At 38.2% G+C, this 71927-nt stretch overlaps 5 protein-coding genes across 7 annotated transcripts; 1 reads left to right on the forward strand and 4 right to left on the reverse strand.

Moving 5' to 3' along the window:
- Window positions 1–5580: 5580 nt before the first annotated feature.
- LOC130748129 (uncharacterized) lies at window positions 5581–7853 on the forward strand. Its single transcript, XM_057601285.1, has 4 exons — window positions 5581–5739; window positions 5880–6005; window positions 6097–6267; window positions 7533–7853. The coding sequence occupies exons 1-4, from the start codon at window positions 5593–5595 to the stop codon at window positions 7605–7607; spliced, it is 519 nt and encodes a 172-aa protein (XP_057457268.1). The 5' UTR covers window positions 5581–5592; the 3' UTR covers window positions 7608–7853.
- Window positions 7854–12908: 5055 nt separating this feature from the next.
- LOC130743916 (uncharacterized) lies at window positions 12909–15482 on the reverse strand. Its single transcript, XM_057596130.1, has one exon. The coding sequence runs from the start codon at window positions 15480–15482 to the stop codon at window positions 12909–12911; it is 2574 nt and encodes an 857-aa protein (XP_057452113.1).
- Window positions 15483–16398: 916 nt separating this feature from the next.
- On the reverse strand, window positions 16399–20975 carry LOC130749768 (protein SOSEKI 3-like). Of its 3 annotated transcripts, XM_057603140.1 has the most exons (7): window positions 20841–20975; window positions 19813–20376; window positions 19636–19705; window positions 19196–19311; window positions 18216–19089; window positions 16887–17160; window positions 16399–16801 (listed from the first exon to the last, which is right to left on the reverse strand). In XM_057603140.1, the coding sequence occupies exons 3-7, from the start codon at window positions 19665–19667 to the stop codon at window positions 16706–16708; spliced, it is 1392 nt and encodes a 463-aa protein (XP_057459123.1). In that variant the 5' UTR covers window positions 19668–19705; window positions 19813–20376; window positions 20841–20975; the 3' UTR covers window positions 16399–16705. The 3 variants fall into 3 exon arrangements, with proteins under 3 accessions (XP_057459123.1, XP_057459124.1, XP_057459125.1); XM_057603141.1 differs by lacking the exon at window positions 20841–20975 and having other exon boundaries at window positions 19813–20380; XM_057603142.1 differs by lacking the exon at window positions 16399–16801 and having other exon boundaries at window positions 16848–17160; window positions 20841–20974.
- Window positions 20976–47656: 26681 nt separating this feature from the next.
- On the reverse strand, window positions 47657–54423 carry LOC130743917 (protein FAR1-RELATED SEQUENCE 11-like). The gene is made up of 5 exons (XM_057596131.1): window positions 54381–54423; window positions 51951–52333; window positions 51117–51560; window positions 48607–50983; window positions 47657–47961 (listed from the first exon to the last, which is right to left on the reverse strand). The coding sequence occupies exons 1-4, from the start codon at window positions 54421–54423 to the stop codon at window positions 50339–50341; spliced, it is 1515 nt and encodes a 504-aa protein (XP_057452114.1). The 3' UTR covers window positions 47657–47961; window positions 48607–50338.
- Window positions 54424–66351: 11928 nt separating this feature from the next.
- LOC130749552 (non-specific lipid-transfer protein-like) lies at window positions 66352–67262 on the reverse strand. Its single transcript, XM_057602927.1, has 2 exons — window positions 66839–67262; window positions 66352–66646 (listed from the first exon to the last, which is right to left on the reverse strand). Exons 1-2 carry the CDS (start codon window positions 67174–67176, stop codon window positions 66637–66639), a joined length of 348 nt encoding a protein of 115 aa, XP_057458910.1. The 5' UTR covers window positions 67177–67262; the 3' UTR covers window positions 66352–66636.
- Window positions 67263–71927: the final 4665 nt, after the last annotated feature.

The following is a 71927-nucleotide window of genomic DNA, read 5'->3' on the forward strand; positions in this document are numbered from 1 at the left end:
AGATGATACTTCCATTCGCATTCCTATGCAGCCATAAAGACCAGATTCCTGCTGCCCAAATCGTCAACCAGCTCAAATCAGCGCCACTAGCCAGACAAGCTAATTAGGCCAAATTGTAAAAAGTGAGCAGCAGGTGATACTTCCATGACTGTTCTAGTTGCCAGACATTAGAAATGCACACCCTAGGCTTCTAGAACATAAAAGAAAAAAAAATCACTAACAACAATGTAAGCTAAGCAATTATCGTTGTCAATTGTCATGCATTAAGCAATGAATCAAAAAGTAATAAAGTAATTTGGATGAGAGATAAAAAATAATTTTTTATGCTAAGGACTCAAAAAGTAAAACTCTTTATATAAGAACTGAGTTCTTATTTTTAAGAACTAAAAACTCCATGTCAGCCCCTCCAATGGTTAAGAACTCAGTTCTTAGTTCTTAACTCAAAAATAAGAACTAAGAACATTGCATTGGAGATGCTCTAAGTAAGAGTATCAATTGAAGATGTAATGAAAACATATGTTAAATCTGAAAAGAAAAATTAAAACAACCACCATTACCTTAAGCAAGGACAAACGAGCGAATGAGCGAACACAACAATGAGGGAGTGAGACGATTGAAGGTGAAAAATGAAAATCAAAGACAATAGTGAGGTAGACGATCAAGCGAACACAATAGTGAGGCAATGACAATCAATGCGGTGCTAACCATGTGAATGAAGCATACACCGAACATGCGCTGAAGGCCCAACATGGTGGCAGACGTCGTTCTTCTAATCTCCTTCAATGTGTGCACACGATGAGTTTCTAAACTGAACACTCAAAGCACCAGAGACATTCTAAATTCTAATCTAGCGCAACTAACATAAAAAGTTTGACCTTTGGGTTGGATGAGTTAGATCAGTCTTTCCTCGAATCTATACAAACTAAATTTTAACTAACCCAAACCCAACCATTTACTGGGTTTGCTCTTAGGTTGGAACCCAAAATTGAGGCTCTAACTAAGCGCATGTACTTAACTTGAGCTCTTGAAGGGATATCATATTGCGAACGATTGTAAAAGAATAATTAGCTAGCCTCCAACTTTCATGGGGAAATGCACTTTTTTTTATAAGCTAAACTTTACTAGATAGAAGTACATAACGAAAAAAATAACAACAAATAATCATCCTTCTTGTTTGCATGACTAAGGTCAAGAACTTCATAATTTATTTTAGCCATTACATTACAATAATCATCCTTCTTGTTCACATCAGACAAAGAAAGAGAAGACTTTTCGAGAATGGAATCGAAATGCAGCTAATCGGATCGGTTTTAGTGGGTGGCCAATCATTTCATTCACTACTGTTACACTGATTAAGCCTTGTCATTCTCCAACCAATATTTACATCGTGGTTTTCAAGAGTGATAATAATAGGCATTGCTCCGGTACCAACAGAAAAATAACAGGTTAGCATATCCTTTGGTTCATTTTTTACTGTATCAAAAATTAAATTGTAAATTTAAAAAAGTTTACTATAGAGAAAATATGAAGAAAGGTACGACACCCTTCACTTTTAAAGGATACCAAAAAATTACTAATAATAATTAGTGTGTGAACACAATATTAATTAAAAAATGCAAACGGAAAATGTTTGGTGTCCATACAATTATGAATTCTGACACTCGCACTAGTGTCGGTTTTTACATCCTGTTGTGTTTAGTCGGAGTTAAAAACTGTCACTAATGTGTTTGTCGGAAATATGTGGATCCAAATCTGAATGTACTTGTATAAGCTCAAAAGTAAAGGCTTTTAAAAAATAGTTATGTTAAATTTATTTTTAATATATCAATCATCAGTGATTAGTTTAAGTGGTACATATTTAATTATTCTTAAATAAAGTTTTGAGTTTAGATCATTGCATATGAGAGATCTAATCTCACGAGAATATGAATTTCCAGCGCTAAAAACATGACCCGTGCTAAATGAAAAACAAAATCAATATTATCTGAAAGTGTTGTTGGTATATATGTCGATCTGACTAATAAATAATATATTGATGGAAGAATTTTCTGTGTGTAACTCAAGGCCGGAGAGACTCCTATTTTGTTGGGGGTATTATACCATTGATGTTATGAGCTGTCCCGCGGTGTGACACAAACTAATTTAAAAAAAGCCATGATGTCTTTGTGAAAATGATCATGTTGTTGTTGTTGTGTGTTGTGATGAAGTTTGGTTGTTTCTATGTGTAGAAATATTGCTGGCTATGTCCAACATGTTAGAAGTCCCACATTGGCTAGAGATAGAGCCAAGATAAGCTTTATAAGGGTAGTGCAAACCTCAACTCTTGAGCTAGCTTTTGTGGTTGAGTATAGGCCTCCCAATTTCTAATATGGTATCAGAGCCTATCCTAGATCCATTTGTTGTGGAGACCACCCATATTTGGGCCACCCGTTGTTCATCCCACGTTCCAGTCTGTTCAATCCTGGACGTGAGGGGGTGTGTTAGAAGTCCCACATTGGCTAGAGATAGAGCCAAGATAAGCTTTATAAGGGTAGTGCAAACCTCAACTCTTGAGCTAGCTTTTGTGGTTGAGTATAGGCCTCCCAATTTCTAATACAACATGTGAGGAAAAGAGACAAATTAACCCACTTTGTACGATATGCCTCATGGATTTTTTCCCATTGCAGACACTTTGTTCTGTTTCGTAACTAGAATTAATAGCATAGCCCGTGAACCTGAATGTCACTCGTAACTCTCATGTCAAGAAACAGATTTATAAGGTGAGGGGTGGCATGTCCTTTATCGAATCTGGCCACTTCGATCAACATATATATATTATCAGACATTGGCATGCATATATGCAGTAATATATATAAATTAAATAGACCCCACATTAAGGTCCCAACATGCACGTCATGCCCAATATAATAGAATATTTCTTCCCTAATATAATCATAATCATGCATGGCCATAGAAATAAGATGAGAGAGATAGAAATAAAAAAAGGTGGAAATTGAGTGTTTAAAAAATGAGGTGTGTATATATCATTACTCAGTGGGGAATGAATGTTTGTGTTAGCATTGTGGGGTTAGCGCGGTATGGGAATCTGCACGTGACGAAGGATTAGAATTGGATTTGTAGTAGAGCGCGCGAATGAAGCCACAAATGGATTCCATTCTATGATAGGCATCGATAACTGTGAAGGAAGCGTCAAACGTTGTTTAGCTGTCAATCCCTCCAAACTCTTCTCACGGGGTTGCCAAGCCAATTCCCATTTCATTCTCTCTCTCACTCTAGTCTCTCTCTCTCTCTATATAGTATATAGAACCCTAATGCGTAAATTTTTTATTTTATTTTTTCATAAATGCCCATAGACATTCTTCCACTTGATATAAGAAGCCATAAGCAACATGTCAAGGACAGAGTTTCACTAATGCCTCATGTCTTTTTCATAATGATTGAGAAGTTACCAAATTCACGCGGTTAATGAATTTGGATTGCATGGATCAAGATCAAGCTTAAAGTGTAAGATATCTCTTTCATATGATATTGGTAAAAGATATTAGCATATTGTTCTTTGATCCTATGACCCAAATTTTATGAATGTGTGAATGCACGAGATATTTGGTGATGTGTGGAACCCAAATCCTTAAAATCCCTGCTAAGTGCTTCTCTTTTTTAACTCTTCGTGTTTAGCAGTAATCGAAAATCATTGTTAAACGCGTATGTTAGACTTATATTGCGTAAACTCGGGGTATGTATATAAGTACTACTTAATTAATTGCCAGCAAATCCAAAATTTGGCTATGGATGACTAATTAAATATGATGTTTGGTTCTCTTGGTGGTCTATTTTATTGGCTAATTGGTGCTCGACATTAGATAGTTAAGAGCGAAGGTAGTGCGAGGCAAAAAATAAGAGATAGAATCATCAATACTTCAGCGAAATAGTTTCACTCTTGTGAAGTGGGTTACATTGGTTTGGGGAGACACTGATAGCATGTTCTTCCTCTTTAATTAGGCTCTGATCGTCTCCCTAATAGCATAGTGGTGACTCATATCATTGGGTGAGATAGTTAGGTTTTTAAACGTAAGTTTGAAATTTCACATTGGCTTTTACTTTTTTATGTCTCTCTTTTGCATTCTTATCTCAATAAAAATATATTCACCTCATACACTTACACAACCCATTGAGTTATATATAGGAAAGAAGAGACAGAAATTGGATAAATAATATGTGCTATGATAAATATAAATTAAATAGGAAAAAAAGTATGTCAAATTGATATGAACAAGAAAGTGAATATAAATGAGTGCAAACCTAACCCCTTTTCATTATTTATGAGTGTATCTACTCCATTCCGAGTGTACACCAATACTTATCCTTTTTGTATAAATCCTTTGAGTCTAGGACCTGGGATAGTAGCTAAAGAAAATGAAAGTAGACATACAGGATATGTGTTGTAAAATTAATTAATAGGTCGACCAGAAACTAGGGGTGAACATGGGTCGGGTAAATCCAATGAACCCGTCCAACCCAATCAGATCCAATAGAAAAAATGCGGGTTGGATCGGGCAATCGGGTTAGCCGGATGGATTTTACTACAACCCAACCAAGTTCGGATCGGATTTCGGATTCAGTTCAAATCCATCCAACCCAACCCAGAATCCATACATATAATAATAATTTTTATAATTTTACTCATACTTGAAGTGCTAGTGTCGGAGTGATGACTTTTTGAAACTTTGAGACTTAAGTATTTGTAGTTATTTGTCATATTTGAACTTAGAGTATTTGTTCGTAGTTATTTGTTACATGTTTATATATAGTTATTTAGCATGTTGGAGACATCTAAGTTCTAAGTGTCATGGCATGACATTTAGTTTGTTTTTCACTTTTTAGATACTATTTATATTAGATTGTTTCATGTCATTTGGTAATGAAGTTTTATGTTTTCTTGATATTTGGCTATATGTCATTTATGTGGTATTATTTCTATAACTTTTTGTGTCTTTTTCATGCTATTTAGTATTATAACATATTTAATACTTTTTATAACTTTTTCTGAATTTATAATAATTTTTGCAAGATTTTTTAATATTTCAGATATATTATTATTTTAATATAGTGACCCAATAAATCCATCCAACCCAATCCAAACTTCGTCGGGTTGGTTCGGATCGGGTCCGAAGACGAAATTCGTGAAATCCAACCCAACCCAACCCAGCCAATTTTGATCGGTTCGGATTTTATTTTGATCAAAATCCATCCAACCCAACCAACCCATGTGCACCCCTACCAGAAACAGCATAGTGGCCTTAATTTCTCGTGGGATGAAATGAAAATCCAATATGCAAATATGGTGCTCTCGTGTCTGGCAACATGGTATAGGTGGTCACTCTCACTCCAAACACCAATTGCATATAATTTTATTTTTACCTAATTATTTACCTGTTATGAAATAACATGTTGCAAGGCCAATTTGGTAATTAACACTTGAAAGCTAATTTCTTGTGGGGGATGTGTAGCTAGTCGTGAGGGAAACAAACAAGAGATCACAATATTTTTTCTCCACCCAATCGTCCTATATATAAAAATTCCCCTAAGCCACATATGGACGTGAGAAGAAACATAGAAACCAAAATCATTTGGAGGAAACTAAGTTTGAAGAAGCTAGGATTAATGGATTCAAATGAGCGTAAAAAAGCAGCTATGCAGCGAAAGTTGCAACAACTTCGATCCGTCACAAATTCCAGTGCTGTACGTAATTGTCTCCACACAAAATCTGCACTCAATAAGATTTATTTATTTTTGGTGAAATCAATTAGATTTAATTTCATTGATCGTTAACGTTAATATATATTTTCTGTTTTTTTCTTTTTGATAAATTTTGTTGGCAGATGAACAAGGCCTCAATTATTGTGGATGCTACCAGATACATAGAGGAGTTGAAGCAAAAAGAGGAGGGATTGAACTCAGAGATTGAAGCAGCTGAATCATCAATCTCCCAAGATGAACTACCTAAGGTTAGTTATTGTTTTTCATTCATTTTGTCTCTTGGACTATTAATATATAGCACTTAGTTAATTCCTTTTATGATTTTTCAAATTTTCTCAGGTCACTGTAGAAACCCTAGAAAAGGGTTTCCTCATTAATGTGTTTTCAGAGAGGAATTGCCCTGGGATGCTTGTGGCAATACTGGACGCCTTTGAAGAACTGGGTCTTGATGTGCTCGATGCTAGGGTTTCCTGTGAAGACACTTTCCAACTGGAAGCTGTTGGAGGAGAAGTAAGACAATAGACTAGGATATATATTTGACATATTTTCCCCGGCCCTTTTTTTTCTTAATAAATTCTGATGCTTTATCTATTATGAACCAAGAAAAATATGGTTCACGAATTCAAAGAGTTTGCAAATCAATTTTAACAACGAGGAACATGTTGTTACATCTGGAACATGTTGTTACATCTGTTTCTTATTAACTGTGGAAAACGAAAAGACACACATTAAGAAATTCAATTAATTTAGTTAACTTTCTGAAAAGTATTATTTGTTTTCTTCTTTTACCCCTTTAAAATGTATTTTTTCTCTCCTTATTTTTTTTCTTGCAAGTGCATTATTTAGAAAACATCAATTCATTTTCTCTTGAAATTCTAAATAAACAGTTAAATAGAAATACATTTTTTCTCTCTAAGTGAACAGTTAATAAAAGACGGGGGGATATAGAACCTTTTAATAATTAACATGTCGATTATAGTAATTGCCCTATTTTTATTCATCTTTTACTTTTCCATCTTAAATAATTATTTCCAAAATCATTTCACTAATTTTGAGCTTAATGAGTTACAATATTAATTATATATAATTTTTTTTCTTTTTATTTTCTTTGTCCAATTATATGATAGATCTTTTTAAAACCTTAGCATATATTTCCAATATGCTCATTTGTGTGCTAAAATTAATTATTTTTTGTTAAAAATTGGTCCAAAACATGTTTTTACAACTTATATTTACTACATGATATTTGCAATATAATCTTTAAGTGTTAAAACTAAATTACGGAGAAACCGTTTTTTAACCTGTGAACTATGTTTTTCTTGGTGCGCGGTACAAGCTTTCTTATAATACATATATACAATTATTCTAGTTTTAGTTTTTCTTTCGGAATGATTTTAAGTCTAAAATCATTTCACATCTCTTGGACTAGTGGGATTACAATTAGTTCTGAATCATATGAAAGAGTCCGTGTCGTTCGACATGAAAATAGCATCATTCAGAAAAGAGCATCATGGCAGGCTTGTACAATTTTGGCTTGAGCGACATATCTAAATTCTAGTTTCAGAGTCCGAAGTACTGCCATGATAATGAGTGTGGCTCCCATGAAAGGATTCTGATGAAGCAATACAGACACCTAAAACATTATCCACTTTTTGTCTTCGAGTTAATTAATTATTGGTTGTTATAGTTAATTGAACGGTGAGAAGTTGAAAATTTTCTCATATGCTCATGATGATTCTGATGTGTCTTTCAAAAACCCTGGTTAAATTTTGCAGAGCGAAGAAAATGACAGCATCGACGCGCAAGTGGTGAAGCAAGCAGTGCTTCAGGCAATCAACAGCATGGATTAAATAATCCAAAAACAGATGTGGGAAAAAACAATAAAAAATTATATCCTTTTTTTAATCGTCATTGTGATAAATGTAGAAGTTACAATTCGTGTGAAAGAATTTTTAAGTGTGATGATAGTGTATATAATATTATTCAGTGAAAATGTAAAGTACCTCTTCAATGGTCCTTACACGAGATGTGGCTTATCAACAGCTTATTCCTAGTTTATGGAAAAGAATGAATGGACAGGGATATCTTAATCTTCACTGAGCTAGTGAGAAAAAAAAGAAACAATTATAAGATTGTCTTTCAGTTTACCATCTTGCTAATGCATTCATTATCAATAGGAAAAATATTTTCAAACATCGATCTCACATGTGCATATAAACACCAAATTAATCTAGGATTTAATGAGTGGAGCATATAGAGAGAGTATCATCACTACAAGAAAATGGGCCGCTAGTGACTGTCATTTTGCGACAGTTCTAAAAAACCGTTGTAATATGTAACTTAGAGGTGGTTGGTACAACACTTCCACCGATAGTCATAGATTACTTACAAATAGCGGCGGTTTTGTATCATTTAATAGCGGCTTACCGTTCTTTTAGAAGTGGTTATATGTATATTGATCTGGGAGAGACCAAGCTACCCGTTGACAAGGGGTGGGAGAGGAGGGATCTGGACGTGTTGAAGGGGCTCCAAGTAGGCAAGGTCCCGGGAGGGGCTCCTGCAAGACACTCCGATGCTAAAGTCAGTGAGGGAAGTTGTAAGAATGGTGAAATGGGAGAGAATACGTTACCTTTGGATAGAAGAAGTGTTCCCTTTATATAGGAGAGGCAGGATTAGGGTTGGAGCCATGCAACGTCATGCATGGCTCGTACCTGGGGGTACGGATCACCGTTGGATCCCCTGCAGAGGAACAGTAATCCAACGGTTTGGGGGCCCTACGGATCTGCACCAGCCAACCTACCCCTAGGGTAGTTGGCCTAGGTCAACCCCTATGTAGTGGGCCCCAGGTTCCTTGTCCTCACCCTTGGTGGTGGGGCTCAGGAGTAGGGGGCTCTTGGCTTCCCCCAAACTGCCCCTTGTTCGGGACTTTCCGTGGGGTCAACCCTGTCCTAGGTCTCCTGTCCGTCCTCGGTCAGGGTTCCCGGAACAGTAGCCCCCTAGCCCTGGTCGGCTGTTCCAGCGGAGCGAGGGCTATTCATGCCCTGTGTTTGTGGTGTTATAGACGTTTTCGTGGTCGTTACAAAAGGGGTCAGAAATTTAAAACTTTATTCATTAATGGTAGGGGCCGTTTGGCCGTTACATTCAGTACCCCTAGAAAGGGGGTGTTACTCGCTTGGCATTGTATCGGAGGCGAATGGCTCGTAGGTCTCTGTCGAGACTCTCCCTCACGGTCAGGAGGGGGGTCAACTCGGCTTTGATTTCGTCCATTGCTCCCTTCCCTTCGCCCTGGTGTTCCGTGGCAGAGACCTCAAGGCCCCAAATCAGCATGTTAACCTCCGAGCGGCGTCGGTGTAATTCCCACATCTCCTCCGTCAGCTCCAAGAAGGCTAGCAGCCCCGCCTTCAGTTGGGGGTCAGGATACTCTGCCAGAATTCTGCCGACTAGGGATCTGATCCTACTAGGGGTGGAGGCTTGTGTTTGGTAGAAGTAGTATAGGTTGCCGTCTAGAGCCTCGGTCCTGAGTGCCTTCAGGTAAGCCTCCATGGAGGTCATTCTGGTCTGAGGAAAATGTGGATCCTGCAAGGGGGGTGGTTACCATTTATAATCGAAACGTTCTTGGGTGGTAACGCCCATTAGCCTTTTCCTAGGAGTTTCTCTTGGGAAATAAAACGGGGCATTAAATGTAGAGGTCGGTGGTCAACGCGCGCCCTCCCGAGGCTGTGTATACGGAGTCGACCGACCGGAGCCGAGTGGTTTAGGACGCTCGGGTCTCATACCGAGTGGGTTATCGCGGGGTTTGAATTTGAGAAGTCAAAAAGACGCGGGAGAAGGAAACGGTGTGAGGCTTTGGGCCCACTGCATTTAATGTACCTGACTCTTGAGGTGGCACGTGTCGTTTCCGGGTGGGTCGCGTCGCTTCGCGACTCCTCTCCCACGTGCCTCTGGAGGCGTGTGTCGCTTCGCCGTCACTGCCTTTTTTCTGACGTGGCAGGGCCTGATTGGACGAAGCCCTTTGGTTTCCCCAAACGTCATGATTAGGGAAACTAGGGCTGTCGAAACGTCACGTCTCCCTCCTCATTTTCTATAAAAGAGGGAGGAGGGGATTCATTTGCACTTTCGCATTTCTGAATTTCCTCCAAGCTTTTCCGTCAGGTGCCGGTGTTTCACGGTGGTGTCTTCTTTCGCACGGTGGTCGTTTGGAAGCTTTTCCAGTTCCTTCTTGTAAGTCCTCGCTTCACTTGACTTTCCTTCTTAAGGTTTTAATTTTTTCTTTCTTCTAGCAGAAAGGGTGGCTTGCTCTTGGGGGAGTTGGGAGTTTCCCCTCCCCTGGCGGCCCCCTCTTGCGACGGTGGAGATTCTCTCTGAGGGTCTGCGCCGCCGCACGGTCGCGTTTTCCTGCCTAGGGCAAAGATGGACTCCGGGTGGGTCCTTCTTTGAGCCGATTCCAACGACCTAGGTGTTGATACGGCGTTTTCCCTTGTGCAGGTGTCATTATGGGGAAGCCTACTCATTAGAAGAAAGGCAAGACCGTAGACGAGGCTTCGGGCGGGACCTTAACTTCTAGGCCCCGGTCAGGGGCCCCCAAGAATAAGAAGATCGATCGGGAGAAGTACCCGCATCTGAAGGGGGACGAGGCCGTGTATAACAAGTGGTGCCGCACCATTCTCGATCTCCCGTCGGAGTACGCAAACGAGAAGGAAGATTATTTCTGGAGTCAGCGTTTTATGTCGCAGACTCAGATCGGCCCCGGTCACATGGTGTATTCGCCGGGCAAGAAGGAGCGGCTACCCCACACCCTGCCGTTCGGGGTGTACATGCATATTTACACCATGAAGAAGGTGAGGGTGAGGATGCCACTCACAGACTTTCAATGTGACGTCCTCCGCCATATGGGGGTCGCGCCGTCGCAACTCCATCCCGGCGCTTGGGGTTTCGTACGAGCGTACGAGGTTGCTTGCGTCTTGTTTGGCCAGAAGCCGTCGATTCCGCTCTTTTTCCATTTATTCGAGGTGGCCCACACTCAAGGATATGGCGGGCACGGGATCGTGACCCTGAGGTCGGGTAAAGATCTCCAGATCTTTCGCCCGTTCGCAGAGTCTTACCGGGACTTTAAAGATCAATTCTTCCGGGTGGCGCCTACTACTCCGCCCCATCACTGGTGGTTCGAGAGGGCCCCGAACGGCGGCAGTCGCGCCCGGTTCCCGCTGACTTGGAACGCCAAGCACTACGACGTAAAGATCAGTGCTTTTGGTTACGAGGCCGGGGCCTTGTCGGAAGTGGACTTGGCCTTCAAAAACCTCTTGGTGGCTGCCATACGGAAGGAAGTAAGGGGTAATCCCCCCAAAGAATTCTGCATTCGGCCGTTGCGTTGGTACGATCTTTGTACTTATAGCGTTCGTAAGAACGCTTGCTTGTTGCGCGAGAGAGGTAGGGTGTTTTTGTTACTATGTCCAAAGTGTCGTGTGCCCTTTCGTCTTACTAATTTTCTTCTTGTAATCCATTTGCAGGTGCTAAGATGGAGATCAATGCTGCCTTGGTCGCTGCTCTACAGGTTCCAGTTGACGAGGTCGAGACGGACAGTGAGGGGGAGCAGGAGGTTTCTCGAGATGAGGGAGATGGACTTGGAAACCAGGGGCAGCCTTTAGCTGGGGCCAACCCCGTTGGGGTCGGTCAGAGTGGCCCGGTCGGGGATGGAGAAAACACTGATCCCGGGTCGGGCCCAGTGGATCCCGAACCTCAGCAGGAGGGTTCAGCCGAGAGGGGTAAGGCCAGCTCGGAGCGCCCGGTTAAGAGGAAACGCCCCTCCTCGGGTGAGGAGGTCCGCTCTCCTGAACGAGTGACTCCGATTACCCAAGTGCGCCTCCCGGAGCTAGTTTCTGTGTGGGGTCGTGAAGCGGTGGACACGGATGAGCACAACAGCCAAATCGATGCTCTGGTGTACAACGCGCTCGACCAGCCGTTCCTGAGTTCGAAGGAACCCTACAATCTCCTGAACTTTGCTCTGAAGGCAGTGCTTCAGACGGCCTCCGTCATTCGTCACGTGCAGCAGGGGCCGGTGCTTGACGTGGAAGAAGCCAAGGAGCAGGCGAGCGAAGCTGAGCGTAAACTTGCTGAGGCGAAGAAAGAGTTGGTCGATGCCAAGAAGGCGGTTGAAGAGCTGACCGCTGCGAAAGTGAAGCTTCAAGGGGAGGTTCATGAGGTGACAGCCGCGGCGAAGAAGTTCGCGGAGAAGTTGGAGCTGAGCGAGAAAGACAACGACTGGCTGCGCGGCCGGGCAGAGAAAGCTGAGCAGGCACTGAAAGACGAGAAAGCTGCTCGAGAGGGGGAACTCAAGGAGTTGGAGGCTCTGAAGACAAGGAATACTGAGCTCCAGAAGAAAGTTGCCGACCTGGGGGCAGAGAGGAGGAAGATGAGGTCGAATCTGAAGGAGATTCACAAGGCTTCTTTTGACAATGCTTTGTCCCAGCTTGAGGTGGTTCACCCGGGACTGGATGTAGGCCCTCTTCACTATCGGAAGGTTGTGTTGGGGGGAAAGATCGGGACTTTGGACGATCAGAAGCATTTCACTCCGACCTTCCCAGCCGAGCCAGCTCCTTTAAGTTTTTGTCTTTAATTGTAATTTGTCATGTTTACCGATCGTCCTGTGTTTGTATAAACTTGTGGGTTTCTTTTTCGTTATATGTTTGTAAAGACTTGCTTGTTTGCTATTTTGAATTCCGAGTAGCGTTATTACTTCTTTATTCGGTTCCCCGAACAGGATGCTTTAATCGTGCTTTTAATCGTTACGCTCCCGTTGGGTCTGAGTGCCCTATGGGTCTTTTATTATTTCGTGCCCGGCGGGTCTTGGTGCCCTATGGGTCTTTAATTATTTCGTGCCCGGCGGGTCTTGGTGTCTTGTGGGTCTTTTCTTATTTCGTGCCCGGTGGGTCTTAGTGCCCTGTGGGTCTTTTAATAGTTTGTCAATGTGGTCGAATATATTGCCAGTTCGAATAATTCAAATTCAACATAAAAAACTGCTTCATTTCTGCGCTCGGAGCTCGTGGCTCTAGTCGTCTACAAACTTGGACGAGATGGGTGTGTACCCTTGATTACAAAAGACTAAATTAAAAGACCACGCTTAGGCAGATAGCGGGTGCCTGGTCGGTCGCGGCTTAACTGTAGTATCTTCTCAGGTTGGCTGCGTTCCATGTACGAGGGATTTCCTTTCCTACTAGGGTTTCCAGTTTGTATGCTCCCGTGCCGGTTGCTTCGACAACCCTGTAAGGGCCTTCCCAGTTGGCTGCTAGCTTTCCCCGTTCGGTTGACCGTGCTCCGACGCTGGCCTTCCGGAGGACCAAGTCCCCTGCGGTAAAGGAGCGGAGAACTGCTTTCCTGTTGTAGCGAATGGCTGCTTGCTGCTTTGCGATTAGTTCTCTGCAGTTGGCCACCGCTCTTCTTTCAGCCAGGAGGTCGAGGTCTTCCCCTATGAGTTGATCGTTCTGGTTGGGGTCGAAACCTGCTGTTCGAGCGCTCGGTTCTCCTATTTCAGCCGGAATCACAGCTTCTGTGCCAAAGGTGAGGCGGTAAGGGCTCTCCCCTGTAGTCGAGTGCGGAGTGGTGCGGTATGCCCATAGGACGTGATCGAGCTGTTCGGCCCAGTCGCCCTTGGCACTCCCCAATCTCTTCCGGAGGCCTCGGAGAATGACCCTGTTGGCCGACTCTGCCTGACCGTTTGTCTGGGGGTGTTCGACGGAAGTGAATCGCTGCTTGATGTGCAGCCCGTCCAAGAGGTCCCTAAACCCTTTAGAGGTAAACTGGGTTCCATTGTCTGTGACCAGGACCCCGGGGACTCCGAACCTACTGATGACGTTCTTGTAGAAGAAGCGTTGCACTCGAGCTGTGGTGATCGTTGCTAGCGGCTCGGCCTCTATCCACTTGGTGTAGTAATCCACTGCCACCACCAAGTACTTGAGTTGGCCGGGTGCAGTGTCGAACGGGCCCAATAAATCCATGCCCCACTGGTGGAAAGGCCAAGGACTGACTAGAGAGGAAAGATAGGCAGGGGGAGCGCTGTGCAGATCGGCGTGCCTCTGGCAGGGGTCACACTGCTTAACATGCTCCACGGCGTCTTTCTCTAGGGTTGGCCAGTAATAGCCGGCTCGGAGTACCTTTCGGGCAAGGGAACGCCCACCCGGATGGTGGCCGCAGCTGCCTTCATGGATTTCCGCTAAGACATAGGCTGCTCTGTCCTTAGTCAAGCACTTCAGAAGGGGGGTGGAGAATCCCCGCTTGAAGAGATCATCATTGGCGACAGTGTACCAGGAGGCGCACCTCACCAACTTTTTGGCTTCAGCCTTCTCGTCGGGCAGCCATCCTGATTTGAGATACTTGATGATCGGGGTCCTCCAGTCTTTTTCAGTACCGATTGGCATCATAGCTTGTCCTGCTGGACGATCGCGGTCAGCTACATAGGGGATGGCTAAGGTCCCTTGAATGACCGTTCCATTCAGGCCAGGCTTTCCAGTGCTGGCCAGTTTGGCCAGGGTATCCGCGCGATCATTCTGGGCTCTGGGGACGTGGCGAAACTCCACTTTGGTGAAGGTCGAAGCCAGTCGTTTCAAATGGGCCAAGTACTGCTCCATGATGGGATCTTTTGCTTGAGCTTCCCCGTTTGCCTGAGAGACGACCAGAAGTGAATCGCAGCAGACAAGTATCTCCTTAGCCCCCAGGTCTCGGGCTGTGACCAGCTCTGCAATGCAGGCTTCATACTCGGCCTGGTTGTTTGTAGTTGGGAAGTTAAAGCGAAGGGATTGTTCGACCACCATCCCGGTACTACTTTGCAATACGATCCCAGCCCCGCCACCTTCCTTGTTGCTCGAGCCATCTACGTTGACCACCCAGGTGGTCTCGGCAGGAGGCTCTTCCTCATCTGTGAGTTCGACCAAGAAGTCCGCTAGGACTTGTGCTTTAATGGCTCTCCTGGGCTCATAGCGGATGTCATGCTCGGAGAGCTCGATGGACCAGCTTACCATCCGACCGGCTAGATCAGGCTTATGAAGGACCTGTCGGACTGGCTGATCGGTTCGCACCACAATGCGATGAGCTTGAAAGTACCTCCTTAGTTGTCGCGCCGTGGTTAGTAGGGTCAGCGCCACCTTTTCCAGCATCTTATACCTGAGCTCCGCACCCTTCAATGAACGGCTGACAAAGTAGACTGGTAGCTGCCTTCCTTCCTCTTCTCTGATTAGGACAGAGCTAACTGCTTTCTCCCGCACGGCCAGGTATAGGTATAATGTCTCCCCTGGTTTTGGGCTAGTCAGAATAGAGGGGGAGGAGAAGGTCTCCTTCAGCTGAGTGAAAGCAGCGTCGGCCTCCGCCGACCACTCAAAAGTTGCTCCCTTCTTCAGGAGGGTGTAAAGAGGCAGGGCCCGGAGAGCAGCCTTTGGCAAAAAGCGGCCGATCGCGGCCATGCGCCCAGCCAGCTGTTGGACTTCCTTGACTGTGCGCGGGCTTTTCATATTCATGATCGCCTGACATTTGTCAGGGTTCAACTCAATGCCGCGGTTGGTGAGCATGTACCCCAGAAACTTCCCGCTTCGAACGCCAAAGGTACACTTGTCAGGGTTGAGGCGCATGTTGTGCTTCTTTAACTGCTCGAAAACGACTGCGAGGTCTGCTGTGTGGTCTCCTCCCTTTGGGGTTTTGACTATAATATCATCAATGTAGACTTCGACCGATTTCCCCATTAGGTCCCCGAAGATTCGGGTCATCATCCGTTGGTAGGTCGCCACTGCGTTCTTGAGGCCGAAGGGCAGCATAGTGTAACAGTAGGTGCCCCGGTCGGTGATGAATGGTGAAATGGGAGAGAATACGTTACCTTTGGATAGAAGAAGTGTTCCCTTTATATAGGAGAAGCAGGATTAGGGTTGGAGCCATGCAACGTCATGCATGGCTCGTACCTGGGGGCACGGATCACCGTTGGATCCCCTGCAGAGGAACTGTAATCCAACGGTTTGGGGGCCCCTACGGATCTGCACCAGCCAACCTACCCCTAGGGTAGTTGGCCTAGGTCAACCCCTATGTAGTGGGCCCTAGGTTCCTTGTCCTCACCCTTGGTGGTGGGGCTCAGGAGTAGGGGGCTCTTGGCTTCCCCCAAACTGCCCCTTGTTCGGGACTTTCCGTGGGGTCAACCCTGTCCTAGGTCTCCTGTCCGTCCTCGGTCAGGGTTCCCGGAACATATATATATGTAATCGCCACTACTACAGAAAAAGCTTTTCGCCACGGTTCCGCACGCCCTTTAGCCACGGTTTAACCGTGGCGATAGCGAGCGTGGCAATTGCTCTATTGCCACGGTTGAAGGTTGAACCGTGTCAATTGGTTAGCCTATTGCCACAGGTCATCAAGTGTAACCGTGGCAATAGGGTACACATATGGCCACGGCTACGCGCTTAACCGTGGCAATAGAGACCTTATTGCCACGGTCCAGTGCCTAACCGTGGCAATATGTAGACTCTATTGCCACAGTTATAACCGTGGCAATATGTGGTTCACCTGGTCTGGGAAATTGCAACATCCAGATTTTTTTTTTTATTTGACCTGTTCTATGCATAAATTGCAGTACATTTTTTAAGAAATAAATTACATAAAATCTCATGTTCAGAATAACATTAACATATTCTAGAAGATAATTACTCAAATGTGCCAACAACAAAACAATACTAAAACCCATGTCACTTAACAAATTTGTCTAAAAATACTAATTGTTGTTGAGAACACACTCTCTCAAGAACTTAAACCAAATAAGCTACATCAGTTAAAAGCATGAATTAATAATGACAAAACATGCAGCTGGAACAACAACAAACAGCAATGAGGTTGACTCATCATCAGCCTCTTTTATTGATGAAAAAACAGCAGCTTGACAAACCCCCGGCCACTACTTGAAATCACCAAAGCTTGGCAGTCCACACTAGGCAAAATTCTTTAACACATAAGTAGCCCACTCTTCTTTAATTTCATTTAGTTGATACTCATCGTAGAAGCCAAATTGACAATCAGAGAAGTACTGCAAAATGATGGTAAAAGTAAAATTAAGAATCTTAGAAGGGAAAAGATAGAGTCAATACTTAACTTTCTTCTATTTTGATCACCTCTTCTTCCCTAAACGAATCTATCCTCTTTGACTGCTTCTTCCCTGATGAAGGTTCGGAGATTCTTTTGCTGCTACCGTTAGATGTTACTGAGGATATGCCTAATCCATCAAATCTGTCCGATGAGTTTCTTGGCCCATCAGAAATGGGGGATTTCATGGATTCGCTTCGTGGATGCTTGGTCAATGAAGCCTTGATTGATCGTGGAATGCATTTTGAATGTCCTGAGGATGTTTCCTCTTTGTCTTCTTGTGGTTTCTGGTCTTTATATGTCCTGCACTTTTGTGCATTGGTTATGTTATAGATGACACATTGGCCAGGATGTAATGTAATAATAACTATCATGTTCCATTCAGAATCCAATCATAACCAAAGACAAAACTGTAAATCATGAATCCAAAAAGCCAACCACATTAATCATTGACCCCAGTGGCATGTTATATAGATTAGCCTCCATGTAAAGAGCTCATATTAAAAGAAAGAAATAAAACAGCAATGATGCTCATAATAACATATGATATATGTGCCTCTATTTATTATTTTTCAGATTATCACTCCACCCCTTTTTGTCCTTTCCTTTTCCTTTTGTTGAGAAAAGGGAGGTGGTCTGATATTAGATATTTCAAGTATTCTTTTTTTTAATCAGCATGTTATGTTCACAAAACAGCAATTCTTTGTAACCTTTAAGAAATAAACATATAAACAAGCATGTGAAAGTACTTATATTTCATGAATTTCTGTTAGCTTTAACAGCCCATTGACAAAAGAAATACAAAAACATAGGCTTTTTAACCATGATCAGAGGGACAGAAGATGTTCAAGTGATTTATTTTAATAAAAACCTAAAAATGCTAAGTGATATGGGGGAAATAGTGAAAGCATTTGCAAAATGTCAATGTGTGGACTTTGATTTGTAACAATTTACAGTTTAGTGGATGTTATGTTACTTTTGAAATCATTCATTTAATGTTGGAGAATATAACTCAAGCTGGAAAAATATTTTCAGATCTGAGAGAAACTCAATTAGCCTTCTATGAACAGATTCAAGCAGTTAGCATTATCACCTATAGACCACTTGCACAAATCACTGGTTTTCTTCCTAATCTGGCATTATTCACAATTCAAAACTTAAAGAATTACTACATTCTAGATATCAATCCTGTTGCTACATCAGACCTTAAGCAATCCATATACTATTTCCTCAACATTGAATAACTATTTGATTATGACTAGTCCATTTCTTACAAAATTAAGAAAACACCAGCATGCATAACTCTTCCACGTGCGAATTTGTAATGCTGCAAGAGAATATTTGAAAGCAAGACTTACCTTTCATCATTGTAGGAAGAAGAACGTTTTAGAACTTTATGTGCCTCTCCTTCCTTCAATTTAGTCTCAATTAAGCTCCCACTAAAGTATTCTTTGTCTTCCAACCTAAGATTCATCAGCTTTGGATTCTCTGCTAAGCAATCAAATTCCCCTAACATAAAAGAAGTGGAGAACAGCGGAGAAGGGAATTTTGAATCAGAAAACCTATGCTTATAGGAAGGAATAAGGCCAAAACTGTGGTTTTTCACTGATATCGAGCCACATGAGATCAGTTGCATCAGCAAATTTGAGGCCTTCAGCCTCGTGTTGGTTGGCGGCACCCGAGCGCCCTCCTCTTCCTGGGTCCTAAAGCTGCTCAGTTTGCTAGCATCAGCTCTAATCAAAGATTCCAAAGTTTCAGCCTTACTCCCAAAAGATAAGGGGCTTGAAGTTGAAGGAGAAGGATAAATGGTATCCTTGCACATTTTCGGATTATCTTTCACTTCTGGAACTTCAGCTTGACATATTTCATGGCATTCAGGTTCTAATGATCTATCCTCTGTTGATACACCCCTTGTACAAGTTTTCTGAGCTCTGGTTCTGCTAACTTGTTCTTCTGTCTGAGTGGAAGCATCTGCCAATCCATCAGTCTTGTAAATTTTGTACTCTGTCAATGCCAAGCTCAGAGAGTCGCTCTTTTCATCCCTAGACTCCGGGGAAACATCCGAGGAGCCCGTATGCGGTTCTTGAGAAAGCTCGTCCTCTTGGGAGGTTCTTGTCTCTTTCCCATTCATGCTAGATGAGGAAGAGGCTTCATCATGACTTCTAGAAGAAGCTGGCCCCGGCAGCAGCTTCACGTTCTGCATTTTGACGTTGCTAATGGGACTGAAATTATCTGCAAAGCAAAAGCCACAAAGGCTAAGGGTACATGCATTCTATATCATTCAGAACCTACCAAATGACTATAATTTGAAGACGAATAAACAAAATATCTTCTTTACCTGAATTGGATTCATCAAAGAGCTCAGAGCCTTTGAGGACATACTCAATTCCATGGGCTGGTAAAATTAAATCATCTTCAGAAAGATCATGCCACACAAATCCACTATTGTAGCTTCTGAATTACAAGAAAAACTAATATCAATGATTAAAATTGTATGCAGTAATTACTAAACTATTATTCAAAAGGAAAACAAGGGGCAAAGAAGAAGCCTATCAAGAGCATGTTTGGATTCTCGTAAAACCTTCCAGAATTAATTGCACTCCCACAAAAGCAACTAGGATTAGCTTCTTATAGAATCAATTCTTCATTCCTAGGTGAAAATCTACTGTGTATCCAAACATGCACCAAGTTTTCTGATTTCCCCCTTTCTTTCTTTTTTCTCAACACAAATTAAACAACAGGACATAATGACATAGAAAGTGTTAAAAACTTGCTCACCTCTTACAAGACCATGAATACAAGGAAGCCATGCCTCTACCTCTCAATGCATTTAGTCTATCAATCACATCTGCACAAAAAACAAACAAACCCCTCAAAAACCACAATCCACAAAGGAAAATTTTAAAACCCTACAACCACATACCCAAAACAAAGAGTACGGAGTGAGAACGGTACCTGTGGATGGTACTTGCAGTGAGAACGGTGAAAGAGTACGGAGACGGCGGAGGAGAAGACGGAAATCGAACAACTACTGTGAACGACAGCGAACAGCTACTGTGAAATCGAACAGCTACGGTATCTGACAGCGAGCAGCTACTGTGAACGACGAAGCAAGAGGGAGATCATTGAGAACGAGAGGGAGAGGAAGAGAGGGAAATCGTGTTCTCATACGTGTTCTTGAACTGAGTCGAGGCGGAGGAGAAGAGGGAAATCGTGTTCAGGTGAGTCTTTGCTGGGGTTTCTAACTGAGGAGAAGAGGGAACTGAGGGTTAGGGTTCTGTTGGGGTGGAGAGTGCGTGTGGGGAGGGAAAAAATTTGGAGTACTGGAGCCAGATTGTTAATTTGCTGGGGTTTCTAAAAAACATAGCCTATTGCCACGGTTCCTAAAAATAATAATAAAATATTTCCCCATTTTGCCACGGTTCCGTGTATAACTGTGGCAACTGACCTTTAGCCACGGTTCCGCCTATAACCGTGGCAATTGGGGCGTGGCGAAAAGCCATTTCTGTAGTAGTGCGCCTACATATGATAAATAAGATTTAGAATGTTAAAGTGATTATCATAGGTTTCGTTGTCCCTATTGCAAAAATCCTAAAAGCTCTTTTTTTTCATTTCTCACTGAAACACCCAAAAACTTTCATTCTCTCCCCCAATCCTCCAAACTTAGGTATGGCTCCCTCTCTTCTCTTCCCGCTATATATATGTTTTGCTTTCTTCTCCACTACGACTTTAGTATGGTGATTCATGTCTATCGTGTATGTCTCTTTCTCTCAATATCTTTTGCGCCTATATGAACCTATTCAGATGCATATGTTGTTTATATATAGAAATTAAATTATTATAAATTCAAGGCTTTAAAAATCTAAGTTTAGGAATCCTATAGCAAAATACAATACAAAGTATATACTATCAAAAAAGACATTCAACAAAACAACTAGTTTCAAATATTAGATTCTAGTAACAAGAGGACAAGCATATCGTACCTCGTCGACAAAAATGGACAGTGAGAAGAATGCAACTGGAACGAATAATAATTGTGTGATGAGCTATGGCTTTATCTAAGAGAGAATGAGAGTCGAAGAGAGCAAGTAGTTGGTAGTTGAGGTTGGTTTCATTGAGTGATGAGCTTTGGCTTTGTCTAAGAGAGAATGAGAGTCGAAGAGAGCAAGTATATAGTTGGGAGTTGAGGTTAATTTTGGAAAGTGAGAGTTGACAAAAGGAAGATGAAGTTGTGTTTTCTTTTTTGTTTTTCGGTCAAGATAAAGCTGTGTTTGGTAGGGCTAGTTTAGTTATTTAGCAAAGGAATTTTAAAACTAGGTGGTGTGAGTTGTAGTTTCTTTGGTATCAAAAGTAAATCTTCATCATAATTCATAAACAACTTTGATTCATTCACACTTACATTTTCTTTCGACGCATTTCTAGCAGTATCTCTTTCTATGTCTCATCTTTTCCTATACTCACTCATCATATTTCTCACTTTCTTGGACATCTCATATATATATGATAATATCAAGTGAAACATAGTGTTTATCACTCTTTTCATAAATATTCAAATTATCTCATCAATTTAATTTATATAAAGAGATAGATAGACATGAAATGTTAATCAACATGGTAGGATCCTGATCTTTTTATTTTATCTTATTTCTATCTCTCTTAAAATGGAGCTTAAATTCGAGTGTGTTGACTATTTTCCCATCTTAAAATGAGCCCAAATTATCCCCCATTCGGCCCATTGTTTGTTTATGAACTTGGGGCTAAATCCGTGTTTGAAATAGACAAAAGGCCCAACATTGTTCTCTGATTTTATTTTTTGGCAACTAATGTTCTCTGATTTCTGAAGCAGTCATCTTCCGCATTGCTTAACCTGTTATCATCAGATTGCAGCCCTTACCCTATGTTACATGGATTTATATTCTCTCTGGTCACATATTTACAAAATTTCTACATTAGAGAATATGAGAGTTTTCAAATATAAGAACACTAGCGTTTTTACCCCGTGCGTTGCACGGCGAATATTAATCTTATTATTTAGGCACGTAATAATGAATCGACGATCTCGAAAAAATGAGTATTCAAGCAAGCAAAATCACAATGAGTATCACACAATTTGCAAAATTTGTCAAAAACTTCGTATATATATTTAATCCTAAATATTTTGTGAAAAACATTTTTTAAATTGTGAGGCATCATTTTGGAGGCATCGATTTTGGCCAGATCGTCGATTGTTGATGCCATCAAACGAAATGATAATTTCAAATATATCAAGTGTTGGAAGATTGATGAAAATGTTGGAGGAGTAATGTAACTTAAGGGGGTTTATATAGTTGAAATTAGGGTTAATGATGACTAAAGTTGTCAAGAATATTCCATTCCCAAATAAAATATGTATTTTCAATTCAAAAACAGTTTTATTTGGCGCCCAAAAATCAAAGTGTACCGTACATACATCCGTATTTCTATTTAATGATTATACAAACATATAATCAGCTTTATAAAGTAACAACACATGCATATTATGTTTAAATATTTTGACTTTTTCGAAACTTAATAACTTTGTAATTAGGGGAATAAAACTTACTTGGATTAATTTTTTTACAATCATTAATTACCTTAATTATTGCTTTCAAATTTGAAACCATTAATTATAAATAAAGTTAATAACGTAATTTTACCTCAAAATTAATTGCATGACTATTTAAAATTTGGCCTAATATTGATGTGTAGTAAAATACTTTCAATTCAATTTTAATTTATGTTAAATAAGGAAATCAGCGTTTTCTCTTTTGTAAATATTAAATATTAATTAGTATTAAATATTGTATTATGCTTTTTTAAAAATGTTTTCAAATTAAATGTTGAAATTTGTCAATGATACAAAATTAAATTAAGTGATGGTAATCAACGGTTATAATTAAACTGTTTAGAATTAATCAATGAGATTCGAAAAATAATTTCCTTACACAAATTGTCATTGCAATAGAATGTAGTAAATGATTTCAAATGGGTTTAAAATAGGCCGGCCTCTATCTACACAATGACCTTGCTAAGCCTATTTTTAATGTTTTTCCTGGTTTTTTAAATATTAAAACGAATATACCATTAAGTGGGTTTTTACCTTAAATAGATAGCTAATGAATTTAATAAGTAATGTATTATTTAAAACGTTTTTTTCTTCATTTTAAAAAAGGAAATTATTTCAAGACATATTTGCACTGATTTACGACATTAATTAGTACCAATATCAATATCAATATATATTAGAAAAGAACAACTTCTAGCATGACGTGTCGCTCTCACAGGCCAAGTTAGTGACGTGTCGCTCCCAGATTAATTCTCACCTAATATTTTACATGTAAGCTTTTTCTCCTTGGCCTCACTTGCCACATGTGCCCTGATTTTTCCTTACCTTATTTCTCCTTAGTAAAAAAATACATTTTTAAATTTTAGATTTGATTAGGATTTAGGTTTTTTATTTCTTGATTTTATCTTAATTTAATTTTGATTTATTTTTAGAGTATTAATTAATTTTTATGGTATTTTTATTGAATTTTCGGATTTTTAATTAATTTCGGATTTTATGAGTTTTTATTGTGATTTGCTAGATTTTGATAGTTTTTATCTATTTTTATTTAGTACATTTTTAAATTTAAGATTTGATTAGGATTTATGTTGTTTATTTCTGTATTTTATCTTAATTTATATTGTTATTTATTTTTAGAGTATTAATTATTTTTTATGGTATTTTTATTGAATTTTCGGATTTTTAATTAATTCCGGATTTTATGAGTTTTTATTGTGATTTGCTAGATTTTGATAGTTTTTATCTATATTTATTTAGTACATTTTTAAATTTTATATCAATATCAATCAATATCAATATATATTAGAAAAGAAGAACTTCTATCAGGCAGATTTAGTGACATGTCATTCTCACGTTAATTCTTAGTGACGTGTCATTTTCACGTTAATTCTCAGAAAAAAATTACACGTGTCATTTTCAGGTTAATTTGCATAAAAAATACATTTATAAATTTTAGATTTGATTAGAATTTAGGTTGTTTATTTCTTGATTTTAATTTAATTTATTTTTGATTTATTTTTAGAGTATTAATTAATTTTTATGGTATTTTTATTGAATTTCCGGATTTTTAATTAATTCAAGATTTTATGAGTTTTTATTGTGATTTGCTAAATTTTGATAGTTTTTATCTATATTTATTTAGTACCTTTTTAAATTTTAGATTTGATTAGGATTTAGGTTGTTTATTTCAGGATTTTATCTTAATTTATCTTATTATTTATTTTTAGAGTATTAGTTAATTTTTATGGTATTTTTATTGAATTTTCGGATTTTTAATTAATTCAAGATTTTATGAGTTTTTATTGTGATTTCTAGATTTTTGTAGTTTTTATCCATCTTTATTTAGTAGCTTTTTAAATTTTAGATTTGATTTAAAAGATTTGTCCTAATTATCTAAGATTTACCTAGATTACTCCTTACTAAATTTATTTCATCAAGATTTAAATAGATTATTAATATCTGAAATTTTTTTTCATAAAATTTTAAAAGATTAAAAAACTAAAAATTCAATAAAAATACCTTAAAAATTAATTAATAAAAACTATCAAATCACAATAAAAACTCATAAAATCCTTAATTAAATAAAAATCCGAATATTCAATAAAAATAAAATAAAATGTAATTAATACTCTAAAAATAAACTTTTTTTACCTACCTAAAATTTATTTCCATAACAAATCTTGAAACCAATTTTTTAAATTTAATTTTAAATTTGAGAAACTTTTTCATAAAATATTAAAATATTAAAAGATTTGCCTTAATTATCTAAGATTTACCTAAATTGCTCCTTACTAATACTGCATCAGTCATCTCCTCCCCTACATGTCTCCACTGTGAACCGGTTGACATGGAGGAAAAATGAGGAAGATTACTCGAGTATGCAACTTGCTTAATGTGGTGTTGATAATTGTGTAAGTTGATAATTGTGTAAGTGTTTGACATAAATGTTTATGCTTCGCTTCCTAAATGTTTTTTTGTTGTTGAATTTGATTGACCTAATTAGTGAGCACTATATTTGGTAGTGTTGATTCAATTCCTAAAAGCCATGTCCTTTAATTCTCTTAATTTGTTCATTGTTCCCTATTTTGTGATTGTTTTGTTTAATTTCATATATGCTTTAGTATTTGTTGGTGGTCTCCGTGATGCTTCCATATCTCTTAAATAAACTAATGTTGTGATGCTTTCTCTTATGCAACCCTTATTCTGAATGTTCTTAATCGACATGCTTTTATCCTTCCCATTGCAAGTTTATTTAATTGCATCATTGTCTTCCAGTTTTGGTTGTCAAAACTTCATCTACAATGTCAGCATCATGAAGGCAGAGAAACTCTTTCAGAAGAAGGGATGTCCAACAAATTTGACCCAAGATCCTAGTTAAAGAAATGAGATTTAGGTAAGATACTTATTCATATGATTGCTTTCAATTCCAGATTTTGCTATTTTTCTTATTAATTAATAGCTTTTTTTTGTTGTCAATTATAAATCGCTTTTAGACATAGCTATAGTCTCTTTTATTTTGCTTTACTATCTCAATAGTGGAAGCTTTTTTCAATTAGTACATGGGTTAAAATTCTAAATTTGCTTAACTAAAGGTTTGATTCTATTTGATTTTCAGGCAGTTTCCTATTTGGCTCAAGAATGTTTGGGGTTATGGTCCGAGAACTGCATCTTTATACCTGTCACATCCATGGGTATTAGTTGTACTCATAGCTGCATCTTTATAACTCATAAGTTACATTTAGTTTGGCTTCATAACTGATACTTGAACTTTTGCTAAGTGGGAAGCAAGCCTTAACACAGTTAATGAGCTGAATGGAAAGGGAATGTGGATAAGGAGAATGAATCATATAGAATTTCCTTATTTTCATTCACCAATTTATGGCCTACACAGTTCTTGGTTCATATAATGGGGATAGAGACTTTGCTGAGCTCTATGGACATCACTTCTCATCCCAATTTTAGGTAAGGGAAGAAATTTATTATAGCCTTCACACATTCTGATTGCTTAGTATAAAAAGATTATTAACTCTTATCCGGGTTTTATGGACTTGCATGTCTGCTGCTCACATTTTTTTTTGGTAATTCAATTGTTTTCCACTACCTAAACATTATTTCATTGTTCCTCTCAATCTGTTTTGTCCATCTCACATGTGCAATGTAAGCTCTTGCTTGGTTTGCAATTTGGTTTTGTATTTTTTTCTATAACAGATGCATCATCTTGCACAATTTAAGATCATTCCCAATGTTGTAGAATAAAAGAAAGACATTGATGCTCCGAACTACCAAAGAAGCATGACGATGATTGATGATATGTGATGGATTTGCAAGAAATGGAGCATGAATTCTACACCAAGAATAGTATAAAATGTGTTATTCTAAATACAGTTGGTGGCTACTATACAGCTCTAAAGGACCACACTTCTTGATAAATGGTGGCAAAAAAGAGCATGCAAAGATCAATGTTTGTTGTAATAATGTTTCAAGGTGTTGTCACCTATGTATAAGTAAATCCTTCTCCTATTTTGACATGTGTTACACTGAAAATTTTAAAATCTTCTTTTTAACTTTAGAGATTTTTTTATGCATATGTAACGTGACATATTGTTTTATATAAAAAGTATCATTATATTTTTTTAAACAATCATTATACTCTAAACTAATTGATTGATATTGTGTTAAATTACAAATAAAATCAAATGAGATACCAACCGAATGCATTCCATTATAAATGGAGAGGAGAAATTTCTGCACCAAAAATTTATTACCAAAACAAATCTATGTTGGCTAATTTAAAAATTTTAAATATGAGAAACTTTTTCATAAAATATTAAAATCTTCTTTTCAACTTTAGAGATTTCTTTATGTATATGTAACGTGAGATTTTATTTTATATAAAAAGTATCATTATATTTTTTTAAACAATCATTATATTCTAAACTAATTGATTGATATTATGTTAAATTTCAAATAAAATCAAATGGGATACCAACTGAATGCATTCAGTTATAAATGGAGAGGAGAAATTTCTGTACCTAAAATTTATTGCCAAAACAAATCTATGTTGGCTAATTTGAAATCTATGCAAAATTATTTTTGTCGGTTTAAGGTTCGTAAATTTTGTACAAAATCTGATATATTACTATTTTATGACTTCAAATAAACAAAATGATGTCATATTTTTATGATTTATCTTTCACAACCCTAATTTGTGCTACTATCACATTCTTTTTTTCCCATGATTAATATATGTTTATCATCTGCTTTATTATAATTGTTCTTACATTCTTCGTATGTTAAATTTTTTATAATTTAAAATATGATCGATGTATCAAATACAATAGGCACATTCTTTTTTTTCCATGATTAATATGTGTTTATCATCTGCTTCATTAAGATTTTTCTTACATTTTTAGTATCTTAAATTTTTTTATAATTTAAAATATGATCGATATATCAAATACAATAAACATATTCCCCGTGCAACGCACGGGTAAAAAGAACACTAGTATATAAGAAAATTGAAGGAATTAATGAATTATTTTCGAATAATATTTCCTAAAATAAATAATCAATACATTAAAAACTTATTAATTATTTTACATGGGTTTTAAAAAAAACGTATATTATAAAAAACTGTAATTTATTAATAAACCCTGAATATAAAAAACCTTGAATACTATTAAAATAAACCTTGAACCGTAATATAATAACCCTGTATATTATACTGAAGTTGTCTATATTAACTTAAAATATTACGTTATTAACAATTCAAACATTACATATTTAACTCTATTTATAATTTCTTCATTTAATGGGGGACAAACAAACAAAAAATGGTATATCTTGTCATCCATAAGTATCATGTCCATTGAAAAGGGTAGCTTTGAGCCATATAAGCTCAGACTTAGCCATAGATGATTGACTTTCGCAACAATTGTCCAGGTTTCTTTGGAGGCATCCACTTTGACCAGATCGTCGATTCTTGAAGCCATCAGAATGGAGGTTAATTTGAAATATACAAGGAATGATGGAAAATGCAGGGAATGATGGAGGAGAAATGTCACATAAGGGGGTATATATAGTCTGAAATTAGGGTTCACTATCTGATTTTTTTCCTATGATTGATCAGTAATAAACGTAGCGGTCAACGTTTTCCTCATTTAATACCCCCGTGCTTGAAATCAGCGTTTTCAAATTAACAGGAAATCAGTTTTTTGGATTGGAAAGAATGAGACTTTTTTGAAAATTAATTCCATTATTTATTTTGCAAAGCCATTAAAAGTCAAAAAATTAATTTCCATTGACTAATATGTCCGTCTGCGAAATCGGTGGTACGTTCTAAATCCATTGACTAATAACTCTTAATAATTTTTCTGTTTCTTTTGCAACTGTGGCCCATTATAATTGTTTCATTTTTATGGATTCATATTTCCTTTATAATGGGCTGTGCATGAATGCTATTTTGGAGGGACCATTTAATAGGGGACAAAGAATCAAAATTATAGGGAAATTGATTTATATTATTAATGTGTGAAAGTCTTTCTGGCTATGACACTTGTCAGCCAGAGAGAGGGGTGTTAGGAAAATGATTATGGGAATGCCATTTGTTAATTTTTTGTGGATAAGAATTTTCTTTTATAAAGTATATAGATTTCCAATGGTAGTATCTAATGTTAAATACATACTCATATGAGTATCTATTACCATTGTGGTACATATTTAATTCCAACATAGCAAAGATGAGTATGTGAGAATAGATATTCTACACTGGACTTGAAAAATGAGTTCGTATTTATTACAAGCACTTACAATTAATATATGCTTAATCCTCAAATTAGTCATTGTCTTTGTTTCGCCGTCTGAACCAGGTTCCTCACCGAAAAAATTTGTGGAATAAGTCCCTATTTTTGAAAAACGTATGGAGTCAGTCCTCGCCGGAGCTCGGAGCTCCGGCAAGTGATGAAATGGCATGCTGACTGTGTAAATGAAGCTGATGTGGCATTAAAAAAAATTAAAAAATTAACGCATCAGAAATTTAAATTAAATGAAGAAAATTAAATATAATTAATAAAATTAAGCACTAAATTTAATTCTTCATTATCTTGATCTTAATCACCCGCCTTCATCTTTATTATCCTTGTTCTTTATATCCAAGATCAACCCTCCACCAAGCCAAGAAAATTTACCCATAAATTATCCATTCCCAGGACAACAACAACCAATCCACAAGAAATTAAGCAAACTCCACGACGTGCAGACAATCTAGAAAAAATATGAAAATTAAGCAAATTCCAAACATTTGCAACAATGTGACAAATTAGAAAACGTTAGCAGCTCTACGACGTTGATAATTTGCAACAATTTCATTGCTCTCAAGCTCTGGTATTCCACAAAAATTAAACTCCCAAATCCAGAAAAATCAGAATAAGAACAAAGTAGGTTGATGAGAAGCTTATGGTCATCTTCGTTCCCTCCATCTTTACGAGAAGCTACTAGTTTCAAGATCTGTTTTGAAAAGAATTTCATATCAGATCTGCAATTGGAGATGAAGATGGTGAAGGGCAAGAAAGTATCAGGATCCGCTACAGCGGAGAAAAACGTGTTTCATCATCACCGAACCCACAAAATATCCTAGCTCTCCCTTTCATGATGAAACCCGGTGCTGCCCCTCCACCTTCATCTACCCCAAACCTAAATTCAGCCTCGCTGCATTCTGATGACTATCTCCTTTCTCTCGGGATCCCGACGCCGCCGCCACCTCTGCCTTCTCATCCCAAGATCCAGTATGTCTTTGGGCGTTTTGCATGTTCTGTATCGCCGGCAGTATCTGGTTCACAAGGCCGGTGTCATTGGAGGTTATCACCTCGTTTCCCACCGGCGTTCATTCTGATCTGTGCACCTTCGTTAATTCCTGTGGAGTACCTTGCAGATCTGGGGTTGCAGAGGTGCTTGGGAGTTGCGATGGCTGGGAGAAAGAGGAGGAGGAGAGGGTTAGGGTTGGGAGATGGAGAAGGGAAGAGCAAGGTGAAGATGATTGGTGAAGAGCAAGTTTCTGGAGTGGAGACCTGCAATATCTGAATTCATGTTGATGAAGAAGTTTTTTTTATTCGTGAGATGAGAAGAAGATATGATGCTGAGGAATTGAGTTTGATTTAGGGTTAGGAATTGAGATTTAGTGTTTCTGAATTAGGGATTTAGAATTGGGGTTTTAATTTCATTTAAATTTCTGATGTGTTAATTTTTTTAATATTTTTTAATGCCACGTCAGCTTCATTTACGCAGTCAACATGTCATTTCATCACTTTTCGGAGCTCCGAGCTCCGGCGAGGACCGACTCCATACGTTTTTCAAAAATAGGGACTTATTCCACAAATTCTTTCGGTGAGGGACCTAGTTCAGATGGCGACACAAAGACAGGGACTAATTTGAGGATTAAGCCATTAATATAATTAGATTATAAAATGGAGATAAATAATAAAATATACAAATGTGATGTTGATGGTGGGATCTACTATAGAAACTTTTAAGAGTCGTTGGGTTGAAGTAAAATTTTAGTAAAATGACGTAGATGATGTGACATTATGTGAAATTGTAAAAAATGAAGTCTAGATATTTTAGTGAGTATGATGGATGTAGATGCTCTAATGATACAAATCCTTTGAAGCCTAAATTAATGGAGCAACCAAAATGCCAAGGGATCAGTTTTGCCCATGAATCTTCCCAACCAAAATTTTAAATTAGCAGCTCATTATTTTTTATGTCGCACAGTTCCAATGCTCTGTTGTTTCTTTTGATTTCCGAAGAATTTGAAACATCATGCTATTGGAATTGAAAGGGAATTGTTATTCAGACCCCCCACAGCTATTTAGACTCAAAACATTTTCAGAAATCCAAAAATACCCTTGTCGAACGCACTTTGAAAGTGCGACCCCTCTCTCACTTTGAAAGTGAGACAGGTGTCTCACTTTGAAAGTGAGACAGGTGAAAGTGTTGTCTCACTTTCAAAGTGAGACAGAAAGTGCGTTAGGGTCGCACTTTCAAAGTCCGTTAGGTTGCAGAAAAAAAAACAGTAATTCTAAAAACGAAACTTTAACAGTAGAAAAGAAGAGAGAGAGAGAGAGGAGAAGATGGAGGTTGTTGATGTGGAGGTGGTGGTGACGGTGGTGGTGACGGTGGTGGTGGTGGTGGAGGAAAGAGGAAAGAAGAGATAGAGAGGAGAATATGGAGGTTGTTGTTGTGGTGATGGTGGTGGTGGTGGTAATGGAGGTGGTGGCTTTCATTTCCGTTATGTTACATTTTTTTTTTCTTTTCTGATCTCATTGTGGACGTGGCGGCGGAGGTGGTGGCGGCGGAGGTGGTGGGTGGTGGTGGTAGAAGAAAGAGGTAAGGAGAGAGAATGTGAGTGAGAATTTTTTATAGTTTTTTTCATTAAGGGCATTTTAGTTTTTTTACACATTTAAGGGGGGTCTGAATAGTTGTGGGGGGGGGAGGGGTCTGAATAACAATTCCCTGGATCTGGTTGGGTGCTTCGTTTTTATCTTTGGAGGGTTCAACAAGGCAAGGGATGATTCAATGTCTGCTATTTTTTGCTGCAAGTGTCTCGTTGGGGGAATTGGGTTTTATCATCACTGGCAGAGTTTTTTTTATAAACAAAAAAATTGTATTAAAAAGGGGACACAAGGGGTGCCCCAACCATTAATACAGGAGGAGAATGGAGATAAGAAGAAAAGAGGAGAAGGGAGAAGGTATTTACAAAAGAAGAAACGCAGAGTTGATATGGAATTGGAGAATTATGTGTCCCTGGACTGCTGGCCTAGGTTGTTGGGATCGCTTGGAGGTTTGCTTTGGCTTTGAAAAATTTGTACTCTTTTTTCTTTTTTAGATTTTATCCCTTGTGGATTTTTCTTAGTAAGGTTTTAAAGAAACATATTTTCTAAAGTCTAGCTTCCAGAAGTAGTGCTTAGACTAAGTTTAGAGTTGCAGTTTTACTTTGTTATAATTTTATCTGAATTTCTTCTCTGTATATTGGGTTGAAGTACTAATTGTACTTCTTTTTAATATAAATTCATGGTTTATAAAAAAAACCGCCAATTAGGTCATTAATTATACCAAATCTTCCTTATCCCACTCATCCTTTTGAAATGGATATTCTCATATAACCATTCCATAACAAGTTTTGACTTTTGACAGGAAAGAATCTTAATTTATGCCCGTATACTAAGGTGTGGGGGCGGAAGGGTAGCTCACTTGGTGAGCTAAGGGAATGAAGGGATTTGAAGGGTGAAGGGCCAGAGTTCGAATCCTGGTGAAGGAACTAATTTACTAACAATTAACAACTAACATTGGCCTATCAAAAAAAAAATACTAAGGTGTGCATCCCATACACCTTACTGCAAGTATTGTACAAAATTAGACCTTTCATGTCAAAATCATTACTATTAGGTGTAACAAAAAAAACCATTACTAAGAAGCAATGCCCTTGTTCCCACGGCACCTAGATGTTTGTCCTTTATATTAATGTTCGTAATTGTGTATCATTAAATGACTCCACTCAAGCTGCGTGTCATAATTATTTGATAGAAAATGAGCGCATGCGGGCGCATCCTTTGTTAGAGGTTGAGAGAGGGATTCATAATTAAGGTTATTCATCAGTTTGGATTGACTTAATTAGTGTTGAGATGTAATTCAAAAGTTGATTGTGTTGTTCGTTTTAGCTTAGCCTTCATAAGCTAGTTTCTGTTTTGTTGACTAATCCTTTTTACATGAAAGGATAGCTACTGTATATTTCAATTTTACAATCAATAGGAGAATAATTCATTCTCGTAATCTCTCTCTCTCTAAATTTCTCCAACAAATTGGTATACAGAGCAAAATTGATCTTGGACCTTAGGGTTCTCTTTCCCTAATTGACATGTAGTTGTGATGCTGAAATGGTTATGCAACCTCAGGCATCAGGATTTTAGCACAACAATCTTGAATTGGTTTTTTTTATATATAGAATGATCTTGAATCTAAGGATTCTTGCGACATCATAATACGAGGTTGCGAGTTTCGTTGATTCGAGATTGAACCTGAGGGTTCTTGGAGTGATTGTCTGATTGCCCTATTGCTGCGTGCCGAGGGTGATCTGGCTGCATTCTTGGACAATCTCCAATATGTGTTGTGTGTCTGATCAGGTCATCATCTCCGTAGAAAGTTTGGTCTCTGGTAATTAATCATAGAATACGTGATGGGTGGATCAAATGAGAATTTTCCCTCTATGATCCAACTAGTTCTCATAGAGAAAAACTGGGATAGGTGGAGCACTCAAATGAAAGTGTTGTTTGGCTTTCAAGAAGTCATTGATGTGATTGAGAATGGCTTCTAGCCATTGGTTCAAGGAGCTTCTGATGCCCAGAAAGCAACTCACAAGGAGATGAAAAAGTAGGACAGCAAGTGTAACACCCCGATTTCCAGGTGTCACTTTAGTAACCAAAAATAATCTTTACGCGGAAAACAGGTAATTTTTTTTCGTTTTCTTTCCTTTAAATCAAAACGATAAGGAAGTAAAGACAAAACCCAACTACTAAACTAACCGATATACAACATATATACATGTACAGCCTCAGCTGCACTCCATGTCACGCGCACTCGCAGTGACTCCAAAGCAGTGTGCCCGTAGGCAAATATATACAGACCCAGAAGTGTAAGTGAGAAAATTATAATTACAAACCACTAGGAGAAAGTCGGCCTCAATATGGCCTAAGCAAAGACCCCTATGGTCCAACTGACTCACTGTGATCCCTCAGTAAGAGAACCACACGAAAAGTCATGCGTCGGAAACCTACCCGATCCCAAAAGCAAAACGAATCAGAGCTCTACACAAATCATGACGCCTGCCCAAACCTAACCTCCCAGTGCCAAACCCACAACGATCTGAAGTCGGCAAGTTGAAGCTCAACTCAATGCGCCATAGAACTCCTTTCGTCAGTCGTCCACGCTCGTCAGTCCGGTCCTCCATGATCCTTCCCCGATACGTCGCCCGGTGACCAGCTACATCGATCACCCAAGCGGTGGGGGCATCCCGATCCAGCAGCTCATATCTGATCCCCCCCGAGGGAGAGACCGACGAGAACCAGTCGACCATCGACATCTGGCAGCAGGCCGACCGCCCAAACACAAACATACAAACAAAGCCAAGGCGCTAGGGTCAACTCACAGCAATAAGTACATATACACTCAACATGTGACGGGGTATATATATAAGTTGTTATATAAGCATATAAGTAATCCTAGCATGTTATGGCTCTAACATTGCTTCAATAAACAAACAGCACACAGTCTCAGTCAGCATGAATGTATGCGTGAAATGCACAATATGAATCCGGATTTGTGACGCGTTCCCGTTCGCCACAAGTGAAGCATTCCCGTTCTTCACTATGGATGGACCATTCCCGTTATCCATCCTGGATGAAATCCATCCTGGATGAACCATTCCCGTTATTCATCCTTGGTGAACCATTCCCGTTATTCACCGTATGATGAACCATTCCCGTTATTCATCATTTATGCAAGGTGAACCATTCCCGTTATTCACCATGATATGCACAGGTGAACCATTCCTGTTATTCACCCGATTGAATGCAACGTGGTTAGCCAAACAACGAATCGCCCTTACCACGAAAGTGTTTAGCTCACAACCCAATCTCAACAAACCCATGAGTTAGTGTCGGTCAATACAACACAACTCGGAGTGAGTGTCGGTCAATACAACACAACTCCATCCACATAATACACAAGGGTCTAGTGTCGGTCAATACAACACCGCCCAAACAACAAGAGCACTAGGTGTCGGTCAATACAACACGGCTCCACAACACTCCCCAAGAGTACTAAAGTACTCGGTGACTTCAATCATCACCATAGCTCACCTTAGTGGCTTTCCCCAATTCCGATAACTCTCCAAACCCACAACAAATGTCGACTTTTCCCCGTCTTTCGTAAATGTTTTCCCCTTTAGTTCTCCTATGACTATTCATTTAGTAAAAACGTTTCGAATTGAATTAGTCAGGTTATGAGTTTATTTCTCAAAGTCTAAGTCTCCCAAAGTCTCTAGTTTACAAAATTCTATTCATTCTAGGTTTTCCGAAAACCAACCACCCAAAAGAAGTTTCCCGGGGAAAGTCTAAGTAAACCAACGAATCCCAACAAATGGCTAAGTCCCAAACCCCTCGTTTGAACTTGCCTAGGGTTGCTCATCCAACCCGAAACATCAAAGATCACCAGATCAATGAATCTCCACTCCGAAGTCGCGTCAAAACGCACAATCCAACAAAGCACAACATCACAACATCAGTTCATCAACACAATCAACATCAAAGTAAAGCATAAGTCGAATTGATCGACGCCTATCATGCATTCATAGCTAATATATAGTAAGTTGCCCTAACCTCGAGCTGATCCAGCTTCGCAAATCAAAGTTCTCCTCAAACAATTGCTCTGAGTATTCCAAAGTTCCTTCAACTGAACCTCGGAGGAAAACAAAGCAGAATCCAAACAAAATCGATTAGTTCGATCGCAAAACAATACATAAACGATAGACAAAGCATTAAAGCTTCAGAATACGACAAACGGGTACGAAAGGACAAGTTTTCGAAAACGAAAGAACTCCCCCCTAAAGGAAATAGCCCACGGCCCTAAAGGAAAAAGGGCTTCGGCTCCTTTTCTTCGATCAAATCAATTCACAAGGTAGTTTTAGGGTAAAACTAAGGTAAAGAAACTGTCGGAACAATTTTCGGACAATCGGGTCGAAATATGACTATCCAGGGGCATTTTGGTCCAAAATAAAGACTCAAAACTTCAAAGTTATCAGTTCTGAAAACAAATTTGACAGCAACGATCCTCATGACATCCGTGACAACAAATCCTAAAGGCACGAAGTCAGATTAAGTCTTTTCGACAATAAAGTTTCGAAATGTGAGCAAAAATGGTTTTGAAACAGTTTTTCAGATCCTGGACAACTGGATCACAATCAGCGTTTACTGACAGAGGTTTTAGGCTCATGGGAACCTAGAGAACATAACCCAAGCAAGAAATCGAAGAAAACGGACAATTTTAGAAAAAGCTCAAAACTGTGAGCACAGAAACGACTTCAAAAACGCAACAGAAACAACAATCAGAGGTAGGAATCGTGTTAGTTACCTCGATACCTAGAAGTAGGGACGAACTGCACGAAGATCAGTCAAGTTTTCGCGAAAATCTCCTCCCCCCTTGCTCTCCACGAAATTCGGCCACAATAGGAAGAAAATGAAGGAATTTTTGCTTTTCGAGCTATTTATAAGCAGGCGAAATCGCGGGAAAATGAAAATTTCGCGATTCCGATTTTTGCAGCACGTTCACCAAGGAATTCTAAGAGAGATTCTGGCGTCGGAATTCCAGAACTCAAAACAATTATCTAAGATTTGGGAAAAACGATATCCAAAACGCCAAAAGCGGTGTAAGTTAGTCTGTCCCGAAAAACTACTTTTTGCTGTGATGCTCAGACGACAAAACTTCTAGCAGAAGAAAGATTGGAAATGTCGAAACAAGTCTGGAAACGCGGACGGAATCTTCGTTAGAAGTCCCGAATAGAAAAAAGTCTTCATTCATCGCTCAAAACTAGGGTTTCGAAGCAAAGAAATTAGAGTCGTCGAGATTCCGGAAAGTGAAACCTATCGTGCGTACAGTCCAGAGTTCCGAAATGAAATGCTGGTCGATGGAAAAATAAAGAGAATCTTTAAATTTTCCGAGAGTTCGAAAGCTCACTCAAAACGTTGCTTTAAGAGCGAAATAGCCTATTCTGGACACGCTCGCCATAAGGCAGGTGTGCAGACGACTCGCACTAACTCCGAAAACAACTACGCAACATTCCTCAAGCAATTCCTGAACTTTCTTCTTCATTAATCTTTCTCAAATGTCAAACTCCTGTCACGCTTACACTGATTCTACGTGTGAGTCGGAAACTTAACTTGTTCTGAAAATCCAGGTCTTACAGCAAGGCCATTTTATTCTGCATCAATGTGTAGATGATATACACTTTGAAAAGATTGGCAATGAAACCACTTCGAAAGAAGCATGGGACATTATTGTGAAGAGCCATTAAGGCAGTGAAAAGATTAAAAAAAAAAGGCTTCAAACTCTTCGTAGACAGTTTTATTGATGCAAATGGGTGACAAAAGTGAGACTATGATACTCATAGGGTATTACCCCACTGGAGCTTATAAACTCTTTGATCCTCTGAGTAAGAAGGTTTTCTATTGTAGAGATGTTTATGTGGCTGAAGGAGAACAGTGGGCCTGGAAATCAGAAGAGGGCAGAACCAGAAAAGTTCCTTTTGATGTCGAGGTATTTATAGAACTAAGAACTGATCATGAGGGACCAGATCAGATTGGCTTGAATGATCAACATCAGAGGGAACAAAGACAACGAAACTTGTCGAGTAGATTTTGTAAGTATGAGATGACCCATGATTCCAATGTCACTGATGAAGGTGAGTTGTTGATTGACTTCGCACTACTGGCTGATGCGACGCCTCTAAGTGTGGAAGAAGCTCTATTGAAGAGTGTGTGGAAAATTGCAATGATTGATGAGATAAATACAATTGAAAGAAACAAGACATGAATCTAGTGAAGCTGCCCACTGGAAAGCACATAATCGGTGTGAAATGGGTCTTTTAAGATGAAGCTAAATCCTGATGGCATTGTTGCAAAATGCAAATCTAGGTTTTTTATGAAAGCATGGGCTTTATTACACAGAGGTCTTTGCTCCATCGCTTTGGCAAATGCTAGGATATGGTCATTGCATCAGCTGGATGTAAAATCAGCGCTCGTGAACGAACCATTGGCAGAAGAGGTGTATGTAGCCCAACCACATGGGATTGTGGTTTGAGGCAAAGAGCAATTGGAGTTAGGCCTGTTCAAAATATCCGGTTATGTTGATCCAATTCATAACCGTCTGAATCCAAAACTAAAAAATCCAAATTTCCTAAAACCGGTTAATCAATTGATCCACTTTTATATTTTAAAACCAATTTGGTTATCCAAAGTTGAAAACCGGATATAAAATCTGGATATCCATACCCATATTTAAAACTCATTTGGTTACCAATTGATCCACTCTTATGTCTGTTACGTTTCTTTCTCATTCTGTTCCCCCCCCTCTCTCTCTCTCTTGCGTTCCTCTCTCTCTCTCTCTCTCTCTCTCTCCCCTTCCGTATCCCATGTGTTTCTCTCTCCCTCTCTCCGCGCTTCTCTCCCCCCACCAACGTCTCTCCCTCAACGTCGCTCACTCTCTGCGTCTCTCTATCCTATGTGTTCCGGTATGGAACCGCAGACTAAGGCTAACCAATATCGAGAGCAAGCGAGAGTAAACAAAGTGAGTAAAATGCGTGAAAATGATAGGATCCCTGCCGCTTGGGCGGTCCTTCTTTATTTATAGTTGGGTTTTGATCCGGCTGGATCATGGGTTACCCGGCCCATTTAATACATGATTCGGTCAGCCTAAGTAATATACATATTGATCAGCCCATACCAGACCACAAGCCCTCAAGACACTAAGGCTTAGTATAAGGCGAAAGTGTCTTTGATAAGCCCTCAGCAATTTACATCACATAAAATGTCAATAAAGGCGTGTAAATTCAAATATTTATAAATCTTAACTAACACATAATGAATATCATCTTTGCACGCTGAACCAATCTTGTCACATCCACTCAGCTGTCACTTCACATGCCCTTACCGTGGCAGATTTCGAAATCATTATTACTTTACCTGCTTTAAGTTCATCAAGTAGATCTTCTGCATATTTTTGGGAACTTGATACTACAATACTATCATATATATTGAAATTCCACTAACACAATCATCAAAGCTGCAATAAATGTAATAAAGTGTTATAAATTTAAACGAAAAATTATACCTCCTCCTGAAACACACCTAGTCTCGAAACGTCACGTCCTTAGACTATAATACCCCTCACCACTTCTCCCTTAACAAATCACATCCCTTCAAATTCAAAAAATTTCAGGCCAACGTATCCCTTTGGTGCAAACGTCAGAACTTTTGCCTCGAACACAGCCCACACGCGAGGACACGCGTCCCTTTACTCACCATTCAATTCACCTTTTCATCTCCCCTCCCCCTTTCTATATAAGATCCGAAATTCTTACCCTTCTCTCACACTCTCATTTTCACTTTTCTTACCCTTATCATCCTCTCCGATCATCCAAAACGGTAAGAATTTTTCTATTTTCTCCACCAAGTTTGCTTAACGTTCGACGACCCCACTGCATTCATTACCAAAATCCCAGAAATCGCTCAAACTTCTCTCCTTCGCAGGTAAACCTCATCCTCTTCTCCTTTCTAATTTCTACATTTCTTTTTTGTTTTTAAAACTTTAGCCTCACATGAACAACTTACTCTACTAAACCCAAAAACTCAACACAATGTTCTACCTTTCTACCCAGAAAATCAAAGTTTGACATTTCCACCCAGAAATTCAAACTACTTTTTCTCTTCTTCTCACACTTTGAAACTCTTCCTTTCAGGAATCCTTTGAAAATGACTACCAAACGTACTCGTAAGGAAGCTTCTGCCTCCACCATTCCATCTCCTGCTGATTCTCTATGGGTTTCTAGTAAAATTAAAAAACAATTTTCTAAGATTTGCACCCCAAAAGCTGTCATCGACTTAGTCACTAAATATAATTTTAGGAAAGATGGCCTAGATGCCCACCTAGACATAATTCCCTGCGCCCCTGATGAACCATGTTGTTTCGGGAAAACAGATGGTCAAGGGCGAAACTTTACCTACTTATTCGAAAGCCTGTTCTCCGATCTAAAGTATGATTTGCCATTCTCTGACTTTACTTGCTCGGTTCTAACCCTTTTGAACGTTGCCCCCACTCAACTCCATGGTAATGCCTGGGCTTACTTAAAAGCTTTTGAAGTCCTGTGTCAAACCTTACACATCATACCTACCAGCAACAAATTTTTTTACTTCTTTGAAACATGTGGACGAAATGTGAAGGGCGAATATGTCTCACTCGCCACCGCTAGGGGTCTAGGATTGTTCACCCTGTATAAAAGCCATTACAAACACTTCAAAGGTAAATTTTTCAAACTTCGCGAATCTGATGCTTGCAAAGACATATTTTACTTTGCCGATGGAAACCCAAAATTTCCTTTCTATTGGACGAACCAATACGAGAGCATCATCAAAATTCCCGATGATGCTCTTACCCCCGAGGAATTAGTAGATTGCAAATTTCTATCTGGCCTAGGCTTAAACCTTACAGATTTTATGGTTGCTCTCTCTAAAAATGCAGTTGAAAAATATGTTGGTAAGGCATTCTAATCTGTTTCGCCCCTTCCTTAAATTACATAAGAAAACTTTACCAAGTTCTAACTCTTGCTCACTCTTTTGCAGGAACAATGGCTCGCCTAACTGAAGAAGACATCCTTCGATTTCGCCGCGAACAACAGGCTGCTCGCGAAAAAAGGAACCCCGCGAAGTCGGTGGACGAACATGCCACCAGCCACTCTGGTACTGAATCAGGCCGCCCCGCAAAAAAGAAAAAGAAGAATGAAGATCCTACCTCTATCAAAAGCAAAGCCTCAAACCAAACCTCACTGGAGAAGTTCATGGGCAAAGGCGAATCTGCGTTGGCGAACAAAGGCTGTTCATCAAGCACCCCACCCGTTTGCTGGAAAAACTTGCTGAAAGAGTTTGAGGAATTATCCTCGGATGACGTAACTTCAATTTGGGACTCCAAAATTGATTTCAACTCCCTGGTGGAAACAAATCTGGTGTTCGAGGCGGACCGTGATAAGATGAGGAAACTATGTTTGAAGGAAGCTTGTCAAGCCATGATGACAAAGGGCTTGGAGATTGCTGCTATCTCCAAGATGATCGACCTTGAATCAGCCGAATTCGATGGTCTTGCTTCAGCCAAACTTGTTGAAGAGAAGGAAAAAGAAATTGGAAAAATGAAAGCTACACTCAAGTTGCTGGACAAGTCGAACAAGGCGAATGAAAAGAAAGCCGCGGATTTGGCTTTAGAGTTGGAAAAAATGAAGAAAACCTCTGATGAAAACAATGCTACCCTCCAAACCTTGAATGAGGAAAATGAAAAAATCAAGGCTGACTGCGCTCAATTGACTACTGTGCATAATCAAATGCTTGAAGAAAATTCCCAGATGAAAACCGAAATCGCTGACTTGAAAATTTCCGTTCTGGATCAGTTTGAAGCTGGATTTTCTAAAGCACTTACTCAAGTCACTTTCCTTAATCCTGACCTGGCAATCAACTTGACGGGAACAGACCCTTACGCCCGCATTGTTAATGGCAAATTGATCGGCCCGGATAACGCGGATGAGGACAGAGTTGATGAAGAAGAAGAAAAAGAGGAAGAAGAAAACCAAGAAGATGATGAAGGAAATGTCAACAACAAAGAAGGAGGTGGAGAAACTATCTGAATGATCTAGGCTCTGAGTTTGTTAGCCCCTTCTCTTTCAACCGACAATGTAAAAGGCTACAGGCCTCTTTTGCTTTAAATTACTCAACGTTCCTTACCTTATGTAACAATTTCCTTTATCATAATGAAATTTTCTTCAGTATTCACATGAGTGCCCTCTATCTAATTGTTTCGCCCAATCAACTATAATAACTTCTGAAATTGTCATAACTTCTATAATAACACTATCCCTTACTCACCCAAACAACTATCACAATAACTAATTCTATAACTAAGCATATCCTTATTTAGTCACCTGGATTATCATATGACTCAAAAAATATAAGCATAACTTTACCTAGTTATTCAAGTTATCATATAACTTCAAAATATAACTTAACATAAATAACGTTTACTAACCTTTCACCCGAATCGGTCCGCCTTCGTCATTTAATTGAACTCGTTACTCTCACATTTTACTGTACATAGTAAAATACTCTTGAATAGATCTCTTTAAATGTTATAAAATTTAAACTTAATCAACTACTTTGGAATCATAAGGCCTTTGTGTATATAACTTAGTCAAATTTTCATTTTTGACATAGTTATTATTCATGGAAATCAAAGTCAACATATTTGATTTCATTAGTATGCTCGCGTGGAGACTTGTGCTTAGTTTGGACAAGCTTAAATCCAATTTAAGACTGTGCTTATGAATTCGTGGCCGGATGCTCTTGTTTTAAGAGACTTACTTTTTTCTCAATTGTCTGACGTCGCCCAATTGATAGACCTTAGTTGATAAGTTTCCGCTATGGGTAAAAGAAATAAGTAAAATGATAAGCCCTTGATCATTTTAAAAAAGGTTATGCCTCGTTAAAAACTCTCCCGCCTGGGGTAGAGAAAAGAGTGCACACCTGTTATTCATTAATAATTGATGCCTCGTTAAAAACTCTCCCGCCTGGGGTAGAGAAAAGAGTGCATCAAATCTAGTCTTACACAACAAACATAGTCTTAAACGATACAACCGACAAACGTAGACTTCAACACACACAAACTGAAACAACGAAACTCAGTCTTGGACAAACATACACTGAAACAAACTGTACAACACAAAACAAACCGAACGAACCACCCTGCACTTCAACTGTAATAATAACGGAGATGCTGTGCATTCCAAGCCCTTGGGACCCTTCGCCCCGATAACTCCTCCAAATGATACGCCCCTTGACCAAGCTCTCGCAGAATCCTGTAAGGTCCTTCCCAATTAGGTGATAACTTCGAATCATCAGGCCCCTTTGCCTTCCTACGCAGAACCAAATCACCAACTTTCATTTGCCTCGGAACCACTCTAGAATTGTATCGCCTTTCCGACCTCTGTTTTACCATTGCCTGCCTCAAACGAACCTCTGCTTGCGTTTCCTCTGCTAAATTGAGATCAACCACTCTATTCATGTCGTTCTGCTCTTCATTATAAGTTACCACCCTGAAAGTTACATCTTGTAATTCTGCTGGTATCATTGCATCTACCCCGTAAGTCAACTTAAAAGGTGATTCGCCAGTAGTTGATTGAGGAGTAGTATTGTACGCCCAAATGACCGTGATCAACTCTTCAGCCCATAATCCCTTAGCTTCGCCTAGACGCTTTCTAATTCCATTGAGAATGACTTTATTCGCTGACTCCACTTGTCCATTTGTCTGAGGGTGCTCAACTGAGGCGAAACGCATCTCAATTCCCATTCCTGCACAAAAATCCTTCACACTCCTGCTTGTAAACTGTGTTCCATTGTCTGAGACGATAGTTGCTGGAACGCCAAATCTGCAAACCAATTTTCTCCAATAAAACTTTTTGACTTTTTCTGCTGTTATTTTCGCCATTGATTCCGCCTCAATCCACTTAGTAAAATAGTCCACCGCCACCAAAATAAATCTGATTTGAGAACCTGCTGGAGTGAACGGTCCCAGAATATCTACTCCCCACATTGCAAATGGCCACGATGAACTCATTGAGCTAAGAGTCTCAGGCGGCGCCTTATGTAAATCTGCATAAATTTGACATTTACCACACTTCTTCACATATTCCATACAATCCCCTCGTAAAGTTGGCCAATAGAACCCTGCTCTGAGCACTTTCGCCGCCAAAGATCTTCCCCCTACATGACTTGCACACACACCTTCGTGAACTTCAAACATGATTCTTTCCGCCTCATCCTTAAAGACACATCTCAATAAAGGAACTCCAATCCCTCTTCTGTACAATTGATCGCCCAACAATGTGTAACGACTTGCCTCGCGAATTTGATCCTTAGAGAATGTCAACACATCAGAGCCTTCTGCCTCCAAACACTGTTTGATACGCCCCATCCAATCTGAATTCGCTAAAGTTAACACCATCATCGTCTCATCTTCTTCGATACTTGGGCTGCTTAAAACTTCCTGGATGACTGACTTATTATTTCCCGGCTTCTTGGTGCTTGCTAACTTTGATAGAATATCTGCCCTTGTATTCTCCTCCCGCGGAACATAATTGACCTGCACTGTGCCTATCTGCTTTATCAATCCCTGAGCTTTCAATAAATACTTAGCCAGCTGTGCGTCCCTCGCCTGATATTCATCCTGAATTTGCCTGGAAACTATCTGAGAATCTGTTTTAATCATTATGCTCTTGACCCCCATCTCGATCGCCAACTTCAAACCTGCAATTATAGCTTCATACTCTGCCTGATTATTGCTTGCTTTAAAGTCAAACTTGAGTGACTGCTCAACTGTCACGCCACCTGGTCCTTCTAAGATTATTCCAGCTCCACTTCCCTTGACATTAGACGAACCATCTACAGACAAACTCCATTCGCCAACTTCCATATTTTTCTCACTAGAAGACATTTCATTAACAAAATCCACCAATACCTGTGCTTTAACCAGACCTTTCCTGTCAAAAGTGATCTCAAATTCTGACAATTCAACAGCCCAGGAAACCATTCTTCCAGCCAGATCAGGCTTTTGCAAAACTTGGCGAAGTGACAAATCTGTTTTTACCACAATTGGAAAGCCTTGAAAATAAGGTCTTAATTTCCTGGCGGATATGATTAGAGCTAATGCAGCCTTTTCAATTTTTTGGTATCTAACTTCAGCTCCTTGAAGAGCATGACTCACAAAATATATGATCCTCATATCATCCTTATTTTCTTGCAACAAAACTGAACTAACTGCATTATCAGAGATGGAAATAAACATTGATAATGAAATACCTGGAACTGGTTTGGCTAAAATTGGTGGCTTGGATAAATGATCCTTCAAACTTTGGAACGCCCTCTCACATTCTTCAGTCCACTGAAAAGTTTTGTTCTTCCTTAAGCATTGAAAAAATGGTGCTGATTTTTCCCCAGAACACGGAAGAAACCTGGACAAAGCTGCTATTCTTCCTGTTAACTTCTGCACATCTTTAACTGAGGTTGGACTCTGCATATCGAGTATCGCCTTACACTTATCAGGGTTCGCCTCAATTCCTCTCCTTGTGATCATGAAACCCAAAAACTTTCCGCTTTGAATTCCAAACGGACACTTTTCCGGATTAAGTCTCATGTTATGCTTTCTTAGTTCGCCAAAAGCTTCTTCAAGATCAGAACAATGCGCCACCATTTCCTCTGACTTGACCACCATGTCATCTACATAAATCTCCATGTTCCGCCCCACCTGCTTGTCAAACACCTTATCCATCAACCTTTGGTATGTTGCTCCCGCATTCTTCAGCCCAAACGGCATAGTCTGATAGCAATAGTTCGCCTGATTTGTCATGAAAGCTGTTTTCTCCTCGTCAGGCTGATACATTCTTATTTGATGATACCCTGAGTATGCATCCATGAGGCTAAGCATTCTGAATCCAGATGCCCTATCCACAAGCTTATCAATATTCGGTAAAGGATAAGAATCCTTAGGACAGTGCTTGTTCAAATCTGTATAATCTGTGCACATTCGCCACTTGCCATTAGCCTTCTTCACCATAACAACATTCGTCAACCAAGTTGGATACTTTACTTCCCTAATGAATCCAGCTTCCAATAACTTATTTGTTTCCACCTTTACAGCCTCTGCCTTTTCTTCGCCCATCTTTCTTTTAAACTGAACAATAGGTTTCGCCCCAGGATTTAAAGCAAATTTGTGACATATAAATTCCGGATCGATTCCTGGTAAATCTCTTGCACTCCATGCAAACAAATCCATATTCTCAAATAACAAGTTTACCAACCTGTTTTCCTGACTTGTAGTTAAATTGACACCAACTTTCAAGTTTCGCTCACCAATTTGGATCGCCTTAGTTTCCTCTTCTGATTTCATCTTGTGCTCACTGAATCCTTCTCGAGGATCCAAAATAATTTCTGACTGTTCTAAATCCACCTCATAGACTCGATGCCCCTCTTTCACTGCTTTCTTACCTATGTGCCCATACTGCTTAAAACTTTCTGAATAACACTTTCGAGCAACCATTTGATCAGCCTTTAAAATTCCAACTCCTCCTTTGCTCAATGGATACTTCGCCGTTAAATGTCTTGTAGAAATGATCGCCCCCAATCTGTTTAGTGATGGCCTCCCAATGAGTACATTGTACGGTGAAGTACACTTTACTACCAAAAACTTAATAGCAAATGCCTCCGCATTCTTCCCTTCTCCAAAGACAGTCTTCAATTCCACATATCCTCGAACAAATACTTTTTCTCCAGAAAAACCCACTAAAGAACCATCATAAGGCAACAAATCAGATTCATTTAGCCCCAATTTTTCAAAAGCGTCACCATAAATCAAATCCGCCGAGCTTCCTTGATCCAGAAGTACCCTCTCAATTTCATAATCAGCAATCCTCAGCATTACAACAATTGGATCGTCTTCGTGAGGCTGTACTCCCTCAAAATCTCGCACAGTAAACGTTATATCGGGTTGATTGGTTGCCCAACTTCCCCAATCGTTAGAGTAAACAACATTAATGGAGTGAACGTACCTTTTACGAGCTGAATTAGTCATTCCTCCGCCACGAAATCCACCAAAAATAGAATGAATGCGCCCCTTTGCTTTTCCATCCGACTGTCTATCTTGACCATCACCCTCAATCTCTTTTCCATCTTCGGTTCGTCTTGTTGAAGTTCCTGCTTCATCTGAATTGCTTCGCCCCTCAAGCTGCTTCATATACCCAGCCTTTATCAATTTATCAATCTCCTTCTTCAAAGTAAAACAGTCATCAGTATTATGCCCTGAAATCCTATGATACTCGCACCACTTCTTCTTATCCACGTAACCTGTTGACGGCTTTGGCTGCCGTGGAAAACGAATAACATTCGCCTCCAAACACGTGTGCAAAGCTTCAGTCAAATTAACCGCCAAAGGTACTGCACGGTCATTTTGGTTCCGAGTCCACGTCATCGAATGTCCTGGCCCACGCACTCCATACGGTTTAGCACGATTTTTGAAATTAGAACGGTTATCAAATCGGCCGTCATAACGGTTACGATTATTATACCCTGCGTTGCCACGTTCGGTCCATCCCTTCGAATATTGATCTGTAACCGCTCCTTTTCTCGCCTCGAACTGCTGTTTCTGCCCAGTTACCACCGCATTTGGGCGGTTATTCTTGATCTGATCACTTTGCTCCTCCCTAATGTATCCTTGAACCCTTTCGCGTAGGTGCACCATTGTTTCCACCGGTTTCCTGCTTAAATTACTGTTTAGACCGCCCGGCCTCAAACCCAGTTCAAAGGCTGCAATGCAAATTTCTAGCATCTTATCCTCCAAATGAACAGATAGTTGATTGAAACGCCCCATATACACTACTAGAAAAACTAGTTTTCACATCGGGTATTTTTGAGTTTTAACATCGGTTTTTATCCGATGTAAACAATGTTGATGTGGTATCTCCTAACCTTTTCACATCGGGTTTATAACCGATGTGAAAGGTATACCTTTCACATCGGTTAAGTCAACCAACTGATGTGAAATGTACACTTTTCACATCGGTTCAGTCAGCCAACCGATGTGAAATGTATACCTTTCACATCGGTTCAGTCAGCCAACCGATGTGAAAAGTATACATTTCACATCGCTTCAGTCAGCTAACCGATGTGAAATGTATACTTTTCACATCGGTTAGACAAAAAACCGATGTGAAATGTGTATACTTTTCACATCGGTTAGACTAAAAACCGATGTAAATGCTCAACCATTTTTTTTTAACACGAATTTGACCTGAATATACATATTTTTTTTAATGAAAATTTATTAAAATAAAAAGAGATCTTGAGAACACACTCTCTCAAGTGAGTTAAACATCCAAGGTCCCAGCAAAAAAAAAACACAATAGCCTAAAAGAACTAGAACAATTCAGCAATTCTAGTTCTTTAAATGTAGTTAAACAGCAGCTCATGAAATTAGGACAAAATAGTTAAACAGCAACACAGCAACAATTCAGCAAAACAGCAACAATTCAGCAAATTAATGCCCCAAGCAGGAAAGCCACCAGCACCATAAGCATAAATTAGGAGAGCAGCGGAGGTGAGCAACTTTGAACCCTATAAACAGATGCAATAAATACAGAGATCAACAATCCATGTTATCCATGTTAATCTACAATAAGTGAAATTAAATCACTCCTGAATCATAAATCTAATTGATTCTTATGTAGAAAGCATCAGAATCACTTCTAAGAATCACTTTAAGAAGATGCTTGAATGAAGAGGCAAGGTTCATGAAAATGAGAAGAAAAGGTTAGCACAAGAGCCAACTAATATCTGGAAAACTAACACAGTGACACAATATCAGGAATGTTACAGGCTAAGACAATAAGACAATCTAGTGACACAATAATGGAAAATTAATCACTGAATCTAACCACTATCATTATCTTCACTGTAATTAAAGGTTCTGTCATCTAGAACTAATTTAAATATATTGGTCTTTATTGCATTAGTTCAATTTTGTTGGAAGACTTCTGGGACCTAGAGGTAATTCTCTGAAACGGGTAGAAGCAACAACAGGTTGCAGGGTAATGCAGACAAGTTAATGCAGAAAGATATGATTTTTCAGGATTAATATTGCAAAATGTGTAAAACAATTTATGCATTTCCCAATCAAGCATAGCATCTAAAGAAATCATACTGTTTATACTTCAGACAAAGTATATGGCATGAAACTATAAGTATATAAGACATAGTTACCATAAATAAAAATCTTTTCTCCAAGGTGCCTTTTTAACACAGCCTCTGCATAAGTCCAGTCATATGGGCTGCATCAGTTAAAACACCAATCAACTTTATATAGCAAAAACCAGCAGAAAGAAGTTAACAGATGCTAGGCATCTCTTGCTCTATATTTTGTACTGAATGCAAGAGATAACAGTACTTGAATGACTAATGATTTACACTTTTTTTTTTTTGAAAGGATAAAGATATATTAAAAGGGAAGATGAAATAGCTTGGAAACAGCCCATCCAAGTAGGAAACAGAGAACAAAACACCAAAGACAAAACAGGAGGGTTAACCACATGCAATCAATCATTCTCATTTCTCAGCTTTGAGTTTCTAGCTAATAGCTGCTGGCCATTTCCAAAAATTGGAGAAAGATCTCTATATTGATTTGCTGCCTGCAATATCTTCCAGTGAGTTGAATAAACTTTCATGCATATTCACCTCTCTAATTCTATATCTTTTCCTTTTATGATCTTTGTGCTGGTTCTGTGAAGTGTGAACTATATAAATATATCGTTTTCCAGCAAATTTGTATATGTTTCATACAAAGATCATGCTTAATTTATTTCCTTTCATATGGATTTGGATCTATATATGCTTGGTAGCCTATTTTACTATTGTATATCCTTCTCATGTTATGATCATTTCATGGTAGTATTAATATTCTCTAGGTTGGATAAAAAAAACAGCAAACTTTAAAGCAATAAGCTCCAATCCATGAACCTTCAAAGAAACAAATAAGCATGATTGTTGAATCAGATTCTCTCTCTGTTATAAATGCTATGAGATCTGAATCAATGGCTTGGACTATTCAGAATGTCATACAGGACAGTAAGGAACTAACTACCTATCTATAAGTTGTTTGAATGAGGGTATATAAATCCCTGTACAAGTTGAGCTCTTTAACAGAAATAGAATTAATTAGAGCCTGAGTACAGAAACTAACCCACTAAGAGTCTATTCACATCATAAATTATCAGCTTGTAATGACTAAGTATATTGCATACTCTAACAGAATACAATATATCATGGAAAAGAATTCCCAGAAACCAACTACCCTTGAGCTCTGATCACACACCTCTCTTACATTGAAAATATTTACTCCATCCAACCAGAAAAATATCACACTTCAATGTTCAAGACATGCTCAAAAAAATATCAGTTTCATTTAAAGGTAACATAAATCAGAACAATCCCTCATCCAAACAACCATCACTAATTCACTATGCATAAGTCATATTACCCGAAATCCCTACTTAGCTAGTTGGTCTTAAATATTTAGCCAACCATATTTCTTGTTCAGTTAAATGATCTTCAAACTAGATCATAACAAAGTCAAGCAGTAGTGGCTCTGTAGTGCTGGAGGCCAATTAACTATGCCAATGCATTGAGACCAAGATAAAGACATAGCCTATTATACTAGCAATAAATAAAAGAAAGATACAAGATAGCAAGATTATAATCTAAACACAACAAAGCTAGCCGTAGACTTGATTCTGCAGAGAAAAAAGGCAAGACAGTAGGAAACTTACTTCTTCTTACCAATTCTTACTTAGTTTTTTGGTTGAAATTCCAGTAACAATTGGTAACCGATTTCCACTGTTCAAACCGATATCTAAGTCAACAGAGGAGATTGGAAATCGATTTCCATCTTAGGGAAAAAGGGTGTGGTTGAAGGATGCGAAGGAGGGAGAGGTCGAAGTCATGGAACTTGAAGGGGAGGAGTTTGGCGGAATGTTCTATTAATGGAAGACATATCTCTGACCCCTTGTAATGAAATTGGTTGCTCTCTTATGCGAGAAAGAAGGATGGAAACTTGTTCTGTTGCAATATCTAATCGTTCCTTAGACTTAGCAGATTCATTAATCAGAGATGAAACCATATTTTGTAATAACTTAACTCTTTCAGCATGATCACTTGATGCATTTTGAAGAAGCTTAGAAGAGGGCACGCTCATACGACGCCAACGAATGGGAAGATATCTATCTGGGATCTGAAAGCAATTTCCTGTTGAAAGAACTCTAAGAGAATGCCTACATAGAATTCCAGAGCATTCAAACTGGTGGCAGCTGCAACTTATGATTCCTTCCTGAGGGGACCAATAAACTTTCCGACCTCCTTCAGTTTTTGTGTGGTGTCTCACAAGAAAACCATCTTCAATTGAAAATGATGCATAATGTGCTGCCAACACAAGTTGTTCTTGAAGCTTTGAAAAGGCAAAAGGAGTGAGGACTGTGACAGCATGTGATTCCATTGGGGCTCCTGTTTTGAGGCAAACATTTTGAAGATTCTGCTGCATGGTTTGCTGTTCTCCAGTTTGATCTTTAAAATCCACAGCAACAGCTACCTGATAGTGCAAACCCAAGTTAACAAACATAAATTTCTGTCTCAGATAAACAGCACAAAGTTTATTATGCGAATGCTCATTTAAACCAATGTAACAATATCCAAACCAGGAAACACAAAAAGATATATAATACATGTTCAACAAAATGAGCCACCCGTGTTTGTGCACTCAGAAATCGTTGATTGAAAGCATTGATTGACTTTGACTGACCTGTTGTAGTCATTCCCGCAAGAAAATGGCTTCTCAAAAATGGCAATGCCCAAAGTGAACGAGAGCTATATAAATTAACCATGTGCCGATTTGAATGCAGCCCAAAAGAACAAACCATTTCCCTCCAGCCTAGTTCAAAATCCTCCACTGACTCAAGATTATAAAGTCTATAAAATTCAGCCTTCCACTCATTGTAACGTTCCCCTAGAACAGCATTGAACCAAGATGGGAACTTTGCTACTATCATCCATATACAGAAAGCATGTTTTGTTGTTGGCATATCTTCAGCTAGTGCTTCTTTGAGACATATATTTTGGTCAGTCAATATAGTCTGTGGAGCCTTTCCATTCATAAACCCTAAGAAAGCCTTCCAAGAAGGTGATCAAAAAACAAAAATAAAAAACAAAACAACACCTGTGTAAATTAAAGAACTGAATAACTTCTAAAAAATTAGCAATCCTCATCAACAATTAAAATACCTAGTCCATTTTAGAAGAATGGGGCAAAAGAAAAAAGGAAACTAGCATAAGGTGCTTACATACATTGACCAAAGTGTAGAATACTCTACAAGAAAATCTTTACACCAGCAGTAATTTAAATTAGATTCCATTTATCAGCAATAAATTTTTCCGTCCTTCCATTTAGTTTATATTCATTAAGCCACCCCAGTATTTCAAGAAACAATACACGAGGACATGTCACAATTCGAATAAAGAACCAAACTACACTAATATTGATAACTTTTTTATTTAACTACCTTCACTGCCCAGGAAAATGACTTGACAGTTTCATCCCGCAGAAGCACACAGCCAAAAAAGCAAGGCATTCCATAATTATTTATTCCAACCCATATCCCTAGCGGCATGTCAAATGCAGTGAGGCGATGTGTTGTATCAAGCACCACGACATCACCAAATATATCATACAATTGGATTGATGAGGCATAGGACCAAGCAATGTTTTCCAAACGGTTGTTTGCATCAAGTGTGTACTCAAATTTAAAATTAGGATCTTTCTCCTTAATGTTTCTGCACATTCTCAATAAATCTAAGCTTTCTTCTTCTGGATCTAATTTCCTAAACGACTGGAGTAAATTCCTTATATCCTTTTCAGTAAAAGGCAAAAACCGAAGCAAATTACCTTGTAAGCAAACCGATTCACAGAGCAGGAGCGGCGGCGAGTCACAGAGAACGAGCGGCGGCGAGACTTAGCAACGAGCAGGAGCGGCGGCGAGGCTTAGCAACGAGCAGGAGCGGCTGCGAGGTCGTAGACTCTGGTGAAGGTTTCTTCGCGGAGAACGACGTCGTGGTGAAGTGTCGGATGGAGAACGTGGTGGGAAGGGGAAGAGAAAGGGAAGGTTTGTGAGTAATAGGGTTTAGGGTTTGGGTGCAGGAGTTGAGCAAGATGAAGCAGGAGCTGAGTAAGATGAACTTAGTTTTTTTCGTGAATGAATGAGTTTGGGTTTTCATGTACGGGTTTGTGTGAAAATTAAAGAAAGGAGAGACTTTTCCCAACGGTTACATTATAACTGATGTAAAAAATACTTCATCAAAATTTCAAAAATGCCACCGCACTTAGCTTTCACATCGCTTATTGTATCAACCGTTGTAAAAACTCTTTACTAATTACTTTTCACATCGGATATATTCCCAACTGATGTGAAAACAATCATAAAGAAGGGACTTTTCCCAACGGTTACATTATACCTGATGTGAAAAGTACTTTATCAAAATTTCAAAATTGCCACCGCACTTAGCTTTTACATCGCTTATTGTATCAACCGTTGTAAAAACTCTTCACGAATTACTTTTCACATCGGATATATTCCCAACTGATGTGAAAACTCTCATAAAAGTTCACAATAATTTCAATATTGCCACCGGTTTATCTTTCACATCAGGTATTTCATTAACCGTTGTAAAAACCCTGATGTAGAAAATACTTTTTCTAGTAGTGATAAGATTGCAAAGTCTCATTTACTCCCTGCCGAATGTTGAATAATGTCGCCGGTAGAAAACTGAGACAAGAATTTTGTAGATAATTCTGTGAAATTGACGATTGACCTTGACGGTAGAGTTGTAAACCAAATCATCGCCGATTTCTTAAAAGTTGACGGTAACATTTTGCACTTCAACGCGTCTGATGCGCCTACAATGACCATTTTCGTGTTGAAATACACTAAATGGTCCTTTGGATCTGAATCGCCATAGTAAGAATCAAGCTTCAACGTCTTCAAATTGTCTGGGACAGCAGTGTTCGCTATTTCCTCTGTGAAAGGTTGAAAGTCCACCACCGTCTCAGCCATTCTTCGATCGCCCTCTCGTAAACCCTGAGTCTGATTAAGATCAGTAAGTTGATTTTGCAACTGCTGATTATGTTGACGAAGTTCATTGAGATCGTCCATGATCCGCTGAAGAACATCGGGAGGAACATCATTTTGTTGAACATGATTCCTCTCTCCGTTCGCCCCGGATCGAGTCACCATCGCGATGAAAAACGAAGCCTAGGAAAGTATCCTTGGGCCCCACGGTGGGCGCCAATGTTCCGGTATGGAACCGCAGACTAAGGCTAACCAATATCGAGAGCAAGCGAGAGTAAACAAAGTGAGTAAAATGCATGAAAATGATAGGATCCCTGCCGCTTGGGCGGTCCTTCTTTATTTATAGTTGGGTTTTGATCCGGCTGGATCATGGGTTACCCGGCCCATTTAATACATGATTCGGTCAGCCTAAGTAATATACATATTGATCAGCCCATACCAGACCACTATGCCTCTCTCTCACCTTCCGTTTCTCACTCTAGTTTCTTTGGATTTATCTCGTTTCTGTTTTGTGTTATACTGTTTAGATTCAATTCAATTTCTATCTTGTTTTCAATTTTGTAAGATTCTAGTTGAGAATAAAATATTTATTTGATTCAATTTAAATTTTATTGAACGTAATCCATTTTTAAATCTGGTTTTCAACTGATTTTGAGAAATATCTGATTTTAAACCGGTTTTCAAGTATATCCATATTTTAAAACCGGTTTTTAACCATATCCATATTTTTAAAACTGGTTTGGATAATAAACCAAACCATATAAGTGGTTTTAAAGTGGATATGGTTTGGTTTGGTTAAGAACCAAACCATGAACACCCCTAATTGGAGTACAAGCTGAATAAAGCATTGTATGGGCTAAAGCATACCCCTCGGGCCTGGAATAGAAGAATCAATAGCTTTCTTGATCATCTAAGTTTCTTCAAATGTTCTGTTGAACATGGTGTATATGTTAGAAAAAGGGAGAAACAATGGAGATATCTTGATTATATGTCTATACGTTAATGATTTACTTGTGACTAGGTCTAATCTGAAGGAAATTGAAATGCTTAAGGACATCATGAATTAAACATTTGAGATGATTGATCTAGGAAAGCTCACATATTTCATTGGGATGGAGGTCACAACCACTGTAAGGGGTATGCTAATGCATTAGAGGAAATATGCTAAGTGTAACACCCTCTAATCCCCTTGTTTATTTTAAACTTACATCAGAGTGATTATACGCATATTCAAAGAGAGCATTACAAAAATATTCCAAGACTACATATCTCCTCAATAACATATGTCACGTTCTCAAACTTTAGATCAAAATATTTCATAAAATAATCATACTTCATCTTTTATGCATTGCACAACGGAAATAAATAGAATCATCAAAAAATCATCTTCCAGACATACTTCAATAAAAAAAATTCAGGAAAGAAGTATAGGCATTATGGCCATCCAAAAACGTCAACTCCATGTAACTCAAGTTTATAAAAGAAAGAACCAAAAAGAGTTGTCAATTACTCTCATCAAAATAATTTATTAAACCACGTCCCCCAATGTTACATACAGAGCAATTGACCCTCATACTACTAGATAACTATCTAAATAACAGTATATAGCTCTCTGTCTACTTCTCATGAGATGCTCCACTAGCACCTGTACCTGTACGATGTCGCATAGAACATCATTCCAACAGAAGGGTGAGAACTTCATCATATAATTAAGCATAATAACAGGTAATGAAAGAACAATACAGAAGTTTACATTATAAAAACTTTCTCTTCACAATAATACTTTCCTTACTCATTATTTCCAAAGACAGTTCTACTTAGCAACTTTGTTCCACAATAAAATATCTTTAACAAAGTAAACGTCATCCAAACTTTTACTAACAACATCATTCACAGATATTCACCAACAACAACTATCACAGTTCTTATATCTCTTCCATCACATAGGACCACTAAAAAACGTGAGACTCAATGTGTGACTCTAATGCACATGCATGTGGTACCGATTGTTAACCTTAGCGGTATCACCGCGTTCACACAGAACAGTTAACCACCAAATAAAGTCTATCAGACTTCCAGAACTACCCCGGTTTAGGGACATTCTCTAGCTCCGCAGTAACTAGCAGACATACCTCTGTCACCGGGTTCTGGAACATTCTCTAGCACCGCAGTAACTAGCAGACATGTCTATTGACTGTATGAAGTGTATTTGTGCAAACATCTCAACTCTATACATGCATTATATAGCATATTTCTTCATCACTTTCCATAATGAAAATCTCATCATATTTGCTCAAACAACACTTCAACCTGTTATCAAATAATCACATTTGCAAAACAGCAATACAACAATTCTCACTTCATCAACAACCAATTCCAATAATTCATCTTATTGAATTCAAAATATTCATTTTCACCAATTCAAATAAATCACCATAATCCATATATCCAAAATTCAAAAGAGTACCCAAATTAAATAACAGATACAGTAATAATTTTCTGAAAAACAAGTACAGTAATCCGTTTTCTGAAAAACAGCAGGCACATCGGTCACTAAAAACGATCTCCAGGACTCATTATTAAACTAAAAATTACGTTCTTTACACGCATAGAAAGCTGATTAAAACCCATACAATTTATTAGTTTACCAAATTTTCATTTGAACCTTAGAACTGGGTGATATCAGACCACGAAGTTCGCTGTCCAGCACAGAAACTGACAGAAACAGCAGGTACATCGGTCACTAAAAACGATCTCTAGAACTCATTACTAAACCAAAAATTACGTTCTTTATACGCCTGGAAAGCCGATTAAAAACCCTACAATTTCTTAGTTTACCAAATTTTTATTTGAACGCTAGAACTGGGTGATATCGGACCAAGAAGTTCCCTGTCCAGCACAGAAACACTTCTACCTCAAAATCATATTTTGAAAATTCCGAATTCAGGGTTCCTAGGCATGGCTCTACATCAACCTATCATCATACTACAATTATAGGATAAAGCTCACACCCTTACCGTGATTGATGATGAACCCTAGTTCTCTTCCTTTCCTCTTTCTTCTTCTTTCACGCGTCCTCTTCTTTCTTTTTCTTCTTCTTTCACGCGTCCTCTCCTTTCTTTTCTTTAGCTGCTTCCCCATCCTTATTAAACCATCTAAACCTAATTCCTCAAGGGCTAAACTAAAAATCCTAAAATTTCTCCTAGTCCTTGTCTCTATTTTTAATCCTAACTTTCACCCCCTAACTCTCTTCCATTTCATAAAACACACCCAGCATCACAAAAAAATATTTTATTTCATTAAAGTATTATTATATCACCTATTAAACCACCATACATATAATCTTAATTAAAATAAAATACCAACATTATTTTAATTAAAAACGGGGTGTTACACTAAGGATGTAATAAAGAGGTTTGATATGAGTGGTTGTAATCCAGTTAATACACCTATTGAGCAGATCCTCAAACTAAACAAAAGAGGATACTAGTGAAGCTGCATATGCTACTTTGTTCAAAAAAATTGTAGGATCACTTAAGGTCCTATGCAATAGTAGGCCTGATATAAGGTATGTAGTAGAAATCATTAGCAGATTCATATGTGTACAGGCAAAAGGGTACTGGGGTATTTGCAAGGAACTTTAGACTATGGTGTTTTGTTTCCTTGTTCATCCGAAGTGCAGGAAGCAGAATTAATAGGATACTCAGATTTTAAACAATATGGAGAGTTAGATAAAAGGAAGAACACTTCAGGCTTTGTGTTTAAATTTTGTGGTACATGAGTCTCTTGGAGCTCATAGAAACAACTTGTGAAAGCATTATCATCTTGTGAGGCTGAATACAATGATGGGTCACTTGCAACATGCCAAGCAATGTAGCTGGATGAACTTTTGAGGACTTTGCAGATTGAAGCACAAAAATCTGTGTTTGTTTGTAAATGGCTTAATTGCACTTTTTCATCCCCGATGTTAGCCCTATGTGCAATTTGAATCCCCTTTGTATAAAATGAGCGATTTTAGTCCCCAAACTTTCAATTTGTGCCAATTAGGTTCAGCCGTTAGTTTCTGTTAAATTCTAAACGGAATATTCTTATATGAATTCCTTTTTACTAATTACACCACTAAAAATGACACATTAGTAAATAAATAAAAGAAGTTAAATAAAAAATGAATTATACCTAAGAATTTTTTTTAATTAATTCTAATCACTCTTCTATCATCTGCATCCCATCATGTTCGTTATCTTCTTTTTTTTAAGACCCAAATGCTGAGAGGGGAAAACAATCGGAGAATAGAAGTGGCACGATCCTTACGAGGAAAGCCATTGGAGATAAAAAGCGGCACCAGTTCCTTACTTCGTTTTTCTTTGCACTCCAAAGTTTCAATCTTTAACTCTATATCTTCTTCATTCATTATGTTACCATTCATCAATGCCATGAAGAGGCGCTATTGTTGGTATGCGGTCTTATAGTTCTTGGATCTGGGTTCTTCAAATACAAAAAATAAATGGCCCCCATTTTTCTGCTTTTTGAACCATCTTTTTGGAATGGTGGTGTGTCTCGGCGTCTCTAGATCGAGAGAAATCCAGACCGAAGAGAGAGAATGAGGTTAAAAGGGAAAGGATCTTGGACGCACAGCAAGGAGAGCAGCTTCATGCGAGGTCGTGCGACGGCGGAGTGGAGCAGTGATTCATGGTTCCAACTTGATGGTGCGATTTGGAGGTTCACAGAGTTGATCTCGGTTGAAGATTGGGGAAGATTGGCCCAGTTCCAATTTCTCTTGTTCCACTTTGTTTTTTAATTACATTTTTAATTGGGCATCTGATCTGTTGGTTTCCGTGGTGGTTGTTGCCATCTGGGTAAAGGGAAGAAGTTTGTGGGGTTGGTTTCTGGGCAATGGAAAGAGGTTTTTGGGGATGAACATGAAGATGAAGATGGGGGATGATGTCAGATTTATTGTTCTTTCTGGAACTTTTTTTATATGGGTAGAGAAAGAGGAAAAGTTGATTTTTGTTTCTGAAATTTCTATAGCTTCTTGTTGTTTTGTTGTTGCTTCTGAAACTTGTTTCCAGATTTTTTTGTTGTTGATTCATTGGAGATGAAGATGGAGAGTGATTAGTGATTTTGATGATTTGATTCGATTTAAGTTAAATAAATTTTTTTTATTTTTTAGGATTTTAGCTAATTTTATTTTTTATTACGTGGAGTCCGAGTGGCATCTCAGTTGTAAAATGTGCCAGAGCCATGTCATAAATGAGTGCCACGTATGTAAATTCCGTTTAGAATTTAACGGAGACTGACTTGACCTAATTGGCACAAATTGAAAGTTTGGGGACTAAAATCGCTCGTTTTAAACAAAGAGGATTCAAATTGCACAAAGGGCTAATATCAGGAATGAAAAGTGCAATTAAGCCTTTCTAGATAACATTTCTACAATCAATTTAGCAAGGAATCCAGTTTCTCATGGCCGAAGCAAACATATTGAAGTGAGGCTCCACTTCTTGAGAGAACTAGAGTAGGAGGGAAAGTTGGAACTGGTTTACTGTCCAACTGAAGAACATATTAAAGCGCCTTCACTAAGGCATTAAGGACTGGTATATTTAAAAAATTGAGAAAGGGCTTAGGTGTTGTTTCCCTTAAGAGTTTGAAATAGGAGGGAATGTTGAGATGTAATTCAAAAGTTGATTGTGTTGTTAGTTTTACAATCAATAAGAGATCGAATAATTCATTCATATAATCTCTATCACACAATAAAATCTCTCTCTCTCTCTCAAAGTTTCTCCAACAATCAGCTAGTTCATATTTATTTGATTAATTTGGTTCCCTTTATCTTAAATCACGAATTAAGTGGAGTCATTTAATAAATTCCAATCCTCAAGTTCAAAAAATCTTAAATCAAAAATTTGGTTCACTAGTTCATATTTATTTGATTAATTTGGTTCAGTTTAGCATGTCGAGTTCATTGTAGTCGTCCCTGTGAATTTCATGGGTTTTGACAAAAGGGATGTTTCAATTCCTTATCCTCTTCTTAAATTAGATTCTTCTTAAATTAGATTTATTTTGAAGAAGGAGAATAATCTGGATATCTTTTTAATGTGTATTAGATTGCATTAGAAATTTAAATTTGCTTGAATGGAATGGTGGAGTGGAGACGTTAAAGAATGGCACTGGCAGTCTGGCAGAGATGATTTGAAGAGAGAGAATTGGGAAAAAAGATAAAAGGAAATGCATCTTTTCAAAAAAAGTGTTTAATTACTAATTACCCAAGTGTGTGAATTTTTTAATTTAAGAAGTGAAGGGTATTTTTTGTCCAATAGAAAATGTGTTAAGTGCTAACTTACTCCTTCACAAAAATTTTTTTTTGAGAACTAAAAGATTTTATTGATATATAAATTAAAGAAGATCATGAGAACAATCCTCTCATGTGGATAAGTGGGAGTAAGTTAGCAAATCCATATATATATATATATATATATATATATATATATATATATAAATTAGATGAAAGACTATTAATTTATGTAAAGTTATAATTAAAATATTATATTAATTAAAATTCTTATCAACACAAACAATTGATTTGTCCTCGAAGGATAGCTTAAGTAGTAAGAGCTTATGAACATATGAGTTTGGAAGAGGGAGATACAGGGATCAACCATGGAGGGTTGTAGTTTATCTTTTCGATGTAGAAAAAACATTTACAATTGATTTGACTGTTGCATACAATTATTGAAGGATGAAATACTCTAAAATTCCAAATTTATAAATGGAAAATGATTATAAATATAGATAAAAAAGTATAGATTTAATTTTTATATATCAACCTGATGATCCGAACTAAACCCATCCAAGTTAAACTGGATCAGTTTGGTTTGAATTTGCCAAAAGTTTTATACAAAACTGAACCGAATTGATGAAATTTAATTAGTTCTGATTCCATTTTTCCTAAAAACAATCTAATTTATGATCACCCTGACCCGAACTAAACCCACCCAATTTAAATTGGATCACTTTGGTTTGAATTTGCTGAAAGTTTTATACAAAACTGAACCAAACTGATGAAATTTAATTAGTTCTGATTCCAGTTTTCCTAAGAACAATCTAATTTGTGATCACCCCTGCTTTTAATTATGTATCATTGAAAATATACCAACACGTTGTTTCTCTATGTGCTAACTTCTTTCATTTTTCTCTCAACATGCACAACTTTAAATACAAAAGATTAAATTACACTCTAGAGGTTTCTCTATATGAAACATAATTATTTCAAATTTACTCAAATATTTCACTTCATCCCATCTATATCATGTAACACTACTAAAAATTAATGAGATGCTTTGCTAGGGTTTCTAAACCCAAAGCCGCTGGTCTGGACGTCCCTAGGCGCGACAAATGTCATACACTATATACAATCGAGAATCTTGGAGGAAATGAATAAGAAGATGGCGATGAAGATCAGGAGGAGAGAGAAGAGGCCTCTCGAATTCAAGGTCCTCAGTCTGATGAGAAGAAGTGTCATTTTCATTAATGGCATCTCTAAGGGTACTTCTTGCTATCAAATCAAATATCTCTTTTCACAATTTGGAAGGATCTCTAGCGTAATGGTCCAAAGAAGGAGGCAGTTTGAGAGGCAATGAAGATTCGACTTCATGTGTATGGCGTTTAAGAGGGACTCCTGCAAAGTCTTGAACAACCTCGATGGTGTTTGTATTAGTTGGTCATTTCTTGTGGTCTCAGTTGCAAAGTATCCATTAGTAATGGGTATGAAGGTTGTTGAGGACTCTCGGAAGGCTAATTCTACAGGTTAGGGTTATCAGAGTTCTTTTCCGCGATTTCTTATGAAAAGGATGGTAAGAGTCACTTTGCAGGTTCGACAAACGAAGAAAGTGTGGAGTTCTTCTAAATCAATGTCCTTGCGTGATGCTCTATTGAGGAAGTTGAATAAACATTGTTTGGCTTCCAATTCCACGACAGAGGAGATCTTTGAAATGCAATAATATAAGACAAGAAATGAGGATTTGAATTGTGTTCTTGTAAAACTTTAGTTTTCAAACGATTATAAGTTTTCAAAACGTTTTCGCAATCGTTTGGTGCAACAAATAAAGGAGTAGAAAGATAAATGATAAAGACACAGACGATATATCCTGGTTCACTCATAAGCGTCGGGGCTACGTCCAGTCCTTGGCTTAACCAAGATTTCACTAAGCAATACCAAAGACTTCTCCTACACCAAGTATTAGACAAGACTTCTCCCAACCAAGTATTCGACATGACTTCTCCCAACCTAGTATTCTACAGGACTTCTCATAACTACGTATTATTAAAGACTTCTCCTTCACGAAGTATTATACAAGACTTCTCCTAACAATATTTTTCAAGATCGTTTACTTCTACAAGGTTCTCTTCCAACAAGAGGGATACTATAATATTCAAAGCACAAGAACTACAAAGTATTGGATAAAATTTGACTTTTGGATATACTTTGAGTTCTAGATCTAGAGAGAGTGTTGGATAAAGATTTGACTCTTAGGAATTTCTCTCAGATGGCGTGGGGACTTTTCTTTCTTACTTGCTTGATGAAGATTTCTTATTCAGATAGAAAGTGATTGTTCTTGAAATTCTTGCTTCTGAAAATCTTCTGGTCTTCATTTTATACTTCAAGTGCTTCTAAGGTTCGTTGATAGTTGTTGGAGTGTATGGAGCACTTCAAGTTCTAGCCCTTAGATCAAACAATCTTCTCTTCAGGTGCATTAAATGTGTTGTGTCCTTTGACTATGACTTGTTGCTGCAAAATGTATCTTGTAAGCCGGTAGGTAGAACGTTGAGCTTTGTTCCGGTCTTTTTGTGAGAGAAAGAGGAAACTTGATCATGACAACGTTGTACTTGTTTCCTTGATCATAGTGTTTTCTAGAGTATCACGTGATTCTTTGCATTTGACTTTCTCCTCAAGAATGTCAGAGAGATTTTTCCAATTTGAAGATGACGCTCTTTCTCTAGACATTGCTTTAATTGGCCAGCTTTGAGATAGACAATGAAAATCTTCATTGAGTGCAGTCTTCTCTTGGGCAGACGATCTAGCAGATTTGACTTTTTCACTTGTGCAGACTGTCTTGTAGCTTTGACCATTCTTCTCTTGTGTGGGCTGTCTTCTGGCATTATCTTGAACTTAATCATTAGACAGTGAGGGATGTGAGTCATAAGTGTTATTTCCTGAAATATAATACACATGAAATTTTTAATTGTTACACTTAAACTCTTGAAATTTTTATCATTCAAAATATGATAAACGATGTATCTAGCGTTTAAACATAACAATGTTATTGACTTCTAATTCACGGGACTGTTATTTTAGGCAAAGAATCCCAAACGTAGATCTGTTTCTTGAGATTACTGGTCTTGAATGTTGTAAAAGGCAACACTACCCTAAAGTGTGGAGAAAGAGAGGCTTTCTTGTGTTCATTTATGAGGCTCTGGAAAAATGGGAACATTTCATCTAGATTATTTGAGGATGAAGATTTACCTTATGTATATGCGCGGGTGAAGTTGAGGGAGGGGAACAGATACTAGTTGACCTCTTATGACAGCTCTCTGTTCAATGATGGTCGCAAGGGTAACTTGGTGATTGTCATTGGTGAGGCATGGGTGCCTACAGCTATGGAGGTTTCAGGTCATGCCGAGCATGGCAGATGGCAAGGGATTGATGAGCTGGTGGGTGTTGTTGGTAATATGTCTTTGTTATCGCTGAATGCATGTATCTAGCTAGGCCTTAATTATATTTTTTCGGGTCGCGAATCTGGTTTGGAGGGTTCCGTGGTATGCTCTTGGCTTTGGATTTTATTTGCAAGAGAAGATCATTCCATGTGTCGGTTACGATCACTGCTTTATTGAAGTCGCCAACTTTGAGGTGGATGGTTTGATTGGGGATGATAGATTTTGCAGGATGCAAACAATGACTACAATTCTTGTTAAGTGAGCATGGATTATACTGGGTTTTGCGTTTCTATGAAAACAGGTTGGTGTAACGCCACGATTTCTCAAGGATCCCTAGTAACCAAAAACCCAGTAAAATGTTTCGCAAAAAATTTAATCATCATAAATAAATCTCATTAATGAAAACTTGTTCAAAAACCTTGGCCAAACCCAGCCATTATCCAAAGTGCAAGAGCCAAGTAGCCCAAAAGATAAATTGCTCCTTGTGCTACCATGCAGGGCAACACACAAGAGACTTATTCAAAAGATTCAAGAAAGTACATAACAAGACCCCGAAGCAAAACTAGTTGATCTACTCACTACTTAAAGATACTAAGCAACCGATACCACCTAATTAGGTACACCCATATAGCAATGCCCATGCCGACGATGAGTCGACAGTTGTTGCGTTCCGGTTCTTGTTACTAAAGACTGATTTAAGCGCCCACACAACACACAATACAAATAGAGAGAGCCAACTTCCAAAAGAATTTACCAAGAGGGAAAGACATGAAAGTATATCATGATGCCAAACAATATCATCATCAATAATATAGGGATCACTAGCTACTTAGTATGTTATCACAAGTCCACAAAAAATAAAATGCTAGCATCTCCAACCCTAGTTCTTAGAGGTGAATTTTTAGGCGAAGAACTACGAACCAGGTTCTTAAGCATTGGAGAATGTTGATGTGGAGTTCTTAGTTTTTAAACTTAAGAACCAGTTCTTGGCTAAGTAACTTTGCTTTGCTTTATGAGTTCTTAGCTTAAAAATTAATTTTTTTTCTCATCCAAATTAATTGTTTTTTTTTTGGTACATCAGAAAGATAAATTGCACCCGCTAAGGATTGATCCCTGAACCTCTCCCACCCAACCCAAATCTCCCATAGCTCTTACTACTTGAACTATCATTCGGGGACAAATTAATTGCTTTATGAGTTTTGCTTAATGGAAATAAAAAATATAAATATTGTGGTGTTGTTGGACTAGGGGAATAATGTTAAGAACTCAAAATTAAGAGCTCGTGATTGAAGCGAGATCTGCATCAGTTGCTTAAAGCCTATGTGACATTTCAAATTCACATGAATACTGCTGCTAAGAAGTAAAAGTTAAGATGTTAGATCAGGGAGATAGGTAGCCTTTGATTTTCTAACTTGGTTGCCATAATATGCTTTGATCTTTTTAGCCATAACTCAACACATTCTGAACATTGAAAAAACGGTGCCAACCCTTTTAATTGCGTCAGATCGAGTTAGGTGGCTGACTTAATGTAGCAACTTAATGTTGCAGTCATTTCCACTCTTGTATTTTAATGCGATAAGGAAGCAAAACTTAAATTTTTGGAAAGAAAAGGAATAAAAATATAATATGAGAATGAGAATGGTACGCCATCTCCTTTTTCTCCATTAAAGTAAATATGAAAAATAACTCATCATCAATCATCATTCCTTCCTTCATGCAGAAGACGAAGCAAAAGTTGTAATAACATAAGAAATGCTCAGATAACTTCATTCATTTCATGGCCTTGTAATACATGTAAAATATTACTCCCTCCGTCCCTAATTATAAGCTAACATTGAGACTTTTTTTGTGTCACTAAATATAAGCTAACCTTGCAAAAGTTAATATTTCTTTCCATATTCACCCTTGCATTTATTGGTAGTGGAGCACCACCATTAGTAGTACAATGATGAAAAAGTGTTATCATAAATAGGAGTAAACATAGAAAGTTGTACATTTTTTTTGAAAACCAATGCATCAATTAAGGTTTTCTTAATAAGTGTGATTTTTACAACTTTAGCTTATAATTAGGGACGGAGGGAGTATTAGACACGTGTAAATTATATTAGCACGTGGTTAGTTAGGCAGTTAGGATTAGTTTTAGCTGCACTTAGTTTGTTAGAGAATTAGTTACAGTTTGTTAAGCCTTAGTTGAGTTGATTAGCTTTTGTATAAAACCTCATTCTTGATCAATGAAAATCACTGATTCAGAATCTATCAATTCTCTTCCAATACCTTGTATGAGTGTAGAGAATCTCTCATTGATTTGTGGCATGCACTGCCATGTTATTAAACTTAAGACAATGAAAATCTTTAAAAGAACCGGCGTCTTTCCTTTCTTAACTCTCACTCCCCTCTCTAATACCTATATAAAAATGTTCCGCTCACTCACTTCTTTCTGCACTGGATCAAATCAATTAGATGGTCACTGGGAACATATTAGCTTAATTATTGGCTGCTCTGATGCCGCCACAGAGTTTAAAGTCGAGCCTTTTCGCTCTTTTCTTTCACTTAATGGTCCATTTAGTGGCTTAATAATTGTCTTAATCGCGACTATTTATGGCGTGTGCTTAACTGTGTAACCAAGGATATTCATCGGATAGGGTCACTCCTGAGGCTTAGCGTCCTGCCGTCCTCTATATATAAGAACCAGGTTTGGGACTTTCAAACTAGAAGGCTGCACCTATATTTTGGATTCATCGATCGATTTGGTTGGCTTGCCTTGTTCTGCATGCATTTGGATTCATGTTACTCCATCCTCCATCCGTTCCTAATTATAAGACCTAATACAAAAAATTGCGCTTATTAAGAAAATATTAAATGTGTCTAATTAGTGTGTTGGTTTTTTAAAAATGTATAAATTATTTCATATTTACCCTTTGTTATTTTCTCTCACTAATAAATGGTAGGTGGTAATTAAAACTTTGGAATTGAAAACACACCATTAATGTAAGGGTTATATATGGAAGAATAGAATACTTTTTGCAAGATTATTGTTAAAGGTCTTATATTTAGGAACTAAAAAATTTTAAAACTAGGTCTTATAATTAGGAAGGAGGAAGTATGTTTTTTTTTTTTTTTTAAGTTTGGCTTATAAGAAAACGTAGTGGTATGAATTTAATTCAGAGAATATGAAATAATACAATAGCAACTGGGGAAATTAGAACTAGAAATGACATTCATACATGAAACAGCTGAGACAAATGTCATCGTACACGAACACCATAAATAAAACTCAGAAATAACTATGAAACAAAGGGCTGAAACAAGAGGAGTCTCGCATAAGTGGAGCCCTCGTCACCCTCTTTTATTCTCTTTAGGTAAATTCTTCCGCATGCTATCCGTTTCTTCACCACTTCCACATAGTACTTCAGAATCACTTGATGCTGCAATTTGCACAACAAAAATCAACTCAGTAATTTTTTTCTATCTTTTTCCTAATCAAAGTTATTACAACAAATTAATGATATTCACATGAATTAAAAAATAATTCCTTCAACATTCACTTTCCAATTTACATGAGATTCAAATGAATTATAGTAAATTGATAAGAGTATTTGTGGAGGGAAGTATCTTACTTAGCGCAGTTGGTGGAGGTGCTGATCTTGTATGGGATGTTGACACCGCACTTACCGGGGAGGGAAGCAGCATTACCAGCATTGAAACGAGGGAAAGAGCCAGCGGCGGACTTCAAGCAGTTGCAAGCGGCCCTGCGGTCAGCGGTGGAGCTTGCAGCGGAGTTGACCCTCCTCACTCCGGCACAGCACGGTGGAGATGGACCAGCACCGCCCTGAATGTACGCGGTGCAAGGAATCAGGGCGCTCGCAATCGCTCCACACGTGATAGCAGCCTCCGCCATGGGTGCTACCACCATGCTCAACACCACAAGAGCACACACAAACTTCACGCTAGCCATTTGCTTAGTTTAAAGGAAAACACAAAAAACAAATTGCAATGTATGTATTTGTATTTGAGTTGCTTGGTGTGTTCAAGTGGTGAAGTGTGTGGGGTTTATATAGAAGATTGGAGCATGATGGAGTGGTGAGGTTGGAGAATGCATGGGTGGCCATGAGTTTGGTGTTGGTTGTGGTGAATTTAATGCAGTATGGTACGCCTTATCATCTTTGAGCACCTGGCGTAATATCAGACGTTGGATCTACTGCTCTCGAATATGGTTGGATCGGATGATAAGGACGTTGTCATAGAAGTCAACATTGTAGTTTGTATTTACACGTACACGACAAAAGTTTTGAATGCATAGTTGCCTGCCTTACTATTTTCAAGTAAAAGTAGAGAGTTTCACTTCTGCTGCTCTATAGTGACGATACCGAACTCCAAACGCCAGTGGGCAACTATACCATTATGATCATGTTTCGTTTATTTATTATTCAAACGACTTTGATAGATTTAGTTGGAGTTGTGGAAATTGGACCTACAGTAATTTATGGGAATTAAGGATAGCCCCATGACCATGAGATACATTTATTCAAACCTTAGAGCATCTTTATCCATCACACTCACTAGAGTGTCTACACTTATTTTTTACAATTCCTCATAGTGCCACATCATCTAAACCATTTTACTAACTTTTTACTTCAACCCAAAAACTCTTAAAAGTTTATCTAGTAAACCCCACATTCAACCACACACTTTATATGATAAAATGATAAGCAAATATAATAATATTTTATAAGAACATATTTCTGAGAGACACATGAGAGAGAAGTTTTTACACTACCACACTCAAATTAGACATGGTGGAAGAACCATTTCTCTCAAATGGTATGAGATACTAATGAAAGAATCTCTTTGGTGTGAGACACTCCCATTGGAGATGCTCTTAATTTGGAGTGAATAGTCATTATGTTCTCTCAAATATCACTATAAGAAATTGGTTATTAGGGTCAAAAGTCAAAAGTTTGTGCATCGTTTTAAATTACCTCAAGCGAACTTATGTATAATATCATTCTCGTGGTCGACGCTATGAGAGGGGAATCGTTGCCTAATTTGAAGCTAAGAGAGGGATATTGTGACCTAATTAGTTTGTGCTAGACCGCTAACTTAGGACCTATAAATTGCTGCAAAGAGTAGTTATACGTGAACATATTCAAAATCTTTCTGTACTAGCGACATATTACATTTCAAACCGTCACAAACTATATTATTATACACGTGCATTTTGTGGCGGTTATGTTTCGCGTGGTTTTTTAAAAATGTAACCAGCTTTGTGCCAAGTGTCGCGGCTTGTCGAGAACCTTGGTATATCTATTAATCTTTATCTGTTAACAAACGATCAACATTTCATCTTTTTGATCCGAGACATTTTCGAGCCTAATTTAGACTGCATATTTCAAACAAGTTTTCAAAGCTCTATAGTTTCCTAAATTCAAAATTAAAAGTTAATCTTGCTAGCGTATGAAAATGAATATGTCATATACAATGTAATGTACAATTCAGTCAGACTGGCTCAACTCAATACATGTATGACAATGAAAAACTGTCCAAATCAGACCCGGTAGAGAAAAATAACACAAAGTATAACATAATTAGCATCCAAAGCATGAATTCATCTCTCACACAAAGCATGAAGAAACCAGAGGAAGCAAATAAAGATAGGCTCCAAAACCGATACAACAAGATAGAAATAAACAAATAGAAGAGATCATGAGCAGACAAAATTTAAAAATTGAACTATCAGCATATATGCATAACTTGGAAAGGATGCCGAAATTTCAAACTTCAATTACACATTCATAATATTCACTGATGTACTGAACCCATTGACAAGTTGATTTTTTTTGGATTCTATCTCCATATTTTCTTTTTTATAGAGTAAAAAAGTAAAAAACATACTACACTTCTAGTTTAACCTTTTACCAGAGCAGGTGAAACAGAACATTTACCATGCATCCTCTGTTTTCATCCTCAAAACCCAAAACAGAGAAGTTAAAATGCAATGGTAAAATGTTCACGAGGTATATGCTATTACCATTCACACTTTCTTTCATTCAAAAGAACATGTATCTTAGCCAAAAAACTGGTAATTTTATGCGATTTTCAAGAAATTGGGTGTCGGCTGCCGACACTGCACGCAATCCAAGCTCTGCCACGCATGTATGTACTTCAGCTGCATTAGACATGAACTGTGATTGTACATTTTCTGAATCCTACAATTTTCTTTAATTGAACAAACGTGCTCTCTGGAAACTGAGATTTCCGTTAAACACTATGCAAATGTCTATCCAAACACATACTGAAGATTTTTCAATGAGAAGTTGGGCTGCAAAGAATGGTATTGCAGTAAAAAACTTGTACTCTATTTTAATGTCCGGTTTCATTTGCTAGCTAGTTCTCACCTTAATTACACCAATTGGTTACTGAGAAACTTCCCTCATCAGTCAGGGCCCTGATGTAATTGGATGGGAATCCTATCTATTTATCAAATATCACTATTTTTTTTGAATAAGCAAATTTTTTTATTGCAATTCAAACGGAGTCGAGAAACAAGTTTTCTAAACAAATGATAAAATACGGTAAATAGCCAAGTTGGTCCCTAAATGTGTCAGCCGCCTTCAAGTTAGTCCCTAAACTTCTAAAATGCATCCCGCGGTCCCTGAATGTGGCAAAACACATTCAAGTTAATCCCTGGGGTTAAATTTGTTAACGGACATTAACAAAATCTTTTTTTTTATATTTTTTTAATCCAGTTGGACTGCTTATGTGGAATTGGAATGTTAGGACGTCAAATTAGTCCCTGAATATGGGAAACTAGTCCCCAAATTAATCCATTTTCATTCTTCATAACCTTCATCTTTATCTTCATCTTCAAATTCAAACCCACAAAACCCAGGACCTTCAAATTTGAACATCATACCCTTCAACTCACAAAACTTTCAAACCTACAAAACTTTCAAACCTACAAAACTCAAAATCTTCATATTCCTCCTTCCTCTTCTTGTCTTCTTTGTTGATAAAAATCAAACCTTTGTTCCCTCTTGTGTTAGAGAAAGGTTTGATTCCCAAAAAATCCACAATTTCATTTTCAAAGATGAATATATTGCATACCAAATCTGGATATCCATTAGATAAATCAAAACAATAGGAATCCATAACCCAACATAAATCGTGTTTCCATTTTTAATAAACTCATGTCATTGATATTCAACATCCTTAAGCTGCCCTTGACCCTTGATGGAGCAATTATCAGTTGAATCTGTAAAAAGTAATTGAAGGAAAAAAAATAATTATCTTTCTATTCCAGAAAGAATTGAACCCAGAACCCATAAATATTGAATCCAAAACCCATGTTCCCCTCTATTTTCTGACTCATAACCCATACAAAATTCAAATTAAACCCAGAATGCCAAAACCATTCAAATTAAACCTGCCACCAACTCATCTTCACCACCGTCCACCAACCTCTCCCTCTCCCTCATTTGGTCTCTGGGTTCGCCTTCACCCTTTCTACAGAGCCTAGAAAACGGACGAAGGAATCAGGAGTGGGTGAGAGAGAGAAAGAAACCCCAACCTCCAAAAGACCCAAAGCCCCAATCAGCAGCAAAAGTTTTGAAGAATCCAAACGGTGAGAGTAACCGCCGCATGTCGTCGATCTGCTCTAATCAGCTTCGATCTACACCGTGAAGAGAAGAAGAAGGATGTTTGAGCTTTGATCTGCTTTGATCTACTTCGTGAAGATAAGAGGTGTGGAATTGTTTCATTTTTAAGAGAAGGGAAAAGGATTGCTGGTTTGTGGGGGTTGGGGTTTCTTGGTTTGTTTATGGGTTGAAGAAGATGCTGGTGAAGATGAAGAGTGAATTAATTGACGATGTTCTGGTGTGGAGAATTTGATTTTGGGGTTATTGGGTTAAGGAGGAGGATGAAGATGGTAAGATGATGAAGATTAATTTAGGGTTATAGTTGTTTTATTTACTGGAGTTTTTTTCTTTTTTATTTAACTATTTTATTTTATTAATTTTTTGAGTTCAAATGCCACATAAGCTTCAGCTTTCACAAAAAAAAAATCCATGTCAGCATTCTGTTAACGTCCGTCACATTATTTAACGCCAGGGACTAACTTGAATGTCTTTTGCCACATTTAGGGACCGCGGGATGCATTTTAGAAGTTTAGGGACTAACTTGAAAACGACTGACACATTTAGGGACCAACTTGACTATTTACCCGATAAAATACTACGTAAAAAATGAAAACCCAAAAGATAACAATAATCCTATTAAAAGAAAAGAAAACAACGAAAAAATGTAAAAGCACACAACCCGAAACTGTAAATCACCATGGATGGAAAATAATTGTCACCTCAAACCAATCTGCTACCACAACCAAACAAAACAAAGGAGAAAATCTCTCCCGTCACTACAGAACACAACCAAAACTCTCACCATGCTTTGATGCACGAGGGAATAATTATATGTACATACCTAAAAAATGAGGTGGGGAGGAAGAGAGAGATAGGAAGAAATGAGAGAGAAAGTTAAGATGTGATAGGTTATTTAATTGATAGAGAAAAGATAAATAGATAGAAATGAAGATGGAAAAAAAGTGGAGAGGTGTGTATATATCATAACTCGACACGAAGAGCTAGGGGTGTTCATAACCGAACCAATCCAAACAAAACCGACAAACCGATCCAAAAAAACTGAAATCCAATC

This window comes from Lotus japonicus, chromosome 3 (genome assembly GCF_012489685.1).
Source record: "Lotus japonicus ecotype B-129 chromosome 3, LjGifu_v1.2".
Lineage (NCBI taxonomy): Eukaryota > Viridiplantae > Streptophyta > Magnoliopsida > Fabales > Fabaceae > Lotus > Lotus japonicus.

Bases quoted from the DNA above. Each gene is read 5' to 3' on its own strand.
- LOC130748129 (XM_057601285.1), top strand. From the start codon at position 5,593: ATGGACGTGAGAAGAAACATAGAAACCAAAATCATTTGGAGGAAACTA. The intron at 5,740-5,879 runs GTACGTAATTGT...TTTTGTTGGCAG, and splicing joins CCGTCACAAATTCCAGTGCT to ATGAACAAGGCCTCAATTAT. The intron at 6,268-7,532 runs GTAAGACAATAG...TAAATTTTGCAG, and splicing joins TGGAAGCTGTTGGAGGAGAA to AGCGAAGAAAATGACAGCAT.
- LOC130743916 (XM_057596130.1), bottom strand. From the start codon at position 15,482: ATGGGGAAATCGGTCGAAGTCTACATTGATGATATTATAGTCAAAACC.
- LOC130749768 (XM_057603140.1), bottom strand. From the start codon at position 19,667: ATGGCTTCCTTGTATTCATGGTCTTGTAAGAG. The intron at 19,312-19,635 runs GTGAGCAAGTTT...CTTGTAATTCAG, and splicing joins TATTCATGGTCTTGTAAGAG to AAGCTACAATAGTGGATTTG. The intron at 16,802-16,886 runs GTGATCAAAATA...ATCATTTTGCAG, and splicing joins ATTCGTTTAGGGAAGAAGAG to TACTTCTCTGATTGTCAATT.
- LOC130743917 (XM_057596131.1), bottom strand. From the start codon at position 54,423: ATGATCAAGAAAGCTATTGATTCTTCTATTCCAGGCCCGAGGG. The intron at 52,334-54,380 runs GTATGCTTTAGC...TTTGCTTACAAG, and splicing joins TTCTATTCCAGGCCCGAGGG to GTAATTTGCTTCGGTTTTTG. The intron at 50,984-51,116 runs GTATTATATATC...TTGCACTATCAG, and splicing joins TGGCTCATTTTGTTGAACAT to GTAGCTGTTGCTGTGGATTT.
- LOC130749552 (XM_057602927.1), bottom strand. From the start codon at position 67,176: ATGGCTAGCGTGAAGTTTGTGTGTGCTCTTGTGGTGTTGAGCATGGTG.